This window comes from Quercus robur, chromosome 2 (genome assembly GCF_932294415.1).
Source record: "Quercus robur chromosome 2, dhQueRobu3.1, whole genome shotgun sequence".
Classification (NCBI taxonomy): domain Eukaryota; kingdom Viridiplantae; phylum Streptophyta; class Magnoliopsida; order Fagales; family Fagaceae; genus Quercus; species Quercus robur.
The window spans coordinates 40262042-40334130 of NC_065535.1; the positions used below are offsets into that span (position 1 = coordinate 40262042).

Genomic DNA, 72089 nt, shown 5'->3' on the forward strand with positions numbered 1-72089 from the left:
TTCCTGACCCTAGAGAGATTTTCGATCTCCAGATCAGACAAGGAATCCGAGAGGCGGTTCCTATTTTCTTTGATTTTGTTCCGGGAAAGATTCAGGGTTGGCCCATATGGGTAGACAAGGAACTGTCTGATGCTGAGTTTGTGGGTCGTTTGGAGCGCGCCAGTATCCTAAAGGCAGTGGCTATTTCCAGAAACCTTGAGGGTTTCAGAGACGCCAAAGGGCTCAGGCATCTGGTACGTCGTTGGTGTCCTTCCCTTCATACTTTTTTCTTTTCTACTGGTGAATTGACGATCACCTTGGAGGATGTGGTTAATAACTTCCTCCTCCCGGTGTTTGGTGAAGAGAATCCCTTTGATATTAACCTTTCTGGTGAGGATCTCGTGGTAGAAGAAAAATTATTTGGTCATTTTGGTGGTCGCTCCGCCTCTTCTGGTGGTAAGCCGGCTAGGATGGGGAGATGGGTGATGACCCTCTCTCGTGAAAAAGATATGGAAGTGAGGTGGGCCGATTTCCTGGCTTTTTGGCTTAGTAAGTTTTTGTTTAGTGAGTTCCCTGGGTACGGAGTTAAGTCTTCGTTTTTTCCGTTGGCAATCAAGTTGGCTCGAGGTACCCAGTATCCTTTGGCCCCTCTGTTTTTGGGTCATGTTTATTCTCAATTGGACCAGCTTCATGGAGATGAGGCTGAGGGTGATTCTTGTTATGTGATCACTTCATCTCTTCACTGTGCTATTCTTCAGATTTTCATGTGGGACCGTTCTGCAGCTACTTTGGCTAAGTGCAGGAATTTGAAATTTGTGAAGGACAAGTTCCAAGGATCCTCCGACATAGTGAAGGGTCTTTGTGGCAATTCTACCGATGCCTTTCCCATTATTTTTCGTTGGATTAGCTTGAAAGGTGGTGGCCTCAATCTTGTGGAGTTGTTTGACCAAGCAGGGAGCTTATATTGGAGATCCCCTCGTGAGTTTGGTCCTGGCTTTGCATGTGATTCTGTGTTGTCTTCTTTTTTATCTTCTACAGGTAATACCTTTGACTTGCGTCGTGGTGATGAGGGCAGTCTGGCTTATCTTGCCTGCATTAGCCCCTCCTGGCTTCCTGTGCCTTCTTCAAGTGGACCAAAATATACTCATTATTCAACACACCGGGTGGTCCAACAATTTGGTTTTGATCAGGACATTCCGCCAGTTTTTAAGGATGTGGTGCCATCCCTTCCTTCCTTGGATCCTTTCTTGAGGCTGCAGGCCTTTTCTTATTGGTCACGAAGGAGCCCCCAATTTGCAGTGCCTAACTCCTAGAGAGGAGTCTTTGCTTCTAGTGGCTATACCAGTTATTGGAGAAGAGTACAAAAATCTTTTGTTGATTATGTTGGCACTGGTACAGTTCGGGAAGTCCCGAATTCTAGCATTGTTTCTGCTCCGACAGCCAATAGACGTTTATCCCTTCCTACTGCTGGAATTGTTTCTACTGCTGCGAGCAGCAAGACTGGGTTTGCAGAGTGGCATACCTCCAGGGGAGGTTGGGTGGCTTATGGACAGGATTTTCCTGAGACCTGGCTGGGTGATAGTCTCATCATTGGTGCTTCCTCTGGGGTGCCCATCAAAAAGGGTGCAACAGAGACAATAAGTGCTGCCACTGCTCCGAGTAAAGGTAAGGATGTCGAGTCGAAGAAAATGAAAGCTGCTGATGTTGGCGAAAGTACAGGGGGTGTGGAGATAGGCTCTGAGGCGAAAAGAAGGAAAATGGGGAAATCTCAAGCACACTTGGCATCTCAGGAAGGCAAGGATGTCAGGGAACCTCTAGTTTCAAGGACCCGGAAGAAGACCAAGGTAGAGTCTTCTTTTCCCCAGGTTCCTGTGACTGCTTCAGTCCATGGTTCTTTAGGATCCTCTGGTTTGGTATCCCAGCCTCCTTTAGGACCCTCTGGGCGTACTCGTAGTAAGTAAAAGACTTCCAGAGAATCTGTAGAGAGAGAGAGAAGGGCAAGCCTTCTTTCCTTCTTCTCTCTTTTTTTTTTTTACCTGTTCACCTTGTTGCACTTATTTCTATTTTGCTGACGAGTGGTGATTTCCTTTGCAGTCCAAGCGCAAGTCTGATCACAAGAAGGGTAAGAGCCAATCTTCTGGAGACGACGTGGTACGTGTGTTCCCCCCTTTCTTTTGTTCTTTCCCTTTTGTTCTGACATTGTGTTGTTAGCATTTCCTGCTGTTGTGTTTTTCTCTTTTTATTTTTTTTCACTTGGCACTACCTTCTCCGCTTCTTCTTCCTTTAGGTGGAGGTATCCCCTCCTATGACTGACAAGGCTCTGGGGGAGGAAACTATCACAGCTCTTTCTGTTATTTTTCCTGTTATGGGGAAGGAGCCCCCTACTGATGATCCAGCTGAGGAAACCGGGCAACCGATGCAAGGTTCCCAGGATTCTCAGGATCCCAAAGCTTCTAGGATCCCGTCATCTCAAAGTCCCCATCTTGAACGCACTCCCAGTCCTATCAGGACTGTGTTTCCTCAATCCTTGTCAGATAAAGGTGCTTTGGGAGACACTCCTTTATACAAACAAACAGGTAAACCTTGTTTCCTTGAAATAGCGTTATATTTTTTACTTTCTTTTCCAGTTTTTCTTGAGTTCCTCCTTTTCCTTTTCCTTTTAGGTCAAACCAGTGAGAAATCCGCTCCCAGTGTTGCCTCTTCTTTAGAATCAGAAAGCTCAAAAGGTGAGTGCAAGCTGCTCCCATCGTGTTTTCCTTTTCTTCCCCCCTTTTTTTTTTCTTTTATATGGCGAAGCCCCCTGCATCTATCCCTTCCTTTAGCCACTTTGCCATTGGTCCTTCACCTTTTCTTCAACTTGCCTTATGTTCCTTCCCAGAATCTTCGGGGAAGTCAGGAGATCAGGAAGCAGAGGCTCTGCCCCAAGAAGCTGGAACCGGTTTGTTCTTCTTTTTCTCCCTTTTTTTTAAAAAAAAAAGACTAAATCTGTTCTTCCTTTTCCTTTCTTCTTTTTTTTTGAATATTGATACAGGCTTTGCAGGTTCTGAGCCTGTTATTCCTGAAGGAATTATGAGACCTGTTCGAGTTGCTGACCTTCATCCAGAGCAAAAGGCTGCAAGTCCTCCTGTCTCTGCAAGTGATGACACGGCGATGGGGGATGCCTCGAAGATGGCTGCCTCAGATCTTGATTCAAGGCTTTCCTCTTTCCTGGCTCGCTTTGATCTCTTGGAATTCAACAGTCTTCCTGCCAGCCACTTCCATGTTTTTGGGTCTTCTTATGGCAGCTTCCTGCGCTTCTCTGTTCCTGTGGAAGGCCTGCCGCTGCTAGAGAGCCTGCTCAAGAGTCATGGGGATTTTACCAGCGGCTTCAGGGGAGGCGTTTTTCTAGGCAATATTTTGATGGAGTTGCTGTGTGCTATGCTGATTTCCCTAAGGAATTCCTCCGTAGATTCCTTGTCTGAAGAAAAGCTTCTGGAGTGGAGAGGGGTGGTGCAAGACCTTCTAGAGGCCAAGTTCAATTTGTCTTTTCTGCTGGATCACTTGCGTCTGCTGGCTCATATGCTGTTTCAGAGGCAATCATTCAAGAGTATAGACACTGAGATAGCTGCTGCTGAGGAAGCTTTGGCTCATGCTCACAAGGTTTTACAAGACTTGAAGGTCAAGCGGCAGAGGATCCTTTCTACTTTGGCTGTGCCTGTTATTTCTCCGGATGCCTCCCTGTTGGCCGACCTCATTCCTTAGCTTATTTTTTTTTTTTTCAGATTTACATGAACAATTTGGGGTTGTATAAGTTTTTTTTTTTAACATTGCTCTGCTCTTTGCTTTCTCTTTTGTGTTTCAAAACTGCTTCTTATTTCTTAGTATGTGAATCTGCCTTTTTCTTTGGTATATTGCCTTTTCTTTCCTATGGCTCTTTTCTTTCCTGAGTCCTGAACCATGGTTTCCACAGGCTTCACTGTAAATTCTGGTCCAGGTACCCGGTAATCTATTGTACAAGTACTGAACTGGGTACACTGGTATCCTTCTCTATGTATTTTTTTTTTTTTGAGATACGGTCCCAGTTCATGAACTTTGACAGGTTCCCCTTTTGCCAAGTGCTAGGCTAGGTATCCTAGATATTTTACTTTTATTATGTGATCCTAGACCTATGCACTTGGGACTGTTTGTGGGATATCTGAAATTATTTGTGAGGTGGATCCTGGGCCATATGTAAAAGGGTATTACATACTCTCCTCCTTTTTTTTTTTACTCAGGTATCCTTCCTTAAATTTATTCAAATTTGGTCTTTGCGGTATTTAAAGAAAAACTTAAATGTTGAAGAAACAGGAAATTCATTAAAACATGGTCATTTTTAAGGAACAAAGAAAAAGTCTTTTGGTGCAGTATTGACCACAAAGTGTCAATCTATCACATGTTCCTGAACAAAACTATCTTAGACCAGAATTCATGATAAAAGCTGAAAAATAAAAAGACAAAAATAAAAAGAACTTAGCAGATAGTGAAGCTGGTGAAAGGACCCTGAGGTACCGGGATCCCCTTGTCCTTATGCATAGTATTGCTTCAACCATTTCCCGTTTATGGGCTCTGTCAAGACTGTTCCATCTTCTTTGGCAAGGTAATAATACCCACTTTCATGAGCTGCATTGATGATGTAGGGTCCTTCCCATTTTGGGGTGAACTTGGAAGGCCCTGGCAGGTTCCTCCTCACGTGCTCCGACATCCTTAGCACTAATTGCCCCTTAGTGAACACTCTTGGGCGTACTGCTTGTGCATATGCTTTGGTCATTCTTTGCTGATATCTCTGGCTCCTTTTCTTGGCCAGATCTCTTTCTTCTTCTACTCCTTCCAGATCTACTAGCCTCTTTTCATTGCTTGCGTCCTCACTTTCTCCCTGATTTTCCTCCAGAACTACCCTTGGTGTAGGGATGACTAACTCCACAGGGCTGATGGCTTCTGTTCCATAAACCAGGGAGAATGGGGAGAATCCTGTGGCTGTCTTTACAGAGCTTCTACATGCCCAAAGCACATCTGCCAGATGGTCACTCCATTTTCCTCCATACTCATGCTTCATTTTCTTAAGGATTGTTAATATCACCCTATTAGTAGCTTCAGCTTGGCCGTTTCCTTGTGGGTAGTATGGGGTAGATCTTCCATGCTTGATGTGGTATGTTTCAGTTAATCCCTTCATATCTTTGTTTATGAATGGGGTTCCATTGTCGCTGATCAATCTTCTGGGGATCCTGAACCTTGTAATGATGTGGTCTCGAATGAAATTTGCTACAGCTGCTCCAGTAGCTTTTTTCAAAGGGATGGCCTCTACCCATTTTGTAAAGTACTCCGTGGCTGCCAGGATCCATATATAACCATTGGATGGAGGATTTATGGGCCCTATGAGATCGAGCCCCCAAGTATGAAAAGGCCATGGCGTCGTCATATCCTGTAGGACATTTGGGTGAGTGTGAATTGCATCTCCTAGGACTTGGCAAGCATGACATGTTTTGACCAGCTCCTCAGAGTCTCTTTTCATCGTTGGCCAGTAATATCCCAACAACAGTAACTGCTTGTACAGCCTTCTCTTCCCTGGGTGACTTCCGTAATCTCCAGAGTGCACCTCTCTGACTACTTCTCTAGCTTCCTTTGGTCCCAGGCACCTGAGGGGATCCCCATGGTATCCCTTTTTGAATAAAATGTCGTTCTGCAAGAAATACCTGCACGCTAGTTTTTTGAGCTTGTGGGCCAGTTCCCTGTCGGTTGGCAGGATCCCCCGAGCCAGGTATCCTATGAAAGGAACCCGCCAATCTTCTGCAATAAACACCGCGTAGCTTTCTTCTTTATCGATTGCCAAACGACATTCCTGGCATTTCCCCTGTATGATTGCTGCTTCCTTGTCCATATCTGGCCAGTAATACCCCATGCGTTGCATCCTTCTGTATAGGCTGACTTTTTCTGCAACTCCACATGCTTGGGCGTGTAATTCTTCTAGTTTCGACTTTCCTTCCTTCTCGGTGATACATCTGGACAATATTCCTCCTGGCAGTCTTCTATACAATTCTCCTTCTATCTGAGTGTAATCCATTAGTTCTTTGATGTTCCCTCTAGGGCTCGCCTCTTTCATCCTTTCTTTGACTTCGTCCCTCCAGTCCCACTATTTGGATTCCCCGGGGTACATCCCTTGGAGGATCCTTACAATAGACTGTTCCTGCCTTCCTATTTTTATCAGCGTATCCCTCCCATTAAATGGTATTTGGGATCCCAGGGTGGCGAGAGTATCTACAAACCTGTTTTCACTTCTTTGAGTGTATTCTATGCTGAAGGTTTGAAATTCCATCTCCAGCCTTTGTGCCCAAGTCCTGTAGGCTGCTAAGTTTTGTTCCCGTAATGCAAAGTCACCTTTCACTTGGGAGACTACAAGATTAGAATCTCCCAGCACTCTCATATGTTTCACTCCTATGCTGAGTGCTATAGTCAACCCAGTTAAGTATGCCTCATACTCAGCTGCATTATTAGAGCATGAAAAACCAAGCTTGAAAGACAGGGGCATGATATCCCCATTTTCACAGCTTAGTACAATTCCTACCCCATTTGAAGTTGCTGTAGCTGACCCGTCAAACCTCATGGTCCATTTCTTCCCTGGGATCTCCATCACTGCTACCTCACCAGGGATTTCTTCGCTCAGCGGGCCTTCTTCCTTCCCTGGGAATTGAGCTAGCAAATCTGCTATGGCCTGGCTCTTGACAGCCTTGGGAGTTCTCATACCTATATCATATTATGAGACCAACACTAGCCATTGTGCTATCCTTCCCGTGAGAAGGGGCTGGTGCAGGAGTGCTTTTATGGGGTGGGACTTGGTTACCAAGAGGATTTGGTGAGCTGAGAAGTACCTCTTCAACCTTTGGGATGCATAAACGATCACTAGGCAGGCTTTCTCTATTCTGGGGTACCTGGTCTCAGTATCTTTGAGTGTTCTGCTTACATAATATATGGGCTGCTCATTTCCTTGGTCATCTTCTTGTGCCAGCAAAGCTCCTATTGCCTGAGAGTTTGATGCTAAGTATAGCAACAGAGGTCGCCCACGTACTGGTGCCTGGAGGGTGGGCAGATGATTCATAATGCCTTGAATTCTTTGAAAAGCTTCCTGCTGCTCTGTTCCCCAGGTAAATTCATTTCCCTTTTTCAATAGTTTGGATAGGCCTGCTGTAGCTGAGGCTAAACCAGGCACAAACCTCCTGATATAGGAGACCCTTCCTAGGAAGCTTTTGAGTTCCCTAACAGTAGTTGGTCTTCTCATCGTGGCAATAGCTGTGGCCTTGGCTGGGTCCACGCTTATGCCTTTGTGATGTACCAGGAACCCAAGGAACTTTCCAGCAGACACTCCAAAGGCGCACTTCATGGGGTTCATACGTAACTTGTATTTCCTGCATCTTTCAAAGACTTGCTCAAGTACTTGGAAGTGTCCTGTTCTGGTTTTTGACTTGACCACAATATCGTCTACATAATCTTTCATCTCCTCATGCATCATGTCATGGAAAATGGCTGTCATGGTCCGTTGATACGTAGCCCCCGCATTTTTGAGGCCAAAGGGCATTACAGTGTAGTAAAAGTTCCCAATCGGAGTTCTGAATGCCGTCTTCTCTGCATCTTTGGCTGCCATGCAGATTTGGTTGTATCCACTGTACCCATCCATAAACGAGAACATTGAGTTTCCTGCAGCTGAATCTACAAGGAGGTCGATATTGGGCAGGGGGAACTCATCTTTAGGACATGCCTTGTTCAAGTTGCGAAAGTCTACACAGCAACGGATTTGACCATTTTTCTTCTTCACAGGTACAATGTTGGAAAGCCATTTTGGGTGTTGGATGGGTTTGATAAAACCAGCTGTTAGTAATTTCTTGACCTCTTGGACTATTTGAGCTTCTACCTCAGTGTGGAAGACCCTAGCTGGTTGGACTACTGGCCTCATCCCTGGGTCCACATTAAAAGAATGGACTACCAACTCCGGGTCTAGACCAGGCATCTCATCATAGGTCCATGCAAACACATCTCTGTATTTTTGAAGCAAGGTTACCAGTTGTTCTCTTTCTTGAGCCACCAATTGACTGCTAATGAAAACAGGTTTTTGGGATCCTGGTTCTGTTCCCAAGTCTACTTCCTTTAGTTCTTCCTCAGGCTGAATCTGGGCCTCCTTAACTGGTTCTTCTGGGATTTCTTCTTGGGCCATCATGCAGCTTGGTGGTCCGGGACCTTCCTGCACAATGCATTCGGGTCCCGCGCACCTTCACAAACGATAAATTAGCCTTCCCCCAGGTTCCCGCACCACCACACATTCTCGGGATCCTGAAGAGCTGAGCTCCCTCTTTTGTCTTTTTCTTTCTAGAAGGTTTCTCAGGTCACGGGTGCCCCTTCCTCCTTCTTCTTCTTCTAGGATAGGTGCCCCCGGGGTCCCCGGGGCGGGGTTCTCATCATCTGGCTCCAACTCATCATAAAACATCGTTTCTGCAAAGTTCACTTCTCCCTGGCTGAAAGGATTATGATTGGCAGGGATCCTTATGAGCCTCCCATTCAGTCTCCCTTTAATGCATTGATGGAACGTGGATGGAATAAGGCGATGTTTATGAAGCCACGGGCGTCCCAGCAACACGTGATAAGAAACTTCTGCATCAATCACATGAAACCTTGTCAGAGCTACTATTGGCCCCACCCTTAAGGCTAGCTGCATGTATCCTTCTGTTGATTCTACCGATCCTCCAAATCCTGTTATCTCCATGGGAGCCCCCAGGATCCTTCTGTCAACTAAGCCAACAGCTTCCAGGGTACTTAAGGCTATGAGGTTGAGTGATGCCCCCGTATCCACCAGTGCTCTTCTGACTTGAACACCGTTTATGGTGGCCATGAGATAAAGGGGTCTACGGTGGTCTGGGTGCTCAATCTCCATGTCTTCATCAGTGAAGGTTATTGCATTGGTTGTTTCCAGGAAAGCTCGACTAGCATGCGACTCGGCTGTAAAGCATTCCATCTCTGAATCTGCTACTATGCTCATGAGAGACTCTGTGGCCACCCTTCTTGCTTCTGGTCCGAATCCTAATTGATTGAATAGTGACCTGAACTTAGGATTCTTCTGGAGGGTTCTAACTGTGCTCGGGTGGAAGGATCCTTCAGATTCTCCTGCTTCTGCCGGGTTCCCGTGTATTATTATTGCTACCACCCCTTTTCCTTTGTGGTTAGGCAAGGGGTTCCTCTGCACTTCTGGCTCCTTCTGAGTGAGTTCCAAGGTTCCTTCTCTCAACTTTCTGTGGAAGAGTCTGCGAAGGGTCCAGTAGTCCTTAGTGGAGTGCTTCACATAATTATGGATTCTGCAAAATAAAGGATTCTTCCTTTCTTCTTCGGTTGGTGGCCTGGACACAGTGAATGGCCTGACAACCCCATCTTCAATCCATTTGTCTAGGACATGGCTTAACTCCTCAGTTGTACATGGGATCACAGGTGGTTCCTCAAACACCTTCCCATCTGGTATCTTCCTTTTTTCTCCTGCTGATGCTGTCATAGCTTGGGACGCGGGCAGCTTTTTTGTTCTCATGGTTTGCGCCGTCCTTCTGGTTCTCTGTAGCAGGTCAACAAATTGTGCGATACATAAATTTTCAAGGTTGAGTCTGTAATCAAAAAGCATGTTGGCTATACAGGTTTCCATGAGCTCCTTTTCTTCATGGTCTCTATAGCAGTCTAGGGACACATCTTCGAATCTCTTAATGAATTGAACAGGATCTTCTCCAGGTCTCTGCCTCACCATTTGCAGGTTCTGGAAAGTGATTTTGTCTTCACCAGGGTAATATTTGGCGCAGAATTTTTCCATCATCTCATCCCAGGTCTTGATGGACCCGGGTCTCAGCGTGGTGTACCAAGTGTATGCCCTATCCACTAAGGATTTAGCAAATTCCCTTAGACATAATTCTTTGTCTCCTGCATAGGGGCCCATAGTGTGGACAAACCTGCTCACATGTTCCACGGCACTTCCATTCCTCCCATCGAAAGGATGGAACTTTGGGGGTTCGTATCCCTTAGGATATGGTTTGCCAAGAAGTTCTGGAGGGAATGGGGGATCCCGAGAGAATTGCTTGGGGATCCCTGAGAGTTTTTCCCTTTCTTGCTCTAGGAGGGTATTGACGTCTGCCAGTGTCAAGTACTGAGGGTTAGCTCTTCCTCCCACTGCTGACCCTCCTTCTGGCTGTGTCCCATCTTGGTGGCCAGTAGGGGGAATATTGTCTCTGATTTCCTGTGTCCTACCTTCTTTGAGAAGACGAACTTCTTGCTCCAGATCCCTTAACATTGTTGTCATCCTGGCCATTAGGTCTGGTTCCTGTCTTGCGTGTCTTTGTTCTGACACAACCTCCTGTTCTACCAAGGGTATCCCACCTCCTTGCCTGGAGACTTCCTCGTTTTCTCCTACAGGCTCAGAGGCCGTAGGTGGCACATTAGTTCCTTTGCTGTTTCTTTGTCTTTGAGGCATTCTCTGTGAAGGGGTTGTTTCTTCCTTCTTCTTTGCCCAGTCCCCAGTGAAGTCGCCAAAATGTGAGAGTGCCTTTTTCGGGATACTCAGGCCCAAGGATCCCGTGGGCTGAGTGAAAAGGAAGGATTTGGTGGACCGGGCCTTGACTCACCGTAGCTAACGAGCTGTTTAAGAATCAAGTGAATGCAGAGAATACTTCTGACAATATACAGAAAAATGACAAACAAGGATATCGAAGAGTGCCAAAAATTAACGACGTAAGTTCAGAAGGAAAGATAAAACAGGATTAGCAAGACGATAAAAAAAAAGTGCTGTGGGGATCCTGGGAATTATGAAACAGTATTTCATTAATACATTATCTGTTTGATTACAGAAAGCTCACTAGGACATGATACAAGGTCCAATCAAGCTCAAAAATTGCAATCTTGAATGGCTATTTCAGCCTTCAAAACTTGCAAAGTTTGATTCTCGTTGAATCCGAGTATGTGCAATAGTGGCCTTTACAGGATATCGGGAAGCAGTATTTGTTCTTCCCTTAGTATTTTCTTTCTGCACAGATTTTTCTGATAGTTTTTTCCTAGAGAATTTCTTCTTTCTTGCGTTTCTTTCTTTTTTTTTCTCGCTGCCTTCTTCACAACCCATCCCCTCCTTTTATAATGGAGTTTTCTGGGCGTCCCGGGGAACCGTTGGTTCCTCTGTTTTGTTCTTTTGCAAACAGAGCGTGTTCTGTCCCCATCGTCTCGGTAAGTCCCTTTTCCGTTTTCTCTCATTCTTTCCTTCTCTTGGTTCTGATTCCTTCGAAAGCTTCTGATTGGCCATCCTCTTTGGAACGTGCTGAGGTATGCCCTTCTCGGCATCCCCATTTCTGGCGTCTTCCTCTTTTTCCTTTCTTTCCTTTTTGGGCGGAATCCTGTTCTGCCATTTTTGAAAGTCATTTGTTACCATTCTTCTTCCCTGTCCTGGTTCCCCGAGGTCCTTTTCTGTGCCATTGAGAGGTCGCTCGCGTCTTTTGCTTTTATTTCTTGTTTTTCTTCTTCTGTCTTCTTTCTATCGATCTGTCCCAGTCTTCCTTTTTATTTGTGCTTGAAGGGATCTGCGCTTATTAAGGATCCTTGCTTCTTTATACTTTGCCGTGGTTTCTTTTTTGGATGCTTCTTTCTTTTCTGGGCTTCAGGATCCTCTGGGCCTTCCTTTTATTCCCCCATGAGTCATCCGTATCTATTGCTTTGGGCTTAGCCTGAATTTTTCCTTTTGGGCTTGACTTGTTCTTCTGTTTTGGGCTTATTTTATTATGACCCTTTCTTTTTAGACCTCAACATTGTTCAATACAAATATCCTCGTTTGCTAGTTTATGTATATTGTAAGAAGTATGCCCTATACACCACTTGATTCTTAAACAGTCCTTTAGCTGCGATGAATCAAAGCCCAGTCCACCAAACTACAACTATTTGACCTAGGATCCTTGGGCCTGAGTGCTAAGGAAAAAGCACTCTCACACTATTTTTAGCAGCACTATATATATAAAAAGAGTGCTGCAATAGTGAAGGTATAGGTAAATTTTTTACCTACCTTGCTACAGTGCACAACTATATATGGCTGTGCACTATAGCTGAGAGCTAAAAAAATACTTTTTTATTCTCCATCTGTTTAAAAAAACAATTTTTTGTTATTTTTCTTCTATTCTTTTTATCCAACCTATGACACTATCAACTCCCTCTGAACTCTCAAGACTTAACTCTCTCAAACTCTCACAAGCTCTCAACTCTCTCAAACTCTCACCTATGAACTCTCACCTCTCTGTCTCACTGCCGTCGGCCTCAACGTCATTGGCCTACCCGCTGGCCCACTCTGTCGAAGTCCCAACCCGACCCAAGCCCTAAGATGTCGATCCACGCCTCCAGCCCACGCCAACTTGACTTGACCTCTCTTCCTCTGACCCATCTCGACCTCTTCGCCTCTCTTCTCTTTTTTCTAATCCACCAAATCCAAATCTTGCTTGCTAACCCACGCTAACCCAATTCGCCTTCTCTGATGCTCTAACCCATCTCGGCCTCTACGCCTCTCTTCTCTTCTATCTGACCCACCAATCTTGAGATTGCTTGCTGATCAGGTGAGTTGCCTCTCCGCCTCTCTTCTCTGATGCTCTGACCCATCTCACATTCATTATTCATCATGTAATGCTTGGGATTTTTTATTTGGGTAATTGGAATGATAAATTTGTCATGTCGGTTGGGAATTTTCTATTTGCAAGGAATTTATATTTGTTGAATCAATCGGAATGTATTGGGAATTTTCTGTGTGCAGGGAAGGCTACTTTTTTTTTTTTTCGGTGGCGGTGGCGACAGTGGAGGCGGTGGTAGTGGCAGCAATAGCGGTTCTGATGATTGTGATTGTTGTTTATTGTAGTGGATATATTATTTTATTATGATGTTTATATTATTTTATTGTGTTGAAAGTTAAAATTGATCCACTGCAGCTGGATGTTTTGTAAAGTGAGTAGGTAAAACAAATAAAATAACTTTTTGTAGTGCCAAATAGCGAAAAAAAAAATAGCACCACTATTGTGGATGCTCTTAGTTAGCCATAGAATCCAAATAGATATTCCTAAGGAAAAAACCACAAGGCTTTTGAACCCCAAATTCCACAAACTTAAGTAGGCTATAAGGCTTCACATGATTTGTGAAATTTGGGATCTTAGATCAACGTAGTTGTTGACACCCTATTTTGTAACCTACATTTAACCTCACATGGAGGATAAAAGGGTAATTTCATCTTGGAAATATGCATCTTTATTCTGGTCACTAAATCATTAATCTCATTTCACCAAAATGATTTTGATATTGTAACGATCAAATCGACTGGTCATAAGCCCTAATCGGACCATCAGATTGAAAGTTATCATCAAATCAAGTTCTAATGGCCGAGATGCACTATCACAAATTGAGTCTAACTACATGTGATTATGAACAATTGATTTTAATTGGTTATAAGTATAATCAATTTGAAAACGATGACGTGTCATAATTTGATTGGTTAGGACTACATTTTATGGTAGGGTTGCACACACCTAATTGACTAGATAGTTAAACATTAATTATTCAATAAGTTATTTGTGCAATTATCTTTTAATTATAGTAAATTTGGAACCAATTAAGTTTGAAATGGGAGTGATTAGAGTCACTTAATGTTAATTGGGAGCTAAATTAGGACATATTAATATTAATTGTGCTGAAATCATTTTCTAACAAATGACCTCTGCTCACTATTTCATCGATATCTCTCAGAATATTTTTAATCTGTAAATGAGGTTAATTTTTCCAAAAACTAGACATTCAGTGCTTCAGTTTGAGTACAAGAACGAAACAATTCCGATCAAAATTGAGTCAGATATAATTATTCGAAGTTGGCTTTACAAGCTATTACAGCAGCTACAGGAAAATCGAATTTTGGCTTACTCCTTACTCCCACCAATCTTTCCATTTAATGCACCAGATTTCCCCCAAGGCTAAAATGAGGTCTAGGTTCATGATTTTTTGTCAACCCTCATTAAATGGCCTTCCATTCATATTTCCTCCACCACTACTATATAAACCCCCCCCCCCCTCTCCTTCATTCCAAGACACAAAAACCCCATCTCTTCCCCTCTCTTGAGTTCTAGTGAAGTTGAGTAGTTTTGTCATATCTTGATCTTCCTGAAATTCAAGGTATTGAGTGAAACTCACTATTCCTATCCTAACTCTTCTTTTCCTCTACCCTTAAGACCTCTACCAAGAGTCTCCTCCTCCACCATATGGATTTTGTATGAAGGTATAATTCATTTCCCTAACTTGTTTTTTGTGTTGTCATGATGAGAATTTAGGATTAAAGCATGATAGTAACTATTTATATTCTCTTGAATATGTTTGAATGTTCTTATATGTTCTTATATGTTCTTAGTTATTCATCACATGTTCATGCATAACACTAGTTTCAATCTTAAATCCACATCAAAAAACATGAAAAAGATGTTTATTTAATAATTTTTTTAAATTCTTGAATTTAGGATATCATCATCCACACACATTCACTAGGATTTATTTTTCAATCCAAATGCAATGCTTAATAAATTGAATTAGGATTTATCACATGCACACACATTAAATTCAACCTGTAAATTGATTGATAATATATTGGATGATGTGATATGAATGTTGGCCACCATAATCTAAAAGACCAGTTTCACTGGATAAGGTGGGTGCCTAACACCTTCCCATCTTGTAACATAGCCTCCGAGCTTAGATCAAGGGTTAGTAGATCAAATTCTTATCCATGTAATTTTTGATTTTTAGATTGTAACTAGGAAACAAAGCCATGTACTTTATCTTAGTTTGTATCTAGGACCAAAGTCATGTAATTTTCCTGTGATCAATGTAAATTCAATTACAAATTAATAAATTGAGGAATTTTTTAATTTTGGTTTTCTTATTTATTTCAATAATTAAATAAGTGGTGACTCCATTGTAAAACCCTTAATTTAAAGGGGAAAATATAATTAGTCGAACCTCCATTTTGAGGGGCAATAATACGACTCCACACATTTACGTGAGTTTGGCCCAACATCCTAAAAACGGACCGGGGGCGCAGTCTCTCACAGTGGTGTTCCCAAATTCTTGTACTAAAAATATGAATTTCTACTTCTATAAAGTATTTTCTTAGAGCATCTACAGCAGTTTCTTTATATTTTTGTACTGTTTGGATAGTAAACAGTGGTATTTACATTTTACCTATTTACTTTTTCAAATATATTTTCCAACAAATTCTCTATCCTTTCTCTATATCATTTAAATATTATTTCTTCATTCATTATTTATTATTTTTAACAACTATATTTTTTTAATGAGAAGTGTTACTTCCACAACTATATTTTTTTTTAATGAGAAGTGTTATTCATTATTCATTCTCTTCTCTCATACTCTCACCCTGTCACACACACATAACCAATAGAGAACAAAGCTAGAATTTAAAGCTATGATGTTGAAGATGGCAGTGGCAGAATTTAAAGCTTGCTTTGCCCAAGAGAAGAGTTTCTGAAGAGAGGGAGCTGCGTGATGTACTCTAAAGAGAGAAAGAATTTAAAGCTAGCTTTGCCCAGAATTTAAAGCTTGCTTCTCGTTGTTTTCTGATGAGAAGTAAGGAGAGTTTTTGCTAAAGAGAAGCAAGAGAAAGAGAGAGAGAGTGAGCAAGGAAGAAAGTGAAATAGAGGAAAGAGAGAAAACATTTTTTTATTCAATAGCTGATTATTATAATAGCTAAAAACGTTTGAAGTGTGAATATGAAATGCTATTGTGTTCTCTACTTGTAAAGAAGCACGGTAGCAATTCTAAAAAAAATGGAGATGGAGAAGTTGTTGGAGTGGGTTTTGGGGGTGTTTTCTCTAAAATTGGCTTTAAAGAAGCCATTGGAGATGCTCTTAAAGGGTATTGGCTTAGTTTTTCCTATCTTTGAGTAAGAATGCTCTTTCCTTATGGTTGCTTGATCCCTTCTTTGCATGGCTGGCCCCTTTTTATACTTGTGTTGAGAGGCCTAAAATTATCATTTTCTCCATTTTTCTTAGTTTTGCCGAAAACCCTTGGGATGGGATCTCTGCGTGGCTCTTTCTCCCTTTTCCTTTTGTTTCGTTTTCCTAGAAATTTGCTTCCTGAAAGCACCTTTGTTCTTTGTCCTTATAGAAGATTCCTTCCCCCATTCAAACCATGCAATAGCCAGGGTCAATGGACATGGGTCCCTTTGTAGAACCGTGAGGTCCACATAATTGCGAAGGTTCAGTGCTGTGATGGTGACTTCACAGGTCTTAAGCCTTTTGCTCATAAATGGTATAAGATACTTCTTCGGTCGAATAACCCACTAAAGTTGTTGGGTGCCTTATCTTTCTTGCGGTTCCCTTTTAGCCGAAGTTACTTGACCTCCCCATTCATTGGTTGGTCAATCTTTGCTTAAGAGATGCATGACATCTTCTTTCTCTTAGGATCCTGAGACTTTCTTTTCTGTAATGTTTAGATTTGTTTTTGCTACAGTACGATCACTTGTCCCTTTCAAGTTCTTCAGAGTTGGGCTTCAGAATAGCCTTATTCAAGACCCTCTTTCTTGGGTCACTTGCACCTTATTCAAGGCCCTTCTTTCTTCCCATTGTTGGGCTTTGGCCCTTAACCGTGGGTCCCAATTTTCTTCATTATGGGTTTGCTCCTATTGAACTATGGGTCCCTTGTATTACATAAAGCCCAAGGTATGGGTGTCAACAATATTTAATTAGAAAAAAATATATATTGGCATATGACTATTGGGGTTGTAATTAAGGGTATCGACAACCTACTAAAACTAGTTGCCTCGACACGGGTCACCCAAATGTTGCACCTTTTGCACCAGAATATTATAGTTCCTATGTTTCTCTCCTCTTGAAGCCTGGGTTATCCAACTTCTTTGAGTGGTAGAATGATGTTCTCTGTTTCTTAGAGTAAGGAGATTTATCCCCTTAGGTAACAAGCATATTTAGTGATTTAGTAGTTTTTTTGTGGGATTCTGGGAAACTGTTTAATGTTATGATGGATGAGATTACGTAGCGATAGAATAATCTTTCTTTGTCTACAAAGGAGGAAAAAAATATTGATATAGGAGAAAGAGTAATGCCACGAGTTTATTCTGGTGGCTAAATTCTTTACTAATATGGTCATTAATGTGGAAGTGATTGCAAGGACTTTTCGTTCGTTGTGGAGAACAAGGAAAGGTTTTCAATTTCGTGAGGCTAGAGATCATACTCTCCTTTTCATATTTGAAGTAGAATGTGATGCATAGAAGATTTTATGGAATGAATCGTGGTCTTTTGATAAACATCCAGTAGTATTTACATGCTATGATTAGAAAACTCCTATTGAAAATTTAGAATTTGCTATGATGAAGTTTTGGGTACAACTCCATAATCTTCTAATAATGAATTTATCATATGATATAGCAGAATAAATTAGAGAAACACTGGGCACTGTGGTTAAGATGGAGGACAAGACTGAGATGAAGGGAGGAAATTTTTTGAGGGTTAGAGTTGTTGTTGACACTTCTCAACCTCTATGCCAAGGTTGAAAAATTGCCCTTCCTAACGGAGAGAGGAATTGGGTTTCTTTTAAATATGAACGTTTACCAATTATTTGTTATTGTTGTGGTCATCTATCTCATACCAATAAGGAGTGTGAGCTTTGGATTTGAAGCAAAGGATCATTGTCTTTGGATCAACAATAGTTTGTTGCATGGATTAGAGCGGTATAGTTTAATCCAACTCATAAGAGGTTCAAGGGTATGAGGTTGTATCTAGAGATAGGCCACTGTCATCGAGTGGGCATGAGGATGATCAACCGCCAAAGGGTATTTCCTATTTGACCTTAATGGATGTTGGAGAAGTTAGTTTAAGTGGGGTGTTGGTGGCTAAAAGCTTCACGAAGTGGTAGTGAATCAATGTGGGATGAAACTCCTATCCTTTCGATAGTGACTGGGGCGGTGAAGATGGTGGGTAATTCCCCGTCTATGGATATGGAATTTACAATAGGCTTAGGGTTTAAAATTCAAAAACAAACTAGTCCTGATTTTAAGGAGGGTTTGGAGGAACTTGGTAAGTAAATAAGGGGGGTGATTATGCAGTTTCTGCTAAGGAATGTTTGAATTTTAGCAGTTCTGAGATTATGATTAACGAGAGTAAGTACCGATTGTAATGTGGGTGAAATGGGTAGAGTTGACGAGATGATGATTTTGGCCACTAATAGTTGCACATCTCAAATTACTATACTAGACATAAAGGCTAGAAAGGAATGCTTTAATGCAGGTAGTGCTTTGGATGAGCGTAAATATCCTTGTAAAGTTGAGGAAGTCTAAGGGACTGTTTGGATTTTGGTGTTTCCATCACCCATCACTCTGTTTTCATCACACATTACTCAAAAATGGTGGGCCCACGGAGAGAAAGCCTATTTGGATTTGTTTTCAAGTTTTGTTTCTATAACTTAATTTTCTGATTTTTGAGTGATGAGTTAGCAAAACTGAAAACAACTTTTGGGTGTTTTTGAGTTATGGAAACTAAGTTATGATGGCATTTTTGTACATACACACACATTTGAGGGATCCACGGTCAGAGACTTGTCATGTCTAGGCGCTACTTTTGACAAACCCACCAACAGCTCTTTCAATGAATACACAACTCCTGATCAATTCACACCACAACTCCAAACCACACAAACACAAAACACCATCTAACCTCATACCTCATACCTCCTCATGCACACCCTCAGCCCAGCCACGCCCACCAAGCGCACCTCAGCCAACCTGTGCTACCCCGAGCTCAGACCATTCTTCACGATGCCATTGCATCGATCTTCCCCACCGTTGACCTCTTTCTCTAGAATTTCACCAATCCGAAGGTATATATCCACCATGAAACCCTCTTTGAAGAAACATTAATGGGTCTTGTAAAATCTGAGCTCTTTATACATTTTATTTAGAAATTTATTTGTGGTATTTTGCACCCTTGTTGATTTTTGCCAACCCATGGGGTTTGTGTTTTTTTTTTTTTTTTTTTTTTTTTTCATGTTTGGGTTTTCTTTTCTTCAGGTTGAGGGTTTTGAGAAGTTGTGACCTTATTCTGCTGATCTATACTTGTGACCATAGTTTTTCTTGAGGGCTTTGTTGTTGTTGATGTTTGTGAATGGATTGGTGTAGTTAATTTCTAAGAACATGTTTCGGAGTTCTTCATTTTTGCCAAACCATGTGTAGCTGTGTTGGGTGTTTGTTTTTGGATTATGTTTGGGATTTAATGCTTTGGTGGGATTTGTGTGATGAAAATGTTCTGTTTGGTGGGATCTCTGATCTATAGGTGTGACCATAGTCGTAATCAAGTGCACCCATGTATATGAGCATAAAGTGTGCTATTATTTGCAAGAAAATGTAAAGTTACAGAGTGGTTGAGTGTATTACAGAGTTATCATTAATAGTTAAACAAATGTAGTTGCAACAATTGAACTCAAAAGTCCATAATTTTCCAACATTGACAATGAATAAAGAGTTAAACTTAACAATTGGCCTGTGAGATCAAAGCAAACAGAAATCTATGAAATTGTGAGTTTATATTCAAGGCTCCTAATGTGTTACAAGAATTTCAACAATTATACCCCCATTTTGTAAATCATCAAAGCTATTTTTGAAAGCATCAACCCTTACTTAAGGAGTTTATACAATTGTTATAATACATTTTACATGCTCCCAATTGATATAGTTTTTGGTTTTGGTTTGAAGAGTCCCAATTGATATAGTCCTAAATTTTCCTAGAAATTCCTCTTTTTGACCTTTTGTGAGTTAAGATGTTAACATAGAACCTATAAGTGTAAGGGTGTAAGAGATCAAATATTACTGACATTGTGCTAGTAACTTCTTTTTTAGTTATGTTTTCTTCTTTCTTTTTTAATTACTAGTACGTACGTGACTATTTGGTTGCAGCTTAATGAGGGCCTTGTGCATGATTTGCTTTGTTTCCATTTTCACGTTCTACTTAGAATCTTCTTTTTGATGGCATGGCATAGGTTGTTGTTAAGGTTTATGAGTTTTGTAAATGTGAATTGGTATTTCCAGTAGGCTCCAACTTCTTATGCATGCAGTATGTTGGTATTATATTTGAAATATGGGTCATATGCTAAATAATTGTTCCTCTAATAGTACTAGGATTTTACATGTTGTAATTGTAATATTTGCATATGAGTATGTGTGTATTGTTGTTTAAGATGGCTGCAGACTTGAGGAGGTGGGATGAGGACAGTGTTGATGAGTTATGTGACCTAGTGTTTGGCCAATTTATGCTTGGCAATTTGTATCGGCATTCCACCAATGACCATGTTTGAAAGGTGATCACACACACTCTCAATACCCGAACTGGGAAGGCGTTTAGCAAGAGGCAAGTGATTCGGAAGTTTGCTTCACTCCGAAGGTGGTATCGCGCAGTGATTGGTGTTCGTAGGTATGGTCACTTTGTGCATGTTGAGCTGGTGCCCTCTCCAGACCGATTGTTTCTTGATTTGCCTTAGTAAGAGATGGATGCCTGGTTAAAGCAAAGTAGTGCATGTTGTTTTTGTGATTATGCTAACATATTTTGTTTTCATTATGTTAGATAGACTAGTTTCTTAGTACAATGTTCTACTTTAGCATGCACTAACACATTCCTCTTTGTGACCACTAACTTTAGCATGGTGTAGATCTTCCAACTTTTTTGTATATGTATCTAGTCACACTATATATGTACAATCGTACGATAGCATGTATTACCTTTGTTTATGAATTTCATTTAATACTTGTGTCAATCTATTAAATATAAATGTGGAATTTCTTTTTTCTGGTGAGTATATATGGATACGTAAACATACTTGGCAGCACAAACAACAAAGTCCTATATATTAGAGTTTTGTTATATTACCTATTTATTCAATGTGTCTTGAGCTTACCATGTGAGATATTTGGCTTAGATGGCACCTGAATCACAAGAGGCGGATAACAAAATGTGGCATCCCCATGTAGAACATATATTTATAGAGATTATGTTAGAGGAACAACTAAAGGGTAACATGAAGAATGGTGTGTTTAAGGGTCCAATGTGGCAAACAATCACAACCGAACTTAATTCACAGACCGGAAAAGCTTTTGTTTCCAAGAAAGTTGTACAAAAGAATAATAGGCTCCGACTAAAGCAATACAAGTGAAGTCAATTGCTTAAACACACAGGTTTGGGGTGGGATGAAAGCACCCAAACAGTTACTGGTCCCGATGAGCTGTGGGCACATGTGGTCGTGATAAGAAGAGTACTGATGTTCATAATTTTTGTAACTTATTGCATTTTACTAAATTGAACAATTGCTTATAAATTGATTTAATTTGAATTGCTTCTTTTTAAAATTATCTCTCCAATCTTGTTGTAGGGCAATCGTCAAACAACAAACTTACGCAAACAGGGATGTCCAGCCTATGACAAGTTGCAGCAATTGTTTGCCCCCAGTACTACAACTGGGAACCTGCAAATCTCTTCAAACACTCCTACCTTGAACAGTGATGAAGAGCGTGCCCTGGAGAAAGAACTTGCAAATGATGGTGTGCCCACCCATCTGGATGATGACTATTACAGTCCAAACCTGGACAGTGTCCATCAGACTGTGGAGGATGTTGATATTGATAGTGAGCACCAAACCCAAAGGCCTGAAAAACGTCTAATGCAAGATGCAAGTGCCAAGGGTAAGAAGGCATTAAAGAAAGCGGATAGAGTAAGTGACATGATTATGGCCCTAAAGGAGTACACCACAATGGCAAGGGAGAGGTTTAGTGGTAAATAGGGCAAATCAAGCGGTACCTCTGAACAATTTGCTCAATCCACAGTTAGAGGTGATCCTTGTTCACTCGACAAGGCAATTGAGCTGCTTAATAAGTACAAGGATCTTGGGAACAAGGCATATGTAAAGATCTCAAAGGCTCTGCAACAAAAGGATAACAGGGTAGTGTTCATAGGCATGCCAGAGCATAGGAGGAAGACATGGATGGAGGACATTATTAGCCCAGAGGAGGATTGACTTTTGTGTTAATGCAATGATGTAGTAATTGGTTATTATGGTGTTGGATTTTTTTTATGGGTAACTATTGGATGTTTGAAAAACTATGGATGAGTGTTGGTTTGTTTTAAAAACAATGGATTACTATTAGCTTTGTTTTAATTTTCCTAGTAACGATGTTTGTTGGATTTGTTTTATTTATGAAATATGGATGGTTGTAGGGATTGTGTTTTAATTATTTTTTGGATTTTGTTTACTTTGTTTATTTTTTTTATTTTATAACAATGATTCTTGGGTTAGGTGTTTATGAAGTGTTGATGATAGTAGAGTTTGCCTTGTTATAAAATATGGTTGTTGTTTGGTTTGTATTTTTATTTTTTTCTTTTAGAGATACACTATGTTCATGGAATATTTAGGTGATGGTGTTATTGGGAATATTTAAATAAAGTATTTCCTATGTTGAGGATTAATTTCATGGTTGGATTACAGGTTGGGGTGTAGATTGTTGACTATAACGTATTAATTTTTACATCTTTTTTTTTTTTTTAATAAATTGGCTAAAGAGTGTGTTATTGCATTGTGTAGGTCACTCATGGCATCAGGAAACAAATGGTTAGATACATTCTTTCAGTATGATTTTGATGATGATTACTTCAATGACGTTGATTCCAGTAATGGCAGTGACCTTAATGACGATGACTAGACGGATTCAGAGTGTGATAACGAAGAAGAAGAAATAGAGTTCAATTTAGTGAATCCTTTAGTCGGGGAGATATATGCATAAATGCAATGACATTTCGATAAACAGCCAATGCGGACAAGTATGTTGACCGAAAGTGGATATATGGATGAACTGTATGAAAGTAATCCACTTAAGTGTTACGAGATGCTCCACATGTTCCATTATTGATTCATTTGGTGGACAAGTTGAATTGGCATGGTTATTTAAGGGACGGGCAGGGTGGGGTGAATGCCAACCAGGAGATAGCCATGTTATTATACATACTTGGGCATAACACCCATTACAGATGTGTTGCAGATAGGTTTCAACACTCAACTGAGACAATGTCCCACCATTTTTGTCAAGTGTTGCGAGCTGTCCACTCATATGCAAAGCATTTGATCAAACCTAATCCAAATGTCGTGTACCTCCCCGAACATCTTCAAGTCAACAAGTACTGGTCATAGTTCGAGGTACAATAAATTTCCCCACTTAAGTAAGTTCTTGTATTACTGTAATATATCATGATTTAGATATGTGGTAGTTTATTGAATTTTTGGAAACTTCCTTGTCAAAGATGTGTAGGAGTGATTGATAGCACACACATGAGCGCCTGACCTCCTACAAATGTGACTCAGGCACACAGGAGCCATAAGAGTACAATAACAACAAATGTGTTGTGTGTATGTAACATGTACATGCAGTTCACTTATGTTCATGTTGGGTGAGATGGTAGTGCTAATGACTCAAGGGTGCTCGAGGAAGCAATCAATGACCCAAAGCATGGATTCCCATGGCCACCAATGGGTACTATGCATTACTATGACTTTAATACTTATTCTGAGTTTGTTTTATGTTTATGCAAGTAATAACTGCGTACTGGATCGTTGTGTATGTGTAGGATCATACTATGCATTACTGTGACTTTAATACTTATTCTGAGTTTGTTTTATGTTTATGCAAGTAGTAATTGCATACAGAATCGTTGTGTGTGTGTAGGATCATACTACCTGGTGGATTTGGGGCTACCAGTTGGCACTAGTTTTCTTCCCTCTCACAAGTAAACTAGGTATCACGCTCAAGAGTTTCGCTCGAGTAATAGACGACCAACATCGAAGGAGTTGTACAACTATAGACACTTGGTCTTGCGAATGGTTATTAAGCGATTTTTTGGAATGCTGAAGGCTCGTTTCCCCATTTTAAATTTAATGCCAAACTTCAAGTGAAGTAGGCAGCGTTACGTAATTGTTGCGTGTTGTGCTCTACACAATTTCATACGCATTAACAATTGGAGTGATGAACTGTTCAGCATAATAGGGGAGACTGTTGTCAAAGGCAGTGAGACCAATAGCGAAGGCAATGGCAATACTAGAGTATCAACTAGCTCAGCAAACCAAAGACATATAATGGAAATGTCAGATGCAACGAAGAGACTAATGGCCCAGTTTAGGGACGATATCACTGACGCAATGTGGGATGATTATGTTGCCCGTGGCAATTGACCATTTACTTTGCTGCAATGTAGATGCTATCATTTTGCAACGTAATTGTTTTGGTACCCTATGTCAAGCAATTACCATTTACTTAAGCGGATGTAGAAATTAGTTAAACCTATAACGTTACTGCGTGTAGATACATGGGTTGTAATATATTCTCGCATAATTATGTAACGTAATTCTAATATATCAATTGTTATAATTATCAGCATATTTTGGAACAAGTCAGCATAATTGCATTTCACTGACCCAAAAGCGATGAATACATGGCATACTAGTTTCCACAATATATGTTCGCAGATATTGTTATTACCATAACAAATATATTTGGAGCATCAGATATAAAAAATATTGCCACTACTATAAGGAAATTTCACATTACTTAACTGCATGCTATGAAATGCATATAGTAGTACACTGTCCAAAACCCAATAAAATATATAGCAACACAAGCCAAGGCATGTAATCAATATAAAACATAACAGACGTGACCATAAATAAAATAAAGGCAGGCACAGTTGCATCTAGCCATGACCCCCAAAAACAGTAAAGAATACAAAATAAACCCCAACTACAGTCCAAGACATAATTAAAGCCAGCCTATACTTATAGACTTTGTCTTCAATAATCTAGAGTGTGAGCTTAGATTTTTCAACCTTGTGCTTAGCTATCCTTTCCCACTCTCATGCCTCTGCTTCCATTGCATGAGCCACATCCCTCTCATTTTTTGCAACCGCTGCCTCATCTGCTGGCCTCGTAAACCTTTCCCATACAAGTGGTGCTGTTGCACGGCCACATGGGCATGTGTTTTTGTCCAACCATTTGAAGAACTTACATGCCTGATCGAAGTCCTACATACAAAATTCATACCATATATATGATGGTCAGCAGAGATAGTAAGAAGATGACAATGCAAATCTATTACAACACTAGTTTGATACAATACTAACCAACAACCAATATTGACATCCATAAAACCTCCTACCAAAATTATGGAGAGATAGGGAGGTTCTTAGCACACACCGATTCATATTGCACATATGTCCATTAGAAGTGGAATCATAACTGGTGGTAGAAGACATTGTTTGTATCACCCCCAACAGTAAATGAAAAGCTCATTCAGAACCTAGAATGACAAAACCCACGTAAACCATATTAATAGTTAGCATGACACTTATATAAATACCTCCTAAATGCAAAAGAATATTCAGCAAATACAGATAATGTACTAACTCCCAATCTCAACTGTGTCTTCTCTTTTTTTTTTCCCCCTTTTGGAAAAGAAAACTAAATGAAAATAATAATAAGGGTGCGTTTGAATCGACTTCAAACGCATTCCGGAAATGATTTTCCGGAAAATAGGTGTGTTTGGTTGGTCCGGAAAATTCTATTTTCCGGAAATTGAAATCCGTTGACCGAAAAAATTAGCCTTTGACCACGGAAATCAATTACCGGCTCTATTTTCACTTCAAAGGATTTCCGGAAAAGAGAGAGAGAGAGAGAGAGCGCGCGCGCGAGGGAGAAGACCAGTGGGCGGATCCAGACACAAGCCATAACCCAGATCGCGCGATCGCGATCTCGCCGGCGGATCGCGATCTCGCCGGCGCGATCTCGCGAAGGCGAGATCGCGATCAACGTCGCGATCTCGCGCCGTTGATCACGATCTCGCCTTCGCGAGATCGCGCCGGATCGAGATCGCGATCGACGGCGCGATCTCGGATCCGCGATCGCGATCGACGCAGCGAGATCGCGATCTCGGATCGCGATCGCGCCGTGGATCGCGATCGACGCAGCGAGATCGCGATCGCGCCGTGGATCGCGATCGACGCAGCGAGATCGCGATCTCGGATCGCGATCGCGCCGTGGATCGCGATCGACGGCGCGGTCGTCGGACTGAATTTGTCGCCGTGGATCGCGATTTTTTCCTGGGTTGTGGGTTGTGTTTTTCTGAATTTGTGTTTTCCTTTCTTTTCCAAACAGCATAAAATATTTTCCGGAAAATTTTTTGAAGTGCAACCAAACACCATGAAAACATTTTCCTTTTCCGGAAATTAGCATTTCCGGAAAATATGTATTTTCCGGAAAACGTTTTCCAGCAACCAAACACAGCCTAAAAGAAGGGCAAATATGCATGCACCAATGTGTGCTATTATGGGAAAAAGAATATTGTTTTCCTTGTGCCTATTTACTATGTCTAAATTGGTAAACATGAAAACAAAAGCAAAAGACACCAATGCTTGCAAGCTTGATTTAGAGTCGTAATTACACCACAATAACTTCACAACTAGTTTTTCATCCTTCTGTTCCTGCAAGTTAGCATGCATGTTAGGGCATGGGCAAATCAATCTTTATAACACATCACACATCAATTTTCACAAACTTACAGCATAATTATTAATATGGTTCATTATGTTTGGTGCATAATGTAAGTTATGTCATTGATAGGTCAAGTGAAAGCGATATTGCTCTAATCAGAATTTACCAATATAGGAAGTTGTGGAAAATGAAATTAGATTACCATAGCTCCGGTTCTTCAAACACAACTTAAAAAGCAATCTATAGCAACAAAAATCAATGGAATATAGATGTTGGGGAGCAATATTTTCTGGTGGGGATATAGATGTTGATTACATTGATTTGTAGGTAAAATCAATGTAATCAACATCTATATCCCCACCAGAAGTCAATATTCCTAAGAATGGCATGCTGCTACCCAACATCAATCTATGGTAGCAAAAGATAATGCAATAACTTCCCCACAATTATTATTACATTACACCCATATTTAGCAAGAGATTCGAAATGGGGGAAAAAATTCACCTTCTTGAACTTACTAGAATTTGGCATGCAAGCAAAGCCATATGTGTTAATAGTAAACAAAGCAGACCCATAGCATTTCTAACTAAACAATGGTAATCTCTAATTAAAGATTTTTTCATGATTCAGGTCCCAGAAAACCCAGATTGAGCACCAAACAGAAACTAACAAAACCCAGTAAAATTAAACTTAGAAATCTAATAAACATATCAAGTCAGACCCACTTGAATTCAATCAACATCAACTGGAAATTTAACATCAAAATCCATAATCCCCCTAAGGAAATCTAAAATCCAAAATCCAAATTCCAACATCCAAAATCCAAAATCCATACAAATCACTACGGATAAAAAGAAAAAGGAAATGAGTGATAGATCAAGCTTTGAAAGTAGCACCTGTTACCTCAAATATTGCTCACTATTCAGGTTGCCCTGAGTTCTAATTCGCTTCTCTCATTTTCTTCGGGTCAGAGCATATTTCCATGATGACTGATAGGCGCCACTAGGTCACGATGGAGGAGATCGACGCCGCCACTACACGTCGGAGGAGATCTTGCAACACTGGGTGATGATGCACACGAGGTAGGAGGCGTTGGATAATGGTGGAGATCTGCACCGCAGGTCCAAACTTTGATTTCCTTCACTGGGTTCGTTGAGAGTTTTGGGTGAATAACAAAGCTGAAGGGGAAAAATAGAATGAAATGAGGTGTGAATGTGTGTGAGGTGGGTAGGCTAACTGTGAGCCTGGCATGGTGCTTAGGTACTAAGTCCCACGAAAAGTAAAAATTTTTGAGTTATCAGAAGTTGGAAATAAGTGTCAAACATGCCACCTTAGGAAGTTGGGGTATTTTGAGTTATAAGTGATGAGTGATGAGTGAGGGGGTAGTGGGCATCCAAACAAGGCCTAAATCACATGGTAAAGGTTGTGTATCTATCCAAACTAAAGTAGCTGATGATATGCTCGGAGTGTCTCACTAGGCTAGTATTTTTAGAGATAAGGAAGGAGTGTCATGTGAGGACAAAAAGACCACATTGAGCAAACTTAAGTTGGAGAGAGTGAATGGCCCGATAGTTGGGAACTCTAAGGGTATTGTTTTGAAATGTAAGTCTAATAATAACAACAGTGTGCTAGATAGCAATAAGGAGGTGGATTTCAGCAAAAAGAAAAAGCTTGATGAGGATGCAAAAAGGTTAGGAATTTTTTTTGGTAAACCAATTTGGATTGGCAGAGGTTGCGAAGCAGTCTTGCTAGGCATTATAAGTGTCCTAAGTTGAAACTATTAGGGTTTTGGGAACCCTCAAATAGTTAAAGCCTTACAAAAGGTGATTCAAAATGAGGTTCCCAGTTTGATCTTCTTAATAGAGACAAAAGCTAATCTCAAAAAAATGAAATATGTGATGAATAAAATAGACTTCAAATATGGTTTGGTGATTCTGAGTGAAGGTAGTAGTGGCGAGTCAGCAATATTGTGAAAAAATGAGTTATTGGTTCACATTCAACACTATTCAAAGTGGTATATAGATACCCATCTAGATGGTGGTCCGAATGTTGGGTGGTGGCGCATCACAAGATTCTATGGTAATCCAGAAGCCTCAAAAAGAGAATACATATGGAAACTCCTCAAGTTCCTTCATCAAGGTAATAATCTACCATGGATGGTTGTAGGTGAACTTAATGAAATAATAAGGATGAGAGAGAAAGTGGGAGGGGGAGTTAGAGCTGCAAAACAAATGGAGAATTTTAGGGTCACTATTGATGTGTGTGGGTTGAGGGATTTGGGATATGTTGGTGTTAAATTCAAGTGGAAATATATAAAAATAGATGGTACTCAAATTAGAGGGAGACTTGACCGTGCCTTAGGATTTATAAGTTGGCATAATCTGTTTCCAAATGCTAGAGTTTTCCATCTTGCAAACTCTACATTAAACCATTCTCAATTATCTATCCATTTGGATAAGAGTACCATGCAAAGGAAGAGGAGGCAGAAACATTTCAAGTTTAAATCTATGTGATTAAAAGATGAAGGGTGTGAGAAAATTGTGTCGGGGGCTTGGGAGGAAGGTTTAATGTCTAGTTTGGAATTCTCATTCTTAAAGTGTATGTATGGATCTATGTAGATCAAGATTAGAGGTTTGGAATAAAACTAAATTTAGGCATGTGCAAAGAAAGATCTCCAAAATCCATAAACATCTTCAATGTCTTGAGAAGCAATATTCAATGCCAAATATTATAAAAGTTACATGTGATACAAGAAAGGAGTTTAATGATTGGCTTGATAAGGAGTATGCTATGTGGAATCAAAGATCAAATATTTACTTGGCTTCAAATGGGGGATAGGAATACTTCTTTCTTACATGCTAAGGCTTCAAGTCATTTCCAACGCAATAATATTGATGGGGTTTATGATGAAATCAAGTTTGGCAAGTGGAGGAATCCGAAATTGGGAGGGTATTTCACATATATTACTCTGATTTGTTCACAACTTCACAACCATTTGATATTGAGGGTATTTTAGATGCTGTGCAACCAAAGGTTTTGGGTGAGATGAACCATATGTTGACAAAGGAATTTCAGGCTTGTGAAGTTTCTCGATCATTGAAACAAATGTATGCAACAAAATCCCTGGGCTGTGATGGTACGCCTCCCTTCTTTTATCAGTAATTTTGGACAACTATTGGTAATTGTGTAACTAGAACTGTGTCGTATTTTCTTAATCATGGGAAAGTTCCACCAAAATTTAATGAGACTCACATTTCCTAAGACAAAGAACCCCACTAAAGTTACCAAATATCTTCCAATTAGTCTCTGTAATATGGTATACAAATTGGCCTCTAAAACTCTTGCTAATATAATCTATAGAATTTTACCGTCCATTATAAGTAATACCCAAAGTGTTTTTGTGCATGGTAGGTTAATCACAAATAATGTCTTGGAAGCCTTTGAAATTATGCACCATATTTGCTAAAAGAGAGAAGGAAAAACAGAGGAGGTGCCTTTGAAACTAGATATGAGTAAAGCATGTGATAGGGTAGAGTAGGTTTGGTTGGATAAAATTATGGAGAAGTTGGATTTTGATGGTAGATGTAGGGAGTTGATGATGCAATGAATAACTTCCGTTACTTATTCCATGAAGATTAATGTTGTGCCTCATGGTTGTATAAACCCTTCTAGGGGCTTATGCCAAGGGGACTATTTATCTGCCTATTTGTTTCTGATTTGTGCAAAGGGGTTTTTGACTTTAATTATAAAAAAAAAAAAAAATAAAAAAAATAAAAAAAAACTAGCCGCAAACCCACACAATTGTAGACAACTTATTTTGTATTGCTTACGACTCGGGCCCCCATTCCCCAATGACAACATTACTTTGAGGCACAAGGTTGATTTGGGCCTTAATCTCGCAAAGTCTTGACTTGAGGAATTATTTATGAAAGAAATAACTTATTTTTGGAAAAGAAAGGCAACTGGAAACCCGAAGTGTGCGTATGCATACATATGCACACGCACACTTGAAGCATGCATACGCATACTTAAGGTATGCGCACGCGTCTAAGGTTCCAAAAATTATGAAAGAAAAGCTTTTTGGAAATAAATTTGTGTAGAGAAAATCCCCAATGATAACATTACTTTGAGGCACAAGGTTGATTTAGGGTTTAATCTTGCAAAGTCTTGACTTGAGGAATTATTTATGGAAGAAATAACTTATTTTTGTAAAAGAAAAGCAATAGGAAACCCTAAGTGTGCGTACACATATATGCGTATGCGCACACACACTTTAAGCATGTGTACGCATACTAGGGTATGCAAACGTATCTAGGGTTTCAGAAACTATGAAAGGAAAGCTTTTTGGACAGAAATTTGTGTAGAGCGAATCCCACATCGTTTAGGAGCTACACCCCTATTTTACCACTATAAAAAGCCATAAAAGGCACTTTTCAGAGGAGGACAAAATATACAAGATTCCCTAGAAAAAAGTGAATCAAAGAGGTAGTTTTTCATACAAAATATCCTCAAGTCAAGTTTTACTTGGTTAGGACCTATTTTGGTCTTGGCCTTTGAGTTCTAAAGCTTACTAACCTTCTGATTTTGTTACTGATTAGATTGACTGAAAGGAACGATTAAATCAAGCTCTAGAGAGTTCTTGTGTTGAGGTAAAGGTTCCAACTTTGGCTCTTCACTTTCTTTTGTTTTTGTTTTTGTTTTTTTGTTTTTTGCTTTTTTTGCTTTTTTTAAATACTTTGATATGTTTGTGTTAGCCTAGGTTTCTTCTATGTTTGTATTATAAGCTTGATAGGTTGTTAGTTTTCTTATTTTGCTTTGTTTTTTATTCTGTGTTTCTGGGTTTGTTTTTGGGTGGGTGTGGTAACAACTGGGATATGCACGCATACCCTATGTATGCGCACATACACTCATGCCCAAAAACCTAGATTTTGTTTTCTTTGCTTTTCATTGGTTTTTTTTTTCACATGTTTAGGTTCTATTTGATTTGTTTTTCATATGTTTAAGTCCTAGGTTAGTGGTTTAACATTCTTTGTTTTATTTTTGTTTAGGAGTATGATTAGGGGTTGTATCTTTGTTAAATATCATAAACATGCATTGATGCATAGGTGTTGTAGTGCAGTGAGGTAAGTCATGCATAAATCACATGAACATCCATTTGAGCGTTTGAGCATGAGTTGCTTAATATGCTTGGTTGAATGCCATGAGTTTTAGTTTAATGCTTGAATGCTTAGGAATACTCATTTAAATCTGCCTTGTGATGTTGTTGCCTTTAATGATTTATATTTAATGTCATGATAGATGAATACTAGGTTTGGAGATGATATTCCATGTTGATTGCTTTAGATGCATGTTAGAGTGTGTGTGAGTCTAGAATAACATGTTAGACAACCCTTTAATGAGGTTAGGATTTGGACACAATGAGTGGAGGCCAACCCATGGGTAGGGTAGGGTTGGGTACCTAACACATTCCTATCCCCATACCTAAACTCCGAACATATGCTCTGGTAAAGATCAGTCCTTCCACAAGGCCACTATATTTATGGCCCCTAGACCTAATCTAGATGGCGAATCCATTTACACCCTCTGCCATGGTCCACCCTAGGCCAAGGCATACTTTGCACGATTGGAAAAACCATTCCAAACTAGTCACGGGTGCTTGCGCCCATAGTGATGTGTGGGATATATATATATTATGTAATGGAGTGCAATATATAAAAAGTAATTACTTCAAGTATTGTCTATTAATTTTAAAATATTACTACAAGTATTTTTTATCTTTTTATCCCTACAAATATATCATTCAATTTTTTTATTAATATTTTTTTAAGGTGAACCATATTCTTCTAACTTTTTTTTGTAGTGTGTTATATTTCCCTAATATACAACTAAACTTTATAAGTTTCAAATTTATTATTCAAAATTTTCATCTCTTCATGATAATCAAGACTAATCACAAAATTACAATGTTATCTTTACCAAAATTAAAATGAAACCAAATGACGATTGTGTTTTGATATAATCTCAAATGTATTAATCAAACAATTGGTAGGAATATTCAAATTCATAATCATGTAGATTGTGTTTTGATATAAACTCAAATTCATATTTCCAAAAAAAACTAAGTATTAACCCAAACCAAAATTCAACCAAAGCTATAAAAGGGAGAGAGAAGACTTTGTGATGGGAAATTAAAAAAAATAAAATACCAAAACACATTTAAAAAAAAAATTAAAAAAAAAAAAAACCATCAACCTTAATTAGAGTTATAAGAAAGAACAAAAATCCACCAAAAGAAAGTAAAGAGAGAGAGAGAGAGAGAGAGAGAGTACTCACAGTTTTTGTGTGGAAAACAAAATATGGATTAAATGAGAGAAATGATATCAAATTTATATAAAATAAAATGGGAAGAAAAAGAGTCAAAATATAAGAAAGAGAAAATGATGAAGTGTAGCGCTAAAGTAGAGAGTAGTAGATGAGATAAAGAGGCAAAGAGGGAGGGGAAAGGTTGGAGGAATTGTAATAGTAGGTGTGGACTAATAGGGAGAAGAAGAGGGTTTTTTTTTTTTTTTTTAAAGAATAGGGTGAAGAAAAATTTTAAAAAGAAAAGAAGAGGTACAAAATACGTGGAAGATGTGGCTCATCAGAAGTGTAGCAACAATGAATGTTACACTTCAACTTTTAGATATATATAGATTTGTGGAGAATGAGTTTTTACATGGTGTTATGGCTTGTAGTAGAGGCTTTTGTCTTTCTCTTCTTCTTCTTTTTTTTTTTCTTTTTTTTTTGCAAATGACAACTTAATTTTTTGTAGAGCCTCTTTTGAGAGGAATGTGATTCTTTGCAAAAAAATTATTGGAGTTTATAAGAAAGCTTCAGGACAACTATTGAACCAAGCAAAAACATCATTGTTTTGCAGTAAAAATACTCCTTTGGACATCCAGGAAGAATTCAAAACTAAATTTGATGCAAAAGTTATATGTCAACATGAGAAATATCTTGGGCTTCCTTCTTTGTTGGGTAGATCTAAACGCAAAACTTTCTTGGATTTGAAGGAGAAGTTGGCAAACAAGCTAGTTGGTTGGAAGGAAAACTCTTATCCAAAGCAGGTAAGGAGATTTTGATTAAGGTTGTTGCACAAGCAATTCCTACATACACCATGAGTTGTTTCAAGATCCCTATTCTTTTTGTGATGAAATGACTAGTATGGTTAGGAATTATTAGTGGGGATAGATGGGTGACGAGAAGAAAATGACTTGGAATAGTTGGGAAAAACTGTGTTCCAAAAAGCCAAGGTGGTATGGGTTTTAAATTACCAAAGTAGTTCAATCTAACTTTGTTAGCTAAACAGGGTTGGAAACTTCAAAAGGAAACTAATTTTCTTGCCTACTGAGTTCTCAAAGCCAAATATTTTCTAGAATGTGAGTTTGTGGAAGCTTCTTTAGGGAGAAGGTTTTCATATCTATGGAGAAGTATTATGGCTGCACAATATATTGCCAGAAATGGGGTAAGATGGGGGGTTGGTAATGGTGAGAATATTATAAGATGGCGGATTGATGAATATTGCTAATTGCAAGGTTAATGGTGTGGCACCAATAAATGGGTTGGATTTTATGCCCTATTTATTGCGTTAGTAACGAAGGATATAAACAATCAAATGACACTATTTTTTAAATTGGATTTGGTGACAATAATGGTGGGTTAACACTTTTGATCTGCGAGGTCCAAGGTTTACTAAATGTCATAGTGATTTAAAAAAATCTATATCTATATATATCTAAAAGCTGAAGTGTAGCATTTATTGTTACTACGCTCCAATTAAGCCACATCAACGTCCACGTCATTATCATTTTTCTTTCCAATTTTTCTATAATTTTTTTTTTTACATTTACTCTCTTTTTTTAAAAAAATATTTACACTTTCTCCAACCTTTCTCTATCCCTTACATTTTCATCTCCACACTACCCTCTACTTTAATATCATTCTTCATCTTCCTTTTTTTTTTGTCCTTTCTTATTCACAACCTCTTACTATAAATTTGTTATTATCTCTTCCATTCTTTACATACTTTTCCCTCACTAAAAAAAAAAAAAAAAAAAGGTTCTCTCTCTCTCTCTCTCAATTTTTTGGTGGATTTTTTTATTTTTCTTTCATCTTTGCTTTAGGTTGATAAATTGTTGTGTTCTTTAGAACTTTATATTGAGCTAATGTGATTTAGTTTTGTGATTTAAGTTTTTTTTCTCTTTAATTGTTAATTTTATTACATGTGTTTTTCTTTAAATTCTTAGTTTGGGTTGCTTTAAATTCACCTTTTTTTTTTTGTTGAGAAAATTAAATTCACCTATTTAGTTGTTCTATATAAGTTATTTTTGTACAACATGACATTTGTTCTATGAAATTCCTTTTAGCCTTGATATGTTATCTTTTCATTTGATTTTATTTTCTCTCCTCATCTACAGTGATTGGCTTCTAACAAAAATTATTCTATTTATATATTTAGAAATCTATTTCTTCTTAATTCCAATAGTTTAAATTTTGTATGGGCCATAAGGAACAAAGGGGTCCATAATGCATTCATGTTCTCCTTGTATCATGATAAATCTGAGTAGTTGAATAGTGTTTTTTAATTTACCACTATTACATTTTTTTTCCTAAAACCTACATACCATCAACTGTAACACCAAATAGATATTTCAAGGTTCATTTGCATGATTACTTTGCTGTGTGGTGAGTTGAAACATTGTTGGGTAATGATGTACGTTAGATTGTTTATGTAGCCTCTTGACTTGCAAAGGGTAAGTACTAATTTATGCTAAGTTTTTGTTTTTGGTATTCTTTAGAGCTATAATGGTTGATAGGTCTAATAAGGCTCCATTAATTTATGCGAGGCTTCAATGTCACCCAAATGACAAGCAATAAAACAAGACAATACATGTTCATCTTTCAGGTTTATTCTTTCAAAAAAAATGCTTAACTTTCTGGTAACCACCAATTCATTTTGTTAACTCAACATCATAAAGAAACTTTAATTTAGTTATATGGATAGAGTTTATCTTTTTTCATGTTGCAAAATATATATATATATATTCAAGCTAAAATCAATAGCACTACAACAATTGACCATTTAAATTCAGCCATATCCTCCATGTCATTAAATTATTAATATTTTCTCTCATTTTTTTAATTTTTAAAAATTAAACATACAATGTTTTAATTAAATACAAATAAATAAAAAATTCCTTATAAAATCATACTCTTTTTTTTTTAACAACATTTACACTTTCTCCAACATTTCTCATTCCTTTCACATTTTCATTTCCCCACTACCCATCTACCTGAATATCACTTGTGGGGGCCGATTAATCAATAACTATCAAAACCATGTGAACTGGGCCTGTGACCCATCCAAGGACGTTAAACTATCCGAGGAGACCCATATAAGATTATGAGGGGAACCAAATGAAAAGAGAAGTAGATATCACATGAGATGGGTACAATATGCGTCTGAGGACAAAATCCATCTCGGCCATATGTGTCCGAGGACGATCTGAACGCCGCATTGTCACAAACACACTTCGGAGTTGTATTACCACAAAAGGTGGGACATGGGACCAAGGGTAAGAAAGAAAAGATAAACAAATATCTTTAACAACAGCTGCCTCCACATTAATTGCCTCTCAATCAACTCTCTGGCCACATTAATGTGGAGGTGATACCTAAACAGTGATGAAGTAGCCTTACAGTTGCTGGTTAGAGGTTCCAGAAGGTGTTGGATGGGACAGGAAGGGATCCCCCGAACCCAACCTACACGTGTGTGGTGAAGATGACACCAAGAGGGCAGTATATAACATGGAAGAATGCGTTAAGAGAAAGGGATCGGAACTTCTAAACAAGGGATGTCCAGTAGAGAATCTTATGAAGTAAAGAACTTAGCTTGTTTCAAGGAGAGATTGATCGTAATATTTGTGCTAATCCATCCAGAAACGTTAAAGTTTAATTGTTTTTCTTTTAGATTTGATCTAGTTCTTTTATATCCACGCTCTACAAATTTATTGTTTGGGCCTTTAGCAATCGGACCCAATACGAGTTTGGGATCGTTACAAATTGAGTCCTTACATCACTCTTTATCTTTCCCTTTATCTTCATTTTTTCTTTTTTTGTTTCTTCTTATTCTTATCCTCTTATTATAAATTTTTTGTTATCTTTTCTATTCTATATTTCTATGTATAATTTTCCCTCACAAAAAAGGTTATTTCTCTCTCTCAATTTTTGATGGATTTTTTATTTTTCTTGCATCTCTGCTTTAGTTTGTATTTTTAATAATTCTACTTTAAGTTGATGCAATTTAGTTTTGTGTTTTAAGTTTTTTTCTTTTTTCTTTTTTATTCTCTCTGATTGTTAAATGTTATCCTATTGCATTATAAAGAATATAATATTATTTTATTACATGGCATGATTTGGATAATTTTATCATATAAGAATTTTACATAAGTTACATAAACAATAGTGAAACAACAACAACAACAACAACAACAATAATAATAATAATAATTGTGGGGCTAGTGAATTCGCGGCCCAGGCCCGTTCTGCATGGGAGCTCAGGGGCTACAGCCCACGCCGAGAAATAGCCATTGCCGAGGACAACCTCCTGCTCGGCACCTCATGAAATACTTGAGGAAAGGGAGAAACTGAGTTCAGGGGCAGGGTAAGGGAAAAAGCTACCAACATCATCATACCAAGCACTGTATCTGACAAGTCCACGCTCTGAGACCATACCCTGTAACTTTCCCAGCGACACCAAACCATACTAAAGTATGGGTTGACAGGACAGGTCTACACCCTAAAAAAAGGGTGAGGCTTACACGTGAACTTGAAGGAAGAGAAAAACGTGGATATAAAAGGAAGAACTCCCCAGAAAGAAGGGGGGGGAGAGAGGGAAGGATACAAGGATCCTTGGACAGCGTTTAAGGACAAAAGTCCTACAACCCACTCCAATGGGGGGCTTAGCTAGTCAAGCAAGGCCCACCCATACAAGAATTTCCATGGACGCCATGACCAAATCGTCCACCTGCGCCCAATGTCATGCCATTCAAGCCCACTCTCTACAAATCATATTGTTGGGGTCCATTGCACGCGAGCCCAACGTTACTCTTGGGCCGTTAAACAAATCGTGTCCCTACAATTGGCGCCGTCTGTGGGGAGAACTTGTGTCTCGACAAGTGAAACAGTAAGGGATGGAAGGATCAGGTCCGCGCCAAACCGGACGTGCAGAATCTCAACGACAGGACAACTTTGTAAACCCCGAATGAGCGAAGGACCAAGATAATCAACAAGAGGGCAGTGTGAACACCTCTCACACGAGTAGAAGCCGCTCAAAAGGGAAGGATCACGCGTCCCACCAGCACAACGAGCGGAAGGCTCTACAGCAAGAAATTGACGATTTGAAGAAGAGGCTGCGTCGAGCCCAGCGAAAACGTCCTTCGCCTGTTTCGGACACTAGCAATGGTGAGGACGGTGAATACCGACGAAGGTCGAGAACCCCTCCGAGCGAGACGTTCTCCTATGAGGAAGAACGGCCTCACAAACGCGGTCGCAAAAGCCCGTCTTACCAAGGCCTGGTCAATGACACCATGAGTAAGGCCCTGGACCGAATCTCCCAGTCGCCCTTTACCCGTAGAAAAGAGAGGGCGGTGCTTCCTCGGCGGTTCAATCAGCCAACGTTTGCCCTATACAATGGTCGAACTGACCCAGTGGAGCACGTGAACCAATTCAACCAAAAGATGGCCGTCCACTCCAAGGACGAGGCGTTAATGTGTAAGGTGTTTCCATCCAGCTTGGGACCCCTAGCAATGAGATGGTTTGATGCCCTCCCACCGAATTCCATTGATTCCTTTAAACAGCTGACGCAGGCTTTTGGTTCCCGTTTCATCACCAGCACTAGAGCCCCTCGGCCCCTCGATTCCCTCTTATCCTTATCCATGCGAGAAGGAGAAACGCTGAAAGCCTACTCGGACAGATATTGGGAAACGTACAACGAGATAGAAGGGAACTACGATGACATCGCCATCAGTACATTCAAAAGGGGCCTGCCGACAGAGCATGGCTTGAGAAAGTCTCTCACTGGGAAACCAGTCACCAGCGTACGACAACTCATGGACAGGATAGACAAGTACAAAAGGGTCGAGGAGGACCAGCAGATTGGGAAGGGAAAGGCGAAGGTTGTCCCTCAGGAGAGGAGGGACTTCAGGTCGGACCGCTTGTGCAGCAGCAACAAGCCGAGAAAAGATTATATGGAACAATCTGGACCTACTAGGGCTCAGGTAGTCCACGCTGTGTTCCGAGAACCATTGCACGAGATCCTGGAGAAAGTAAAGCACGAACCGTTCTTTCAGTGGCCGAACAGGATGGCAAGCGACCCCTCAAAACGCAATCAGAATCTATACTGTGCGTATCATCAAGAGCCCGGTCACGCCACTGACGAATGTAGGAACCTGAAAAACTATTTGGATCGGCTTGTCCGAGAAGGAAAGCTAAGGCATCTGTTGCATCGCCCTGAGCAGTCAAATGTCGAAACCAGACAAAGCGCATTGAGGCCTCCTATAGGCACAATAAATGTCATTCTTGCCGCACTTGGGAGAACCGATTTCGGCCCGTTCAGAGTGATGTCAGTGGGCAGGTTCCCGACAGAGCCAGGCGAAAAAGGATCCAAGAGAGCCAGAGCGAGGGCCCCGCCATTAATCGGGTTCACGGAGGAGGATAAGGAAGGAACTATTCAACCCCATGAAGATGCCCTAGTCGTGACGCTCAGAATAGGAGGTTATAACGTGAAGAGGGTGTTAGGTGATCAGGGTAGCGCCGTGGAGATAATGTACCCAGACTAGTATAAGGGGCTAAACTTGAAGCAGGAAGACCTGTCGCCATACAATTCACCCCTGCTTAGCTTTGAGGGAAAAGTCGTCATCCCGAAAGGCATGATTAGGCTACCTGTGCAAACAGACTCAGAAGTAGTGGAAGTGGACTTCATCGTGGTAAATGCATACTCCCCCTACACAGCTATTGTGGCACGGCCATGGCTTCATGCACTAGGGGCTGTGTCGTCAACCCTGCACCAGAAAGTGAAATATCCGTTAGAAGGTCGAATTAAAGAGATAGTAGGGGACCAAGGAATGGCCAGACAATGCATGGTGTCGGCAATTTCTCGAAGATCAAGCAGTGGACCTTCCACTTCAGCCGGGAATAGCTTATAGCAATCAAGGACCCCGGTCCTAACTACGGGTAATGGAGGACCGGCCATGGAGGTGAGCTGTGAGGAGTTGGAGAAAGTGCTCATCGGATCAGACTCCGAGAAGTTTTTCCAAATTGGCTCGGAATTACCAGCACAGGAGAAGTCGGCGTTAATTAATTTTCTTCGACGAAATGAGGACGTATTCGCCTGGGATCCTTACGAAGCCCCCGGGGTTGACTCAGACCTAATACGCCATCACCTAAATGTTAATCCGGCTATTACACCGAAGAAGCAGCCTCCCCGGCGCCCGTCAAAGGAGTATGCGAACGATGTGAGAGAGGAGGTCGCAAAATTGAAGAGAGCTGGGGCTATCAAGGAAGTATTCTACCCCGAATGGTTGGTGAACACAGTCATGGTGAAGAAGAAGAGCGGGAAATGGCGGGTCTGCGTGGACTTCACGGACTTAAACAAGGCCTGCCCAAAGGATCCTTTCCCGATGCCGCGGATAGACCGACTGGTAGATGCAACTGTCGGGCATCCCCGAATGAGTTTTTTGGACGCTTTCCAAGGCTACCATCAGATATCCTTGGCCGCCGAAGACCAGGAAAAAACTGCTTTCGTCACCCCAGTTGGCAACTATCATTACAAGGTAATGCCCTTTGGCCTGAAGAATGCCGGGTCGACCTATCAGAGGATGATGACTAGGATGTTTGAGCAACAGATGGGAAAAATTATCGAGGTGTATATAGACGATATGGTAGTAAATAGTAAATTGGTGGCCGACCACATCAGAGACCTCGGCGAAGTGTTTCAAATCCTGAGAAGGTACAAGCTGCGACTGAACGCATCCAAATGCTCATTTGGGGTGGGATCGGGGAAATTCCTGGGCTATATGGTAACCCATCGGGGAATCGAGGTTAACCCTGACCAAATAAGAGCCATTCATAGCATGCAGCCTCCTCGGAATCCCAAAGAGGTCCAGAAGCTTACCGGCATGATAGCAGCTTTAAACCGTTTCATCTCCCGCTCAGCGGACAGATGCAGACCTTTTTTCCTCCTATTGCACAAATGGAAGGGTTTTGAGTGGACTGAAGAGTTTGATTTAGCCTTCCAACAGCTCAAGGAATACCTCGCCCGACCACCAATCATGTCCAGTCCCGACGCCGATGAGGTGTTGTATGCATACATCGCAGTCGCCGCTCATACGGTGAGCCTAGTGCTAATCCGAGAGGACAACGGCACGTAGCGGCCCGTGTATTACGTAAGCAAATCGCTACAGGAGGCGGAGACCCGGTACCTCCCCCTCGAAAAGGCAATATTGGCCGTCGTGCAAGCTACAAAGAAACTCCCCCACTATTTTCAGGCACATACAATAGTTGTGCTAACCCAACTTCCACTGAAATCAGTCCTCCGTAGCGCCGACTACATAGGAAGAATAGCTAAATGGGGAACCATCTTGAGCGCCTTCGACATTAGATACATGCCTCGCACCGCCATTAAGGGTCAAGTCCTCACTGATCTGGTAGCTGAATTCGCGGAGCCCACCTTAGAAGGGATGGAAGTGTCGGGATCACCGAGTGCCGATAGGAGATTGGTCGGCACGATTTCTCTACAAGAACACGATAAGTGGAGAGCATACATCGATGGTGCAGCAAACCAAAAGGGCTCCGAGGTGGGACTCGTTCTAATCTCTCCCGAAAGTATAACCTTGGAAAAGTCGTTGAGACTGGGATTCCCGGCAACGAATAACGAAGCCGAGTATGAGGCACTGTTGGAGGGGATGTCTATGATCCGGAAGTTGGGTGGGAAATGCGCGAGCATATTCTCGGATTCGAGACTCATAGTAGGGCAAGTAAGGGGGGAAGAGAGGGAAGGACACAAGGATCCTTGGACAGCGTCCGAGGACAAAAGTCCTACAACCCGCTCCAATGGGGGGCTTAGCTAGTCAAGCAAGGCCCGCCCGTACAAGAATTTCCATGGACGCCATGACCAAATCGTCCACCTGCGCCCAATGTCATGCCATTCAAGCCCACTCTCTACAAATCATATTGTTGGGGTCCATTGCACGCGAGCCCAACGTTACTCTTGGGCCGTTAAACAAATCGTGTCCCTACAATAATAATAATAAAAATATATGTTTATGAGATAACTCTAAAAAATTATCACGCGCTATGCACGGGTCTGCAACTAGTTATGATAAATTGGGATAGGTAAAATATTATTTCATTTGTTCCAAATTATTGGTTGTGTATTTCATTTTGGGATGTCCCAAAAATTTTTCTTGTTTCTAAAATTAAAAGTCTAACATTTATTGAGTTTCCTATCATGCCTACTAAACACAAGCATTTTAAACAATAAAATTTTTTAGAACTTTGTTTAGACCCATTTTGGAAACTTCTATCTTTTTAAATAAGACTCAATTTGGAATTGAGCTAGTATTTTTTTTTTTTTTTTTTTTAGAAGACGCCATAAAAATAAATAAGAAAGAAGAGTTAATGAAATAGTCAAAAAATTTGTAACTTAATAACATTACTTAAATCTCTTTTTACAAAGACAATCAGGGTCTCGAATCTCTCATTTCCCACTTGTAATAATAATTTGAATTATAATAAATGAAATGAATGACCCATCCAAGCGTCCATCCAAAGGATTTGATGCCTGGTTTTTTTTTTTTTTTTTGAACTTATGCCTGGTTTTACCAGTCTTCGCGACAAGATCAGCATGATCAAACAGAGTTGGTATGATTTTTTTTTTTTTTTTTTTCCTTTTTTTGAGAATGACAGAGTTGGTATGATTTGGCTGCGCACAATGTTGTCCTTTAGAAAGGGGATTATTTACAATTAATGATTTGCTTTGACAGAAGAAGCTTTATTTAATTTAATGATGACACTTGTGCATTGACCATAACAGAGAACTAGCATAATTGTTCGTTGACTATAATAATATTTCTAATCTCAAAGACAAAGTAATAATGAGGTGAAAATCACTCAGCCAAAAAAAAAAAAAGGTAATTACGTAAAATCTGCTGATTTAACGACCCATATTATTAAAGTAAGAAAGCCCATGTTGATTAATGATTATGAATCTGGGACCCTCACCCACCCTTGTAAGTATGAGAGTTGTGTTTTGAGTCATGGTGCTTTAGTTTTTAATGCTGTGCCCGCATGAATAGCCCGAGCAATTTCGATAGTTCCACGTTATAGAATTCAGATTTAAGTGGACTAGGACAATGATAGTATGAGCCTTTTTTTTCCTCAAAAAAAAAAAAAAAAAAAAAAAATTCTGTCTCCTTCCTCTGGAGGAGAGAATCTGGACAGATCATTTCTTTTGCTTGATCCGTTGACCATTTTCATTTTGACTGCTACAGCTTCACTGGTCCAAGACATTGGCTAATTGCTAAGAGAAATAAATACTTGAGTTCTCTAGATTAGAGGTTTGTTAGTTTTTTCACCAATTACTAAATCAATTATCAGACTAAGCTATTAATAGGCCTATCAAATACTGCATAATTTAATTATGGATTCTTATTAGCTGAATAATTGGTTTTTTTTTTTCTTTTATGGGTTCTGTAAGGTTGAATTTATTCAACCATCTAATTGGCTTTATTCCGTGCCAAATTTGCTTGTAATTCAGCATTTAGTAATCCTGTATTTAGGTGGGATTGATTGTAAGGGTAGTGAGTGAGATAGAGTGAAGATTGCTCAAGAGTGTGCAAGAAAACAGAGTGTCGCGGCTGGGACTCGCGGGTGGACTCGCGGCTGCAAGTCGCCAGAAGCTGCACACGTGCCAAGCATGCTGGAAGATGAACAGTCATGCTAGCTGGAGCACTACAGGACAAAACAGGACAACTGGCCATACGGTTAACTCGCGACTGGAACTCGCGACTTGGTCAAGCCGCGAGCCACCCCTGTTTTGGAAAAACCTGACGTTTCACATTCCTCTTCACTCCAGTATAAATACCCTTTTAACCCACGATTGAAAGAGGGCTTCCAGAGAGAATTTTGAGAGAGAAACCCTAAAGAAAAACAAGATTGTTTCACACACAATCCCTACCTTAGAGTCTCATCAAATTCCCTCACTCTCTTCCTCTCCATTGTTAAATCCTTGAGAGGCATTATACCAAACCTGGTTCTCACCATCATCATCTCTGTGAGACAGTCGTTTGGAGTTCTGGGAAGCAGTTAGGAAGGAGCCAATCTTCATTGGTTAATGCTACGGTGTAGTAGCGGAATCCGGAAAGCTAGAAAAGAAAAAAGTTCGGCGCAACCTCGTTGGAGCAAGAAGCTTGGAGGGCTTAGGTGCATTGGGTAGATTAGGCTTGGAGGGTCTATTGCTGTCCTTGTATCCCAACTGTATTTTCTAGTGGATTGATTACCGCTTGGAGGGCGGCGGAGAGGTTTTTCGCCGAGGTCTTCGGTTTCCTCTTCGATAACACATCTGGTGTTATCTCTGTGTTTGCATCTTCCTTCCTCTTTATCTCTGCCTTTACATTATCTGCTGTGGTTTATTTTGTTATGGCTTAGATAGTTGTTTAACCAATTCCATATTATAGCATATGTTAAGTTTCCGCACACTAGTTGTTTGACATATTGCTTGTGTTGGTTAAGTTGGTTTTTGGGGGTCTAAACGTTCAAAAGTGTTTTTGTACACGTTTTTGAACTCTCAAGTTCAAGTTAGCTCAATGAATAAGGTCTCTTTGTTTATGCCCAAAAAGTAGTTACAGCAACTTCGTAACACCCTAATTAATGTTTCTATGTTCAGTTCCTAATTGCCACCTACTTATTCTTTGTTCTTAAATTTTCAGGTGAAGTTCAAAGATGACCTTAAAATCATACAAGATATCTCACACAGCATACTTGTACATTCACTTCACTATGATTTGCAATGATAAAAGCTCAAAAGCTACAACAAACTCATGGCACAAATTTGAGCCCTCAAGCATGCAAAAGCATATATATTTTAATATCCCACAAATGGCATTGTCTTGCTTGCCATATTCTTAACACCTTTCACTATCATACAAAACTACACGGGGAGGGGATCAAGCTAACAAATTACATTCTTCCTCATGCATTTGGGGAAAATTTTTCAAACTATTTACCTGTCCTTGCATCACTAGCACCACCACCGGTACTACTCATTTCCATGGCAAAATCTTTACAGTTCTGAAAGATCAAACTTACCAGGCATGGCTAATATTCAAGAGGAGTGAGAGGACAGTAACAAGAAGATAAATACAGATCCATGTTGAAACTTCATTCTTTGTAGAGGAGGAAGAAGAAGTTGAAGAAATTGCCGTTGTATTGCTTGCCACAGTTTTGTTGCTCCTGTGTAAATTGCCAACAGGACCTCATGTCAAAAATGAATCATAAGAGAGTGTGTTTGATACATGAAGTGATAAAAGAAAAGAAGGTCATGTCAAATATTGAACTTACCCTGCTGTTAAATACAAGCAACTATCATAGCCTGCACAGTCAAAAAACAAATAATTGTTTAGTGAGTCTAGAAATATATTGCACGGTTAATCTTACACAAAACTATATAGTTACACAGCTCAGTCACTTCAATAAAGTCATCAGGTCAAACTGATAAAATCATCTTAAGCAGCTTGTCAATTTTATAAATCCTATTCAAATTACTTTGCCAGGGCATTTGCAAGCTGAAGGAAGTTCAAGTTACAAGCAAAGGCCATGTCAAACACATACATATGCTTTTCAGAAAATTAGCTGCATCTGTTAAGCAGATGACTGGATGTGCTAGAGACAGGTAAAATTTCTTGTCCCTCAAAAAAGAGGGGAAAAATAGATTTTGAGGATATTCATATGAAAAGAGGTTGGATCCTAATAGTACTCACTTGGGTTCTTATCAACTTTAACTCCATTCCCTCCAAAGCTGCAGGCAATATCAGTAGCCCCATTTTGCTGGTAATAACTGTTGAAGGCATATGATGCATGAGAGATTGTAGTATCTGGCTCATAACAAGGCTGACTAGGCTGAATAGCAGTGCAGTCCACATTCCCAGGACCACAAGCCCAGTCCAAGGCATTCTGCAAGTCCTTTTCAGAAGCCTTACTTGAAGCTATGCACCATGTTGTTCCATTTGAACTGGTAATGTTCGACTCTGTAGTCATTACGGCAGCACCTTTTCCAGTGAAATCCAGGCTATAGACACTTGTCTGGTCAGGATAAAATAAGCCCCAGTTCCTCTCAGATTCCAACCCTGGCTTTCTATTTTCATTGAACAAAGAAAAGACATACACATCAAGCTCCTCTCCAGGCTTTGCAGGAGTACCAGTATTGTTAATGACATGCCGAATCAAATTGGTATTATAGGTCTGAGCATAATCAGGAGTTGCAGCTGACTCCTTAGGTGATCCTTTGGAAGGCCAGCCTGTTTCAGTGACCATGACTTTAATTGTTCTGAAATTTAGAGCCATCAGCGCAAAATAAAGAGCATCGATCTGGGCATCAAACATGTTTGTGTACAGCAAACCAGTGTTTGGATCAATAACTTCTGAAGATGACTCAAATAGAGCATAGTCTAGAGACACATTGTTCGGAGAGTCTCTGTAAGCATAGTAAGGATAAATATCAATCATGAAAGGTGACTGGTTCTCAGCCAAAAATTCCAGCATGGGCCTCAGGAAGAATGCATGGCTACTATTAAATGCTCCAGCAGAGGGTGGGAATGATCGGGATAAAACTCCAAGGGAATGGGTACTTGAAACTTTGATCTTCTTGTGTAGACCAACTTTTCTAAGGGCTGCGAGGACATTATTCATGGCAGGTACCACTAAGGCAGAGACATTATTGGGGCTTTCTGTGACTTCAGCACCGACAGTTATGCATGTGATCTTAGTGGCTGGATAGTAAGGAAGGATGCTGTTCTTCAGCCATGTGTCTGCATTTGATTGGAACTGGGAGAAAGGCAATAAGTCTGAATTTGTAATTCCAATCATAAGTTCAACTCCAGTGTTTGAGAAGGCCTTGAGAACCTGAATATTGGAATCATAAATCCTAACATATTTTATGTTATGAAGTTGAACCAGCTGGGCCACTTTATCAGGTGTGGGGAGGTCATCAGCATTTCTTCCATAGCAAACTCCAATTGTGCTTCCCCTGCATAGATCTGTCACAGAAATTGATTAAATTCAAAGTCCTGAAATAAACTGCTGAGGCATTTCAAACTAAGAGAATAACCAGCAACTACGGCCATCATGATCCACTTAAACAATGGGAGATATAGAAGCTTTTTTATCAAGTAAAAGTCACTTCTTTTTAACAAACGTATGCACAAACAACACAGTAAATTAAAGGGTAACGATTCATTTTAAATGATAATAACACTTAAGAATGTGAGTTAACATGACCTCATGTTTCAACCATCCCATATGACACAGGACAGAACAAATGACTTATATGCAGTCCTTATCCATAAGAGTAATGCTATGAACACAGCAAGTTTCAAACGAATAAGTCCAGCACTAACACTACTTCATTATCTACTACTGACAATTTGCTACCTCAACGGTATTGAAAAGGTTGAGTATGTAGACTTCTGTATCCTTAAAGACACACACCATTCGAGCCTTGGTCACAAAGGACAGCGGTCTTACAGACTACTAAACCCCATTGTTGGGAATTTGGGATGCTAAAAATTTAACAAGGTCATATAATTAACAAAAATGACTTCCAATCAAAAATCATAAGTTCAGAACTACTCTACCACCTACTATAATCATCAAAAGAATACATATGGTATGGTGCATTAGTAACGGAGCTTCTCAAGCACTTAAACTAAAGATGTTCAGAGTTCTAAACTTGAACTTATTGAAGCTTAACTTCTGTTTGGTTCAAAAGCAGTAAAATTAACTCGTGGATTTTCTGAGAATTGAAACAAGTTCAAAAGCAATGCAAATATCATGTGTGCATATAGTCTAACAATAAAGAAAGCTGATAATCACACTGCTTTATATTATATATAAGTATGTCAACTGTTCAAGGACAATTTATAAGGGGTACCCAAACTCAATAATTGCAATCTAGCTGTAACCCACACCCACCCTACAAAATTGCAAAAGTATAAAAGAAAACGATGAATATAGCACAACCCTGTAGACCCAAAAGAAGTTATTAATATTTTGCCCCAAAAATATATAGTATGTAAATAAAGACAGCTTTACCAAGATTAATAGGCTATTATAACAATGGGTTACTAAAGATACCCAGAAAAAAAGTTTTAAGATAATGATAGTCATTGATTAGTGAGCTGAACCAGGCCTTTTTCTCAACAAAGACGTCATTACAACAGCCAGAAAGAACAAAAACACCGACATTTTGCACAAACACTGTTCAAAATGTAGATTTGCTCTAATAATAAGGAAGACCAAGTTGTTGTTGAGAAGCGGAGATTAGTCCCATTAAAGAGAATAAAGATCTAAACAAAGCATCCAAAAAAAAACACAGCTGAAACATTTCAAAGACCAACAAAACAGACATTAATTAAATTTAAACCCCAAGAAGAGAAATGCAGAAGAAGAATCTAGAATAGAGAATAAAGCACGGACCTAAAAGCATAAGCAAAAGTGAAGCTGCAAAGATAAGCCTGAACCCCCTGGCCATTAGGTCTTTCAAGCTAACAATGCTTCTTCTTCTTCTTCTACAAAAGTGATTAGTAACGTTCTTATATCTTCTTATAAAGAATCTAGAGAGGAGGGTAACGGCTCTTTTTCTGTTTAGTAGTCACTAGTTAGTGTAAAAGAAAAGAGTGTAAAACTGTGAACTTGCTTTAAAAGCTTAAAAAGAAGCTTAAGGGGTGATAAGTGTATATCTGTAGGGGGAAGGCTTTTTTTTTTTTGTTGGTTGTGGTTTGTGTCAGAAACTCAGGAGGCTCTGTCTGTCAGCATTGGGACCGGACTTCAGATTGGTTTATGAATTTTAGTTTAGTTAAACGCCTCGGTTCCGCAAAACTTTTTATTAGTATGTCTGTTTCGTTTTCCACTATTGGTACTATATACACATATTCTCTCTCTCTCTCTACAGTCTCACGAGCGACACAAACAAACCCACTTGTACTGTCAACGGTCCACGCCTAGGAGTGATTAGTGACATAAAAATGTTTAAAATCTCTCTCTCCCTCATTCCTCTTATCCTATCAATGTCACAGGTATAAAATAAATAAAAGCAGATTTTTAGCGGGTTGTTTTTTAAAAATATATAGATAAAAAAGTGTATAAAAATATATATAATATTATTTAAATATTAAAAATTATTATTTAAATAACCTTACTAAATACTGTTTAATTGTATTTATACATTTTTAAGTGACTGGATTTGGGCCTTTTTGTTATTTTTGTTCATTTGGGTGCATTGGGCTTGGGTGGTATACATTTGCGTTTAGGGAATGTCTGGGCTTGGGTTAACTTAGCTAGCTCCCTAGCTTTCAGGGGATGCCATAACTGCATCAGATTTTAGTAGGTAGTGTCCCAAGTCCCAACAACATCATGTAAAAGCCCAACACTTTAATGCATGCAGTTTTTTGTAAATGTCTAATTGCACCTAGAAAAGTTTAGTTAGTTCAATTATATTATAAAAAAAAAAAAATCTATATATATATAAGAAAAATACACAGTGGTAACACTCGATTCAGACTCTCATCCAAAAAAAAAAAACAAAAATCGATCAAGATTAATAATTCTCGCCCATTTTTCATGCAACGATGGATGTTTTGTTTAACACAATTTAGGCTTTCTATTTTCTTAACCCAAAAAAAAAAAAAAAAAAGTTAAGAGTAATAGTTTACCATAGTAGTGATTCTGACACATGCAAAGATCCAAATTGAACCAACGTACAATCTATTTAAAGTTGAGAGAAAATTCAATTAAATTTTAAATTGAAATTCAATTAGAGTTTAATTTTGCACCACATATCCCATCTAATCTAAACTTTTAAATTTTTATGGCAAGTGAATTAATTCAACGTAAAAATTGAATTTCAATTATAGTTTAATTTTATGCCACATGACTAATCTAATCTAATTTTTTTTAATTTTTGTGCCAAGTGAGTTAAATCGGGGTAGAAAATGAGGAGTCTAATATATATATATATATATATATATATATAAATTAAAAAAAAAAACTAATCATATATCTAACTTTATATATAAAATTAGAGGAAAAGAGAGCTTGAATAATTTTATATTTATGAGCCATTTTTTCTACAAGTAAAAATAATTCAAATTTATAACTTTATATATTAAACATCAAAGAAAATTCAATTAGAATCAAAATTGGATTTTGTTTTTGTTAGATTTTCATGAAAATTAAATTGTTTAGATTTTTGCTGTTATTTTTTCTTTAAACTAATCAGCATATTTTTTATGCAGTTTCTATTCATACATTTTGTATGCTAAGATCTTGAACCTAAAAAATTGTAATTAAGCTAAAAGATCCCAGACACCTATCCACATTCAATTTAAGAGATACTATTATACTAATATATTATTTATATTTTGTGTTGTATTTAGTAGAATTTCACATACAATAATTGTAAATTAATATTGTATATGTAGTATCTAATAGTGGTTTTCAAAATTATATATGTAGGGGTAAGGGTCCAAGATCATATATTGGGCCTTAGGTTTTATCCAATGATATAAATAAGTTCGAAGTGGAGTAAATAATTATTAGATATTCCTAGTTCAGGTCCCATAAGTAGGGAGAAAATGAAAGGCTGTCCAAGGAGGAGCTCCTCCTCGGACTTGATGAATATAGTTCAAAGTATATAATCCAGCAATTAAAGTGATCTTCCAAGAAGCTCCAATGATAGGGACATGCCTCATGAACATACGAGAAGGAAGGAGACCTAGAAATATCTAAGGAAAAGCTGCCACCACCGCATTAAATGCACTGCAGCTGCTTTTTTAGCCGCATTTATGTGGAGAAGACCTCTGAACAGTACTACATTGGCTACCACAACTCACAGATAACCAAAAAGGGTGTCTGATGGGACAGGTACTCAAGTAAAAGCTTGGATGATCAACAAATGTAGGATGAGGATGGTCTAGAGGAAGATATATAATATGAAGGACTCTTCGTGAAAGGGGAGATCGAAAAAATAGAGAGAGAACACTATAGCAATCTAAATTGTCTCTGTATCCAACTGTAATCAATATATATAATTTTGACCTCCTAGGACTAAAAGTTCATTGATATCAATACTTCTTATTTGTACTTGATTGTCATTTAATTCAATACTAGTCGTTGTTCAACTTATTAGAGCCTAGTTTTTTGACCCACTCTCTACAAATTTATTGTATTGGGTTCATTGGGCCGAGATCCCATACATTTTGGGTTTGGGCCACAAATCAGGATTCTACAATATACATAATAGTAATGTAATGAGAAACTTAGCATAACTAATATCATAAAAATTGTAAGAAAAAACCATTTTAGTACCTCTAAATGTCATGGTCAAACTATTGTCCTATATGTTTAATAACCTAAGCTAACGTCAATAGCATCACTTCAATTTACCATTCCTGTGCGTAAGCACGGATTACATACTAGTTTTTACAAATTTTGAAAACACAATTGCAATAACAAATGTTTTTTTTTTTCTTTTTTCTTTTTTGGAGATGGAATAACAAATGTATATGATGAGCCTAGGAAATACCATCGTCTATTAGTAATGACGGTTGTTATCGGATTGAAGGCCACCCATAATGAATCAACGGAAATAAGACCATTGAGGACTTTTCTGTTGGGCATAAATGACGCAGACATTACAACAGTCATTAGAGACAATAAAGGATCTTGACATAGAAATGTTTATCCAAAGATCCTATATAAACCACCAAGGACAAAGAAGAAGGGTATGTTCTTACTCAAATAATTGCTATTGCTTAATTCACAGCAATCTCCTCGTGAGATTTAGCCTAACTTGAGTTTCGAAGGGTCCTCGACAAACACCACACCAATGTGTCCTGGGATTATTGTTTTTATTTCTTTACAGGCAAGGAGGTTGATTGCCTATCCAAACTGACGAGGAACTTAATTGATGAATTTGGCTTTATCAGCTTGGCGCCGTCTGTGGGGACGACTGATTTCTTTTCAACAAAAAATTGTTGCTCTACCAACATCCTCAAGCAACAAAATGGAAATAGACGCATCAAATCAGCCTAATGGGACGCAAATGGCATTACAGATTCAAACTTTGGTCGCCAATGTAGATGAACTGAGCCGACATAACTAGGAATTGAGACAGCGGGAATTACGAGAAGGTAGCCGCACCCCACCCAGAAGACAAGATCAACGTCATAATGAAGACGAACGTAGTCTAGAGGGTAGCAATGGGAGAAAGAGCATTGAAAGGATAACACAGCCTTGACCACACCAAAGATGATTTGATAAGGGAGATGAGAAAATGGATGAAAGACTTGAAGAATGTGATGAAGGGAAAGGTGTCCAAAGATTTGGATAACATGATAAGGTAGACTGACTATTCTTTCACCGCCAACGTTCTGGAGTGCCCTTTACCACCGAAATTCCATCTCCCATCACTAGAAATGTATGATGGTACAAAGGATCCCCTAGACCATATAGAAACATTCAAGACTAGTTCAGAAAGCACATGCATTCAATAATTAAAATACTTGTGGTGCAAGTGAGAAAAAGTGTTTGGCCAAATCAAAAAAGAGGTTGACCACGTTCATTCACCAAGCGAATAATTTTCGCCTTGCGGGAACAAAAAATCTTATTGAGAAAGAAGTCTAGGTTATGTTTGGTAACATTTTTTTTTTAATTTTTTTTTTCAAAAACTTGTTTTTGGACATAGAAAGAATGAAACAATTTTCTTGTATTTTTTAAATCAAAAAACATGTTTGGTTAGTTGAAATGAAAAAAGAGTTTTTCTGAAGAAAAAAAATAAAAAATATTGAAATACGTTGTTACTCGGATTCAGACTTTGACACTAACTTATTAAATTAGGTGTGTGTTTTCATCAGCTTTTGAAAACTAGAAACTGAAAATAGTCTTTTGCCTGTTTTCAATTTGCTTCAAAATAGAGTTTTGAAAACAGTTTTTGTTTTCTGCTCATTTTGGATTACCAAACAAGTTTTTTAATCACAAAAAAAAAAAAAAAAGTTTTTAGAAACAAAAAATAAAGGGAAAAAACAATTACCAAACATACTCCTAACATCTTCCTTTAGTTTTCCAATGTGAGACGAATAATACTAATTGTTAAAACTCCTCTCTTATTTGTGGAGGAAGACTTATAACATCTTCCTTCATCATTTTCAATCCGTGACTTGCAACATTTCTTTTTAGGATTTGGTTTACGTTTAGTACTTTTTTAACTGGAATCTCTTTTTGTTTTAATGAGAAATTGTCACATCACCTATTAACTAAATAAAAGGTGGAGATTAAAACCCACAACCACTATTGTGTATTTAAAACAAAAGGACACCTCTAGTTAAAAAAGTACTGGAGGTAAGCCAAACTCTTCTTTCTATAATATTTTCACTCTTTTTATTACGTGAAAGTTGGGACTTGTATATTCTTAATTATTTATTTGTACCAAAAATTACTTAAGTTAGGGAAATGTTGAATTTCATAGCATGGTTCCTAAAGTTGAATTCTACCAGAGAAGGAAGGTCCTTGATGGCAAAGAAAAAAAGGACTCATAATGGGGCACTGAATTAGGGACCTCATTTCTTTTTCTTTTTTTTTGAGAAATAATTACAACATACTGCTAACCCCGCAACTCGAACCATTTCCCCCCTAGACCCCCAAGCACTTTGAGCATGGGGAGGTGTCAATTCAGCTACAAGGTCTTTGGCAATTAGGGACCTCATTTCAAAGCCTATAAAAGTGGGGGTTTTACACCAAACAAAGCTATGTAAGCATATTAACCCCGCAGCTCGAACATTTTCCCCCCTAGACCCCCAAGCACTTTGTGCATGGGGAGGTGCCAATTCAGTTACAAGGCCTTTGGCAATTAGGGACCTCATTTCAAAGCCTATAAAAGTGGGGGTTTTGCACCAAACAAAGCTATGTAAGCATATTAATTAAGAAATCTCTTAGTAAACAAAAAAATTATTTAAAAAAAAAAAAGTTTTCTGACTTTCTTCAATTCTTATCTTTTTCTTTTTGCAAGTGTTCGAGGTCTTAATTAATTTTACATACGTCATCAGTTATTATTTGTGATGCCATAGTAGTCCACCATCTAGTTAAACCTCAATTTGTCCTTAAAACCTTGAAAATCTCTTCTTCTTCTTCTTCTTTTCTTTCTTTCTTCTTTTCTTTTTCTTTTTTTTTTTTTTTTTTTTTTTTTTTAAGCATTTGGTTTTTAGTATTGATTATAACAAGAGACTAGGGATAACATGACTGGACTAGGTAGTCATCGTGCCTCATCCCCACTTTTGGGCAAGGAAAACTCGTAATGGGCGAGAGCAAAGCAAGTCATGTCAAAGCAAGTCATGTTAAAGCATAGGTATAAAAAAGAGAAAGGGATTATGGTACGAGTTTTGATAGAGAAAAAGATGAGTGTTTTGGGTAGAGCCGGTCCAAGATTGTTTAAGGCCAATGACGAGAATTTTATAGGGGTCTTTTTACATTTAAATATCACTTAAATAATATTTATTTATTTTATAGGGTCTTGTTACTGGTTGTTATTGTTGAAGCAAAAAAGTAATCTTAGTATTAATTTCAAATTTGAACCAATAATAACTAACAACCTGTAATTTGTTGTAAAAATAAATATGACTAATTTAATTTTAGAACCAGGTTATTACTGGTTCTAAAACTTTTATTATAAATATAATATGTATATAGAAGATTAAATTATATATAAATATTGAATAATATATACATACTTGGGGCAGGCAAGAAGTGAGAAGAGATAGGACGAGATGAGACAAAAAATCTTGTTCAAGTTGGGGCAGGAGAGGCTGGGACAAGTAGGGTGGAAATTTGGAACATTTTTGCCATCACGTTGGATCATGCAAAACCCAAAAAAATGCAAAATGGCTAATACCATTCACAAAAATGCACAAAAGAAAACCACTTAGTATTGGTGGTGCTAGAAAGCTATATAAATATTTTTAGCACCACCAAATACAAATTTATGACTACATTGGTGGAGGCAAAGCCAAATAATTTGGCGCCATAGCTACATTGCACAGCTAAAAGTGGCTGTGCACTGTAGCTCATAGGTAAAAAAAAAATGTTAAATTGTGTGTTTACGCTGCTTTATTTTAAATATATTATTTTATTCATGTGTTCACACTACTTTATAGTGAATATATTATTTTATTATAATAGATATATTATTTTATTGTGTTGAAAGCTAAAATAAAACTACTGATGTTCGATATTTTGTAAAGTGAGAACGTAAGATGAATAAAATAGCTTTTTGTGGAGCCATATTACTAAATTTTTGGCTCCACCAATGTGGATGCTATTACATCTGGAAATGCATTTCTGATTTACAACATGCTATAGGGTGATGTATATTTGCATAACACTATAGCTTCATGCAAATGAAAATCTTCTTTTTTTTATTCCCCTCTCTCCTCTAACATTCTTCCTCCTCTTTTATATTTGCTAGATGCAAGTAGAAAACATATTATTTTAATGTGATGGAATGATCCAATATATATATACATATAATGCAATTTTTTGAAGATAAAACAAATAAAATGAGTTTGATGCAAAAATGCAAAATTTGGTTGGCAGTTTTAAGTCTTAAGTCTCAAGTCTACATCCCTCATTTGCGAAAAGCTAGTAGACAGTTTGTTTTGAAAATAACTTATTTAGCTAAAACTGATTTATTTATTTATTTTTTTTTTTTGTTGTTGAAAGTACTATAGACAAAACTAAAATGTAGCTGGTAAGACCTATGAAAATATCAAATAGTGCAATAAAACCCATGAATAGTAACAAAAATAAATTAAATAGTAAAAAAACTGGTTTTTTAAACGAATGTCAAGAAACAATACCTAAACAATACCTTAGATATAGTACTTAAGTGCTGTTCTTTAGGTTCCCTTTTTAAGATTCTACTATGTGGATTTTTTCTCATGGAAAAGAAGTCTATTTTTTAGTTAAGTTGTCCCATGGCAGAATTTTAAGAGGAGAATTTAAGGAACAATACCTAAACTATTATACCTAAGTTGTTTTTTTTTTTTTTTTTTTTTAGAAACAAACACACACATGAGAGAGGAAAAGAGATTCTAACACATTACTTAAAAGAGTGCATTGATAGAGGTTGAAGGAAGGTGGAGGAGAAAATTGGGAAAAAACAAAAAAGGAAAAATATTTGGGCTTGCGAAAAAAGCAGAGTAACAGAGTAAAAAGAGCAGAGCTTAGAGGAACTCTTTTGTACATGTTGCCGGAATTAGTTAATCACAATAAGTATAAATCGCCGACGGATATTTGGGCATGTTGAGTTGTGGTTGTAGTGAGAATATTTTTATATTATTTTAATGTGTAGTATGGTAAAATAGAATTTTGGGATGTTAGGTGTGTTATAAAATTATATGATATAATTGATAAAAAAGTTTTTTGAAATGATAAAATGAGATAGAGTAGCATTTACTGATGCTAAGAGCATCCACAGCAGCTGTTGTAAAAAAAATGCTATTTTGCCACACCAAACACCTACTTTATTATTTTACCACATCATTTTACAACATCGCATTTATCAGATGTTTTATCATTCAATTATATACATTAAAATAATATATACTACTCATTAAAATAATATATTATCTCAGCCACCAACAGCAAACAAATACCAATCACCAAGCAACAACATCCACCAACCACCACCACCACCACCACCACCCCACCATCACACACCCAGCAAGCCCGAAACCACCAACAAAACAGGAAAAAAAAAAAAAAAAAAAAAAAAAAAAAAACACCAGCAAATACCAATCACCAAGCACAGCCACCGCCCAAATGCCAAACCACCACCGATTCAAACAGAGAGGAGAGGGCCATCACCCCCACAGCCCACCACCACTGCCACTGTCACCGCCCATAGCCCACAGCCCACCTCCACCATCAGATCAACCCAAATTGCAGCAAAAAAAAAAAAAAAAAAAAAAAAAAAAACCCACAACCAGAGAGAGGCAGAGTGGCTGGAGCGTGGCTGAGCGTGAGATCGATGGCGGCCTCGCAGCCCACCTCCACCATCAGATCAACCCAAATTGTAGCAAAAAAAAAAAAAAAAACCCACAACCGGAGAGAGGCAGAGTGGCTGGAGCGTGGCTGAGCGTGAGATCGATGGCGGCCTCGGGGTGTGATCGGTGAGATCGAGCGTGGGTGTGATCGGTGAGATCGCGCGTGGGTGAGATCGAGCGTAGCTGGAGCGTGGCTGAGCGTGAGATCGAGTGGCTGGAGCGAGATCGAGCTTGGCGGAGCGCGCAGTCGTCGTCGGAGCTACGCCGTCGTCGCTGATGGTAAACATTTCGGACTGGTTGAAGAGAGAGGGAACCGGAGAGTGAGAGAGGAGAAAAGAAAAAAAATGAAGAAGACAGAGGGAACCGGAGAATGAGAGAGGAGAAAAGAAAGAAATGAAGAGAGAGAGGAGAGAGAAAACGTAATATAAAATAATAAAAATTATACAACATTTGTCCGTACCGTTGCAAATTTGCAACGGTACTGTTCATATGTTGTATAATTTTTACCATTTGGAACATCTGATAAAGCTTTGTTTTTGTGTTTGGTGTGCTAAATGTGCCAAAAATTTAGCATTTGGCACATTTAGCACATCTGCTGTGGGTGCTCTAATGCTACCATAACTGTATCTAACTTTTATCCAAGTCAAAATGTTATATTTATTTGCGCGGTCTTCTTCGTTTGAATTTTCCTTTAGTGTCCACTTTTATTAGTCTTTTAATAACAAATCACAAATACTATAAAATTCTCAGTCTCTCTCTCAAAAGAAAGACTGAGTCTGCTTCTTCTGAAACCCTAGAACCAGTTAGAATATATTCGCAAAATAAATACGAAAACCCTTATCATGAAGACTAAGACGCCATTGAATCAACTCAAGCTCTCCGTGCCTGCTCAAGAAACCCCTATCACTTCCTTCTTGTACGTTTCCCTATTCCTCTTTTTTCAATTCCATCTTTTTTTCTAATTCATCTTTCTTACTTCTAAACTATCGATCTTTGTAATTGCTTATCATTCTTTCTTTGCTTCTTTGATTCTCTTTGCTAACCGTTAAAATTTATTAAAAAAACAGCTAAGAATTTGGAAGTTTGTGTCTTTAGCTTTTTGATTTTGATCATCAGCTCACTGATTGTGGGGTAAAGTGTAAATGTTTGATTTCATATTTGGGAGCAAAGAAACTTATTAACCCTTTTCACTATAATTGTTCTTATTGGATTTTTTTTTTAATTTTTTTTAATTTTTATTTCAAGCTGGGATTTAAAAGAATTGAAAAAAATAATAGGATTAATTTAATTTTACTTTTTTCCTGTATTCACTGAAAAGCAAGTTTAAGAAAAAAAATTTCTTGATTAAATAAGGTAAATTTTCAGGACTGCAAGTGGCACATTTCATGATGGAGATTTTTTCTTAAACCAGAAAGGGTTGCGGCTCATCTCTGAAGAAAAGGTGTCCCGTGTATGTATATCTTGATTCGGTTCCTATCTTATGGGCACTTGTGTTTTGGCTGAATCATATGTGCTTGTTTTAGTTTTTATCAGTAATATATGATATATTTTACTTTCAATCTGTGTGAATAAAAATGATCGGAATTTGGAGTTCTGCAGTGATAATGAGTCTCTTGATGAGGTCAAAGTGCTAATGAGTCTTTTAATGAGGTCTAAATTATACAACAGTACTGTAAACTAAGTTGATACTACTAGTTCACTAATCCTTTAACTGCCTTTTGCTGTCCCAATATTTTGTATCTTCTACCTTGATGAACTACTTTCCCTTATAAGTCATCAACTACATTTCCAGGAGTTTGAACAGGTCATGTTTAAGTTAACCCTGCAAAACCTTAATCTTGGAGAACTGGGAAAGCAGCCCTGTTGGTCCAAATTTAAATTTTTACAGTTCAGATACATTTTTTTGGGTAGTTTCCTTGTTCTTTTTCCAATTTAACCTTTTTTTTTCATCCTTTAGGAGTTCATGCCAGCCTTTCTCTTTTTGTAATTATTTTTGGTATGCTTCTTGGAGACTTCTGAATGCTCCAAATTTGATGTCTAGTGACTAGTCAACCCATCTCCTAATTAAAAGACATAAGTCCAACATTTTCAAGTGCCATGCCTCTGATGATAGATATCATCATACCTATTTCAAACAACTTGGCTTCTTATTCCATTAGGACTTATTGCACACCCTCTTCACCTTCATGCTTTGTATTGGTGTTGTCTTATTTTTTGTATTCTTTGGGATTAAGGCTTGGATGTTATTGTTCATTTTCATACAACACTTATCCTTCATTGCCTACTCTCCCCCCCCCCCCCCCCCCCACTTCTTTTGTTTTATCTATAAGATATTTGAGCCCTCATAAAATTAGCTTTTCTTGTTGTGTTTGGACAGCCTTCTGACAGTAAGGAGCTAGATATTGAATTCTCATTGGAAGATCTTGAGACTATTAAAGTCATCGGAAAGGGAAGCGGTGGTGTAGTTCAGCTTGTTCGCCATAAATGGGTTGGAAAATTATTTGCCTTGAAGGTCATGGTTCCAGCAAAACCAATTTTTGGACTTGCCTATATATAATAATATATTTATTGTTAGAATAGTGGTTAAATGATTAAATTTACCATTTTTTAACAACTTAAGCTTTTAGGACAAGTAGTAGTTTATCAATTATCATATAATTTTAACTTTCAACTCAAAACTTTATATGGTTACATGTCACGTGAAGTAATGAAAATGATGTTAAAACTTTTAATTTCATTGAGAGTATATGAATTCTTTTTAAGGTCTGAATACATATAGGGGGAATTCTAAAAAATAATATATGTAGGGGGAATGACTATATACATTCTTGGAGAAGTCAAGTGCGAAGGTGGCAGGTGATTCTGTCTTTAGTCATATAAGATGTATGTGCTATGGATGAAAATGCTGTAGGAAAAGCATGGAAATGTGTGGTAAGGGAGAGGATGGCCTGCGTAATTAGTAATTACTACTTGCTAGTTTAAATGGCAGGGGTTGAAGTTTAAATAGTTATGGGAGCTTATCAAAATTGACTTAGTGGAGACATGGGGTAAGACCAAAATAAGTGACTATGTACGAAACTACAGACTGGCAGAACTGGAAATCTGTTGGCCTGCTTCTCTAATTATTTATGGTGCTGGCTTGTCAACTTCTTGGTAACCTATTATTGAAATTACAATCCTCTATATTTGTTATGGCATCATTTCTTAGTTTTATCTATAATTTTGGACAATTGAGGCTAACATCTTATTCAGAATTCAGAAACTTGCTTTGACATCTTCTCTCAATGTATTTGCAATTGTGGCTTCTTCTACGTTGAGTTCAGTGTTACATTACATATACTAAGATCTCAAATGATCTAGACATTAGCACTTCTGATCTAGGTAGTCGTCTTTGTGTTAACCAGAAGGTACTTTTTTATAACAGGTCATCCAAATGAACATACAAGAGGATATACGTAAGCAGATTGTGCAGGAGCTGAAAATAAATCAAGTATCTCAATGTTCAAATGTTGTAGTTTGCTATCATTCTTTCTATCACAATGGAGCTATTTCCCTTGTGTTAGAATACATGGATCGTGGATCCCTAGCAGATGTGATTAGACAAGTTAAAACGGTTCTTGAACCATATCTTGCTGTTGTCTGCAAGCAGGTCTATGAGCTAATTTCCTCTTGCTTTAAGACTAAGTTAAGATTGATAAGTCTGCAACATTTGAAGAAAGTCTTGTCATATGACTAAAGATCTACATTTATAATCCAGGTTTTACTGGGTCTTGTGTACCTGCACCATGAAAGACATGTAATACATAGGGACATCAAACCATCCAATTTGCTGGTAAACCACAAAGGGGAGGTGAAGATTACTGATTTTGGTGTGAGTGCAGTGCTAGCTAGCTCTATGGGTCAAAGGGATACATTTGTGGGAACCTATAACTACATGTCGGTAGGTGGAGTTTCTTACCTTCTATAACACCCTAATTCATTGCTCCAATTTTTATTTATTTATTATGATGCAAGCTTTTGCTTTAGTGCTTAAAGCATATTGTTTTCTCATTTCAATCCCACATAAAGCATATTCTAGTGGGATGATTATCCCCCCCCCCCCCCCCCCCCCCCCCAAAAAAAAAAAAATTGACTAATGCTTTTAATTTGTGTTTTAGCCAGAGAGAATCAGTGGGAGCACTTATGATTATAGCAGTGATATTTGGAGTTTGGGCATGGTAGTGCTTGAGTGTGCAATAGGACGGTTTCCTTATATGCAATCTGAAGATCAGCAAAGCTGGCCAAGCTTTTATGAGCTTTTGGAGGCAATTGTGGAAAGCCCACCACCTTCAGCTCCATCAGATCAGTTCTCCCCAGAATTCTGTTCATTTGTGTCAGCCTGGTAATGAACTACATGTGTTCATGTGATATTCAATTTTGTTAGTTTGGTGTGTTGCAGTTTTGACTTTGTCAGCCTTTAGGTGTAAATGTTTTCTCTTTCTGTCATGTAGACTTTTGATTTTTGGACTACCAGCCATTTCAATGTTTTTATTATTTTAAAGCCTTTATAGGTATATATTTTTTACCCCAAGTTGTGTACCTAGTAAGTTAAAGTTGATGTTTGGTTCTTGAGTAGCCTAATCCCACCTATTCATTCTGCTTATTCAAATGTTAGAGAGGCCCTGTTGAAGCTGCATTAATTCTATTGTGGGATGACTGTTCAAGAAATTGATTTTGCTTGAGAAGTATGAGGAGCTTTGTTATCATTATAGCTATAATGTTATTGTGAGAGAGAACTTATGCTAGCATGAATGAAGATATCTAATGTCCTCATGGCTACCTGATAACAGCCTTCTCCTGTCTAAAAATTATGCATATGTTAAGCCGCAGCTTTTTAATATTTTAAGCCAATTTGTATTGCATTGAATACCCTATACTGAATTATTGAGCTTTTTAACTTTTCAAATGAAACAGCTCATACCTGCTTCTATAGGGTATCATTTCAAAAGATTAGCTTGAAGTTATTTAACTAAATAACAAGAAGTTATAATTTTGATGTATTAATTTTTGAGAGAATTTCAATTAGCTGTCCTCATGTTGTTTCCAACATATGCTCTCTACTTTGATCTCAATTGCTCAAAAAGATGCCCCTACAATCACTTGGAAAATCAGTCTAAATAACAAGATTATTTTCTGCATGTAGTATCTATTATCTTCTGACACTGGAAAATTAGAGCTGAAATATTGCCTGCCAACACTGTCTTCCAAGTAATATAACATTTTCACTTGGATTGACACAATTAGGAATGCTTTACTCTTCCATTTTATAGTTTTCAGTTCATGATTTATGTGCTGATCTTGTTTCCAATTGCAATTGCAGCATACAAAAGAATCCCCAAGATAGATCATCATCGTTGGACCTTTTGGTAAGTGACTTGGTGTATGTCTGCATGGATTTAAGAAATTCATGTTGTATTGGTCAGAATCTTCATAGCTAACTCTTTTTTTGTTTCCAGAGTCACCCTTTTATCAAAAAGTTCGAAGATAAAGACATTGATTTCGGGATTCTTGTAGGTAGCTTGGAACCTCCTGTAAATTTCCCTCGATAAATTTCCCTGTAATGTCATATTTTGAGTGTTAAAATGTTATAACTTGTGTATCAGTCATCAGTCTTGGTCAAACATTTTATGGATTTCATGTAACAATTGAGCATAAGATCTGTTATTCTATAGAATTCAATTTACGTATAAGATAATGTTTGTCTGGATATCATACGCACCAAACCTGCTATTGGTATGTAGTCTTAGAATTTATAACGGACAAGTTCTAATGATGATAGTCTGCGCCCCATTAAAGCTGTAGGCGGAGAAATGAGATTGTTGATTCTGTATTTTGTCCGTTTATGTGTTTTGTTGCTTTCTTGAAAATTTTCACTTGGTTGCAATGTATCTAGACCAGCAAAGCTTGTTCGTGATGAAACTTAGGATGAGAAATTGATTTAGGGTCCATTTGGAAACAACTTATTTAACTGAAACTAAATTTTTTTTGCTGAAAGTTTTATAAATAAAGCTAAAAATTAGCAGAAATAGTATCGTGGGACTTATAAATAGTATTAAAAAGTACAATAGTACTTATGAATAGTAGTAAAAATAAACTAAATAATAAAAGGGTTGTGTTAATGAGCACTGCAAGGTGCCTGTTAACAACAATTTTTTAATCTTTTTTTGACAAAATTTTTATCTTTTTTGTAGTTTTATGTTATTTTTTCAGTTTTATAAGTACTATTTAGTGTATTTTTTGACATTTTTTTGTCTTTTTTGCACTTTAACAAGCACCAAGCGGTGCTTGTTAACATTTAAGCTTAATTCCAAACGCAACCTTAAAGCTTATGAATTGCTGGTTTTGTTCAGTCTAGTTATTGGCATCTAATATGACTCCCATAAACTATACACACTTTTTTAGTATTTTACTATGTTTGTTTCCATGCAAAATTCGATCAACCTTAAATATGTTTTTGGTTCACTATAAAATCTTTTGTAAAATTTTGTTAAATGTTTTATAAAAAAAAAAAATGGTAAAACATTTTACAAAAACACATAATGGCTATTCATTCATCTAATTGACAAGTGACCAGTTTGGTGGGTGGGGCTAGGGCCTGTGCTAGTAGGTTCAGCCTAGGAGTGACCTGGCAAAAACTTAAATTTTAATATTGTGACATATATATATATATATATATATATATATATACATACTATTAATTCCTTGTTTGGGTTTCATCATTTTGCATATTAAAATCTTTTCACACAAATTCTTAAATTCTCTAAAATACCTATATCTTTTAGTTAAATAATTTTAAATTTAAAAACATAAACTGGTTAAAAGATTAATTTACTATTTTTAAAAAGTTCCTAAGTTTTAAACTTTCAAACTTTTATCAATTCTCATATAGAGAAAGATCCTTAAAAATTAGAACATTAAACATTATTTTACTAAATCCAAAATAAAAAATAAAGAAGAGCCTAATCGCACATGCAAAGTGCGTTTTAAACCTCATAAAAAGCTCATGTAGATCTTAACAAATTTGAAATAAATCAATCAAAGAATAGATAAATAAAAACCCCAACAAGAGAGGAAGACAATTGTAAAATTCATGTATTTGTGTATAAAATCTTGGAGCCGAGACTAGGTGGCACCACCGCTCTAGTGGTTAGAGCTATTGATTCGGCGAATGGGAGGCACCAATTTTGGTGGCTCTTCACTCATCTGATGGTCAAGTGACCAGTCTGGTGGGTGGGGCTAGAGCCTGTGCTAGTAGGTTCAACCTAAGAGTGACCTGGCAAAAACTTTAATTTTAAAATTGTAATATATATATATATATATATATATATATGTGTGTGTGTGTGTATGTATTATTAATAACATGATTTCTTGTTTGGGTTTTATCATTTTGTGTACTAAAATATCCGCACATAAATTCTTAAACTCTCTAAAATACCTCTATCTTTTAGTTAAATAATTTTAAATTTAAAAATACAAACTAGTTAAAAGAGTAATTTACTAATTTTAAAAAGTTCCTAAGTTTTAGGCTTTAAAACTTTTATCAATTTTCATGTAGAGAAAGATCCTTAAAAATTAGGACACTAAGCATTATTTTACTAAACAAAAAATAAAAAAAAGCCTAATCACACATGCAAAGCGCGTGTAATGATTCTAGTGTGTGTGTGTGTGTAGGACTGGATTCAAGTTACACCTGGTGTAACTTTAAGCAATATTACACCACTTAATATTTTTGAATTTTATGTGAATTTTGACAAACTACTGTTAGATTATATTATCTCTGTATATTCTCCATACTTGCAAAATTTCAAAGTAATCAAAGATTAATAATTATGTCATCAATTAGTTGTTTAAATTCAAGTTTTTGTAGTTTAAAATAATGCATAAAAGATAAGTTTACAGATCGAATGATAAATAACATCCAATTGACATGAATGTTAAGAACGTATAGAATATGTAATTCAACAGTGAGATTTTCAAAATATGAATTTTATAACAAGTTATTGGTTGGTATAACATTATTTAGAGTTACACTGGGTGTAAGTTGAACCTAACCCATAATATATATATATATATATATATATATATATGTATCATGTATGTATGTATGTATGTATATTAAATATGTTTTGATCTCCTAAAATGAAAATTTTTGAAAATCTTGACCCTAATATTTTTAAGTCCAATTTAAATAAACTTGAATATGATTTTCTTAGTAATATCTTGGTCTTTTTACACTAAAAAAATAAAAGCCCAACAACCAAAGTATAAATTTTTTGATCTTAAGGTTACTATTACAAAGGTTAGGCCCTTTTGTAGTGATACTTTGGTTATGTAATGTATTATATGCATGTCTAAAAAATTCTATATATTACTTTTGTGTTTGTGTGTTCTAATAAGTATTACCGTTTTCTCAAAAAAAAATATAGGGATGTTTATCCCACATCGGTTGTGTGTTAGAGTTTCAGTCAAATTTGAAATTTGAAATAAATCAATCAAAAAAAAAAAACAAAACAAAAAAAACAATTGTAAAACTTCGTGTATGTATAAAATCCTGAAGCCGAGACTAGGTGGGGCCACCACTCTCATGGCTAGAGCTGTTGATTCGGCATATGGGAGGCACCAATTTTGATGGTTTGTATTTTAAAATTTTTGTCACTCCAAACACTTAGAAAATGTTTGTGAATAAATGGCAGAACAAACAAAATATACTAAACATTGAATTGTCAAGGTAATGGTATAATGGTCACCGATTCAAACATTGAATCATTAATTCAATGGTTGATATGTTATTAAATCTATGCAAGCGCCAAAGATCAAAATAAATAGAATATCATAAACGTAATATTAAAAAACCAGATGGTTTGAATAAAACTGTGCAATTAGGCATTATTCTAAAAATCATTGGTTTTTCTTTTTCAGGGTTTAATTGGTGTTTTTTTTAGTAACTTTGATATTGCTTTCATACCAATTTGGAATTTTGTACGATACCATTATTTTGATTCTAATAACTATGTTACACACCTTAACTTTACAACCATTTGTTCCAGGCTCAATTTTACAAGCAAGGGTAGTATATAATGAGATGGCGGTATGGCATTGAGTGAGAGAAGCGCCCCCCACCCCACCCCCCTTCTCTATCTCTCTCCCCTATAATGATATAAAATCCAAATTATACCTGAATTCAATTTTCGAAAAGATGTATGTCCCATATTTTGGTGAAGGTAGATTGTTCAATTCACTTATATTATCCATTGCGATCCTTGTATAATTATTTTATTTTTACTTTAATACTTTTTGTTAGCTTTCTTATATATTTCAGGCTCATAATTTTTATTTATTTTTATTTTTATAAATAGTTATAATAATGACATAAAAATTATTTAGTTCTGGATTTCTTAATAAAAGACAACTCTTGACTCCAACCCATAAAGTTGATGTCTTATCCGACGTATTTTAATAGTTTATGATATTGTATATCTAAATTTCAATGCCATATAGATATAGTATATAGTTGAGATCTCATCTAGCATATATATATATATATATATATATATATATATATATATATATATATGGGGTAATTGTAATAAACCCACCTGTGGTTTGGCTCGAATTTACATTGTCTACTTGTGGTTTGAAAAGTGTCATTTTGCCCACTTGAGGTTTGCTTTATTTGTTTTCGGTAACCCATCTCTGTTAAAAATAGGGGTAAATTTGTATTTTTACTCTCATTTTATGTTTCTCTCCTTCCAAAAAAAAAACACACTTAAAAAAAAAAAATCTAAAAGTTAAGGTTTTGTAAAAATTAAGAACAACCATAATCTATATCCCATTTCAACGTATGGGAGAAGATGAATACCACCCAAATTTATTGGTCAAGCTCTTTCTCTCTCACGTTGACATAGAAACAGAACAAAGCAAATTTGAAACTATGTTTCAAATCTGACATTTTTTTCTAGCTTAGAAGCAACCTTTTCTTTGAAAAGCATTCCACAATCACATAGATCTATAAGAAAAATTTAGAGAAAAGAGTGTAGAGAGGGAAAATTCCCGACCTATCACAAGTTGACACATTATATTACCAAGTCCACAAAAATACAGCAAATTACAAAGCGCCACGTATTACTGTTAGGTTTTGCTATCACTACTCAGAAACCAACAGAAATTTGCCAAGTGTCATGCAAAAACCAATCACACATCAGCGCATGTAAGTAATGATATAAGTAGTCTAGCATGTGTAAGCGATGACATATGCAATCCAGCACGTGTAAGCAATGACATAAGTGGACCAATCAGGTTGTGACATGTGTCACCAATCAGACTCTGCCACGTGTCGCTCACCCACCCCCAAACTCCTATAAATAGAAGCCTTCCTAAGGCATTTCAAGGGAGACCAAGACACCAAGACATCTTAGGGCAAACCAAGACATCTTAGGGCAGACCAAGACACTGGGAAGAGATCTTGAGTTCAGAAGTCCAAAAGCTCTGCTGGAACCAAGCCCTGAAGCCTCCAGGAACTTCAAGAACTTCAACTTTGAATACAAAGAACATTCGAAGAGAAATCATCCAAATCATCTTCCTAGATTTAAAGGTCACTGGAATCAAGCTCAAAAGTCTCCAGAAACCTCAACAAACCACAAATCAGTGAAGCTCTACGGATTCAAGCCTCCAAAGCCCCGAAGAACTTCCACCACAAACCTGTGAATACGAAGAACATTCGAAGAGGAATCATCCAAATCATATTCCTAGATTTCAAAGTTCACTGGAATCAAGCTCAAAAGCCTCCAGAAACCTCAACAAACCACAAATCAGTGAAGCTCTACAGATTCAAGCCTCTAAAGCACCGAAGAACTTCCACCATAAACCCTAAAAAAGGAAGAACGCACAAAGAACACAAAGAACACGAAAAACACACAAAGAATGTGAAGAACAAAGAATTTCTAAACAAGCTCATAGCCAGAGATTCATTGTAATTCTGTTTCAAAGATCTTCGATCCATTCTTCAGCCAAATTGAAGTATATTTGGTGTTCGAATCAAAATCACGTTACCACAACTCCAATCAACAAATCTTTCAAGGAGATTGAATCAGAGGATCACTCTTTTGTAATCACAGAGAATTGTACCACACATTCATCAATACAAATTTGCATTTGTGACACTATTTTACTTGCTTGACTTATTTCGAATCGAGAAATTTAGTCGCCCACAAAGAGGATCAAAGAAATTCAATTGGGCTCACTATCGACTTTAAGCTTACTACAATTTTGTTGCGCTTGTAATCATATTCAAAGAAACTCTCCTTTGACAAGTTTCTTATCCCTAAGGAATTTTGTCAAACAATCATAGGCACGAGGGAAGTTCGTCAAACATAGCTACGACCAAGGGTGGCTACACTTGTATTTCAGGGGTTCAAATGAACCCCCTGACTTCAAAAAAAAAAAAAAAAAAAAAAATTATAAATATATATAATTTTATTAATATAATTACCTTTAAAAATATTTTTGCACAATTTGGCTTAAATCTTGCACACCCTGATCACAAATCAATTTAGCCCAAAATCAAACAACATAGATTTGCTCATCCCAAAACTAATTAACAACAAAAATCACTCTCCCTTTCTCTCATGAATCTCATCTCATCTCTATTCTCTATCTGACTTTCTATGTATCTCTAACTCTAAGAGTAAAATGTGAGTGTTTGTGAGTTCTGAATGTCTCTTTTTATTATAAATTTATATTGTATATGTGTGTGTGTGTGTTTGTTACACGTTTATATTGTTATCGTGTTATAATAATTTTTTATTATAAAACTAGTGATTCAAGAAAAAAAATAGTAAATTCAGTGATTTTTTTTTTAGAATACTAAGTATTTTTAACACACACACATGGGGAAAGGGGAGAAAATTTTTAAAAAAAACTTATAGTGGTGTATATCCAAATTCCTAGATACATAGCACATGCTTTAAAACCTCTTTTACTCACACTTATTTTCCAATGTGGGATTAACCCGTTATTTTTTCTTTTGAGAATACTAAATATTTTTAACACACACACACACGGGGAGAAGGGAGAAGGTTTTTTAAAGAAACTTATAGTGGTGTATATCCAAATTCAGTGATTGTTAAATGTATTATTTTATGTATGGATGAGTGTGATTATGTGGGTCAATAATTAATATAAGGTCAACAATTTATAAAAAAAAAATAATAATTAATAATAATAAATAAATAAATAATGACAACTACATAAAAATAAAAATGTTATACAAACTTAACAAAATAAAATGGTCACATCTACATTGACAATTGATAATGACAATTGATAATAAACTATCATGTAACGATTTCAAAATATGAAAACTCATAGAAAAAAATTGTAAAACTTCATGTATTTGAGGGTTTTTTTTTCAACAACATAATATATTCAAATTCTCTTTTTTATTAAAATTTTTTTAATTTAAATTTCTTAATGACCCCCTCAAGACAATTCCTGGAGTCGCCACTGGCTACGACATCAAATTCAATAAATCTCAATTACAAGTCATTTTGCAGTGCAGTGCTTGAAAAAGCATTTCTAAGTGATAGGAAAAAAATATCTACATAAATAATAGTAGATTTACTCCGTTTTTGTCTTGGAGCCCAATGTTGAATTTGACTTTGACAGAGAGGTTAGAGTCTTTGCCTTTGGAATTAGAATTATCTTTCTTCTTAGTTCTGTCTTTGACCTATGCTTGCCGAAAAGCAAAACTGGTGGTGGTGGTGGTGGAGAGAGTATTATCTTTGGATTTGGGCTTTTTCTTATCGGATTAGATAGGGGAGTTGGAAGTGAAGCAAAGGATCAAGGTGAGTTAGAGTTGGAGTTAGATCTGTGGGAATTGAAGAGCCAGATTTCTTCGAAGAAGCAATCCTTGAACATCATTTATAGGGTTTCAAGTTTGAATTTCAACGTGTGGGGGGGAAGAGATGGAAATGAGATATAGGTTATATTGTTCTTAACTTTTACAAACCCCAAATTTTAGATCTCATTTTCTCTTGTTTTTTATGGTTTTTTTTTTTTTTTTTTGAGAGGACAGAAAAACAAAAGGGAGCAAAAATACATGTTTACCTCAATTTTTAACAGAAATGAGTTACGGAAGACAAACAGAGCGCACTTCAAGTGGGCAAAGTGACACTTTTCAAATCACGGGTAGGTAAGGTGAATTCGGGCCAAATCAGAGGTGGGGTTACTATAATCACCCCTATACATATTTAATGCATTTAATTATATTTTTATAACCCATTTCCATGATTTTACATCTTACCATTTATCCTTTTTATCAACCAATATTCTATACTGTCCCTATTAAAGAATAAATAAATGAATTAAAATATTCTGAATTGTCATTTTCTTTTTCAACTACCCATTATAGGATTGGATACGTGCTTACAGAAAAACAAGATGCTGAGACAAGAATGAATGTCATAAAGCCATGGAGTTCAATTCTGTGGGTGTCAAAGTTAAATTGTTAAATGAATTGAAAAGAGTCAATGTCCATTCATCCAACCAAAAAAAAAAAATTCATTGTCCTAGCAGGGCATGGATAAGATTACACAAGTGTTGAGGCTCATTTTTGACAAAGTCCAGTAAGAGAAAAGGCCCAGCAACATGGGCAGACCAAAGTTAGCAAGCAAGAAAAAGCCATTGAGCCCAAGTGGCAGGAATGAATGGCTCACAGGCTCATAAAGTGGGTCCTGAGGAAGCAAACGGGTTTGAATGGGCCCGAAAAGAGAGAAGAAGCAAACCCATAGGCAGTATGTAGAAAAGCAAGAATGGGCCACAGAAAGCTCAAAGTAATGCAAGCAAAGAAAGTAAGGGGCTAATGGAAGACCCATCAGCCCCAAGGATGAGGTATAAAGTACTTGGGCCAGGGAATCCCAAGAGAGTTAGTAAAGGCCCATGGGAAAGCAGGATTGAAAAAGGGCCGAGGAAGCCCTAGGAAAGCAAACGGGCCAAGGATGCCCAAGAGGGAAATGGGACACAGGAGCCTGCAAACAATGTAAGAAAAGGCCCAATGAACACACTGAGTCACTGGGAGGGAAATAAACGGTAGGCCTAAAGAGGTCCACTAAGATTGAGTCAAACAACATTACAGCAGGAATAGCAGAGTGGTACGGTAGGAAAATGCTAACAAGGCCACGGGGTGAACATAGAATAGGCCGGGGGAAGGAAGGCCCATGATCCAACAAGGCCCAATCTCCAAAAGAAGCAAGTCATAAAGAATGGCAGATCAAAAAACAACCCACGCCATAAGAAGCCAAAAGTGCACGGCAGAACAATCTCCAGAACACGGCAAGTGCATGAGCAGCAGGTGAAGAAGCTGAAGCACGCGCTAGACCCAGGCACCACTAGCCTGTACCCAACCAATATAGGAAGTGGTGGGTCATGGGTTAGAGGGCATAGTCTGGCGGTGGAGAGAGGGAAAAAACCTATTCTGGGGTTCTTGCTCAGACTCTTTTAGGGGAAATGTCCCATTAGGATGACATGGCACCCAAAAGAAGTAAGGATGAGTTAGAACCACCAAGTGCATGCCATGAGGGATAAAGAGAGAGAGAGCACACACACTATAACGGGTAGAAAAAGCCACAGCAAGCAAACAAACAAAATAGCTTTTTTTGTTTGGCAGAGGGGAGCAGCACAGCCATTGCTCTGCACTGAGAAGGGGGATTCAAAAAATCACAGTAATAGAAATTTCTAGAGAAAAACATAACCCAGAAGTAAGCATTGAGAAGGAAAGGAAGTAAAACAAAAGAAAAAGAAAACTAAGAAGTAGGAAGGAGAGGAAAAGAAAAACAAAGAGTTTAGAACAGCAGGCATGCACCAATAGGTTGATTTCCCCTCTCCCTTAATAACCTTGCTCTTTATAAAAGGCAAAAGATCTGTCTTTAGGCATCAACCATTTAGGTCTGTTCTCTCAAAGCAATTAATTTCTTCTCTGAGATTACTCGCATTGAGGGAACGGTTTTTCCCTTCTTGGTTTCAACCTCATGTATTCTTGGCGTG

The 72089-nt window shown here is 37.8% G+C and overlaps 2 protein-coding genes and 1 long non-coding RNA gene across 6 annotated transcripts; 2 read left to right on the plus strand and 1 right to left on the minus strand.

Annotated features, from left to right (window-relative positions):
- Nucleotides 1-18686: 18686 nt before the first annotated feature.
- On the plus strand, nucleotides 18687-22251 carry LOC126713692 (uncharacterized). 4 transcript variants are annotated; one of them, XR_007651401.1, is made up of 3 exons: nucleotides 18687-18912; nucleotides 19103-20498; nucleotides 21451-22251. It is a non-coding gene; the product is annotated as an uncharacterized LOC126713692 (long non-coding RNA). The 4 variants fall into 4 exon arrangements; XR_007651400.1 differs by having other exon boundaries at nucleotides 20266-20593; nucleotides 21451-22250; XR_007651402.1 differs by having other exon boundaries at nucleotides 20266-20564; nucleotides 21451-22249.
- A 22431-nt stretch (nucleotides 22252-44682) lies between these two features.
- On the minus strand, nucleotides 44683-48734 carry LOC126713693 (glucan endo-1,3-beta-glucosidase 13-like). The gene is made up of 4 exons (XM_050413528.1): nucleotides 48394-48734; nucleotides 45681-46955; nucleotides 45262-45292; nucleotides 44683-45153 (listed from the first exon to the last, which is right to left on the minus strand). The coding sequence occupies exons 1-4, from the start codon at nucleotides 48446-48448 to the stop codon at nucleotides 45006-45008; spliced, it is 1509 nt and encodes a 502-aa protein (XP_050269485.1). The 5' UTR covers nucleotides 48449-48734; the 3' UTR covers nucleotides 44683-45005.
- An 8992-nt stretch (nucleotides 48735-57726) lies between these two features.
- LOC126713694 (mitogen-activated protein kinase kinase 6) lies at nucleotides 57727-62757 on the plus strand. Its single transcript, XM_050413529.1, has 8 exons — nucleotides 57727-57927; nucleotides 58377-58461; nucleotides 59389-59523; nucleotides 60436-60660; nucleotides 60769-60951; nucleotides 61169-61392; nucleotides 62371-62416; nucleotides 62507-62757. Exons 1-8 carry the CDS (start codon nucleotides 57854-57856, stop codon nucleotides 62597-62599), a joined length of 1065 nt encoding a protein of 354 aa, XP_050269486.1. The 5' UTR covers nucleotides 57727-57853; the 3' UTR covers nucleotides 62600-62757.
- The last annotated feature ends 9332 nt before the right edge of the window (nucleotides 62758-72089 follow it).

Coding starts and splice junctions, on each gene's coding strand:
- LOC126713693 (XM_050413528.1), bottom strand. CDS start 48,448: ATGGCCAGGGGGTTCAGGCTTATCTTTGCAGCTTCACTTTTGCTTATG. Junction 46,956..48,393: donor ACTTTTGCTTATGCTTTTAG/GTCCGTGCTTTA, acceptor TTTCTGTGACAG/ATCTATGCAGGGGAAGCACA. Junction 45,293..45,680: donor TAAAGTTGATAAGAACCCAA/GTGAGTACTATT, acceptor TTGACTGTGCAG/GCTATGATAGTTGCTTGTAT.
- LOC126713694 (XM_050413529.1), top strand. CDS start 57,854: ATGAAGACTAAGACGCCATTGAATCAACTCAAGCTCTCCGTGCCTGCT. Junction 57,928..58,376: donor ACCCCTATCACTTCCTTCTT/GTACGTTTCCCT, acceptor GTAAATTTTCAG/GACTGCAAGTGGCACATTTC. Junction 61,393..62,370: donor TGTTCATTTGTGTCAGCCTG/GTAATGAACTAC, acceptor TTGCAATTGCAG/CATACAAAAGAATCCCCAAG.